This window comes from Cajanus cajan, chromosome 9, assembly GCF_000230855.2.
Source record: "Cajanus cajan strain Asha chromosome 9, NIPB_CcT2T_4, whole genome shotgun sequence".
Classification (NCBI taxonomy): domain Eukaryota; kingdom Viridiplantae; phylum Streptophyta; class Magnoliopsida; order Fabales; family Fabaceae; genus Cajanus; species Cajanus cajan.
This window is the reverse complement of record NC_138525.1, coordinates 43,026,577-43,098,665: the sequence shown is the minus strand read 5'-3', so window position 1 is coordinate 43,098,665 and position 72,089 is coordinate 43,026,577. Positions and strand designations below refer to the sequence as shown.

The 72,089-nt window shown below is 37.2% G+C and overlaps 1 protein-coding gene across 1 annotated transcript; it reads left to right on the top strand.

Annotated features, from left to right (window-relative positions):
- The first annotated feature begins 32,701 nt into the window (after nucleotides 1–32,701).
- Nucleotides 32,702–58,987, top strand: LOC109791350 (uncharacterized). Its single transcript, XM_020350642.2, has 13 exons — nucleotides 32,702–36,076; nucleotides 36,298–36,428; nucleotides 36,993–37,092; nucleotides 37,185–37,317; nucleotides 37,403–37,466; nucleotides 38,736–39,393; nucleotides 39,951–40,277; nucleotides 45,709–46,860; nucleotides 46,955–47,027; nucleotides 47,098–47,183; nucleotides 48,151–48,270; nucleotides 48,641–48,712; nucleotides 58,693–58,987. The coding sequence occupies exons 1-12, from the start codon at nucleotides 32,990–32,992 to the stop codon at nucleotides 48,710–48,712; spliced, it is 6,003 nt and encodes a 2,000-aa protein (XP_020206231.2). The 5' UTR covers nucleotides 32,702–32,989; the 3' UTR covers nucleotides 58,693–58,987.
- Nucleotides 58,988–72,089: the final 13,102 nt, after the last annotated feature.

Genomic DNA, 72,089 nt, shown 5'->3' with positions numbered 1-72,089 from the left:
CAGTACGGGCCGTACCAAATTCAATACGGCCGTACTGTAGTTCAAAAACCCAGTACGGGCCGTATTGACCTCCCAGGCCGTATTGCGCCTCAATCCTATAAATAGGACGTCATTTGCACGTCATTCCACACTTTTTCCACACTTTTGGACCCTCGTGCTGAGTATTCTTGGGTTTTTGAGCTATTCTCTGCCCTAGAAGTCTCTCCGAGAGCCAATCCGACAAAGTTCTTGAGTCATGAGCCATTAGCTTGAGACTCGAACAAGTCGAAGGGAAATCTCTTTGATTTCCATAGTAAAAATTATCTTTAGGGAAAGGAGCGAGCGGACGTGTAGTGGGAAGGAGCGCCAAAAAGCCTCCTAAACTTCGTTTTGAATATATAAAAGCCCGCTTTGAAGGTTTCTTTCCAAATCCCTTATTTTACCGCTTTTATTGCTTTTTGATTGTTGCATTGCATGTTTAGAGTTTTCATCATGTAAATAGTTTACTTACAATCGTTCTAAAAAATAGGGGTAATTTAGTAATTTTACGCTATTATTTATGAAATAATCCATCATAGGGAACCTGAAAGGGGCGTTGTGGGGTGCTAACACCTTCCCCGCACGTAATCGACTCCCTTACCCAACTCTGGTTGTAATGGCCAAGTTGATTTGTGAAAATCAATTGCCTTATATCTTTTTCCAATGTTTTGAGTAAAACATTGGTGGCGACTCCAAGAACCCCTTTTTGCGAAAACCACTAATCCATGGAGGGTCCCGCTTAGGATTAACATGGATTGGTGAGAATCATTTAACAAAATTGTTAGTTCGATGAGGTCTCAGTTTGAGAATAAGTCGTTCTAACAATCCATCATTTTTTCAAAACTTAAAAAGAGTCTGACCATCGTCGCGAATGCCAAGGTCTGTTTCGGCGGGTGGCGACAGCTAGGAATCCCACGAAAGGGTGACCTAGGCAAAAATTAGGGTTGCAAAAATGAACAAAAAACAAAGGTCCGCTGAGACGCCACAAAGGGGTGTTTTAGGAAAAAATAAGGACAATCAAAAAGCAAAAGAAATCCATGATGGTACCATGAGCTGAATTCAAAAAGAAAGGTTCAAGGGAAACTATCTAAGTTGTCGAATCACAACGTCAATAACAAGACTTTCTTAACTTCATAAGTGTTTAATCAAACAAGCCTAAACACATGAGCCTACCTTGGCCAGCCATTCTTACAAAAACCGTTTTCAAAACAATAATAATCCCCTCTAAAACACAAACTTTTGAACAAAAATATCTCTCCTTTCTTTTCTCTTGTCCCAAACGATTTTAGAATAATCTAGTGGAACATGGAGATATAGTGGTCAATAGGAAGGTTGATACATCTTCTAAAGGAAGGGAACGATCACTGGGTTGATGACACCAATCTCGATATAACACGCATCATTCCTCGGTTACAGAAATCGGCAGCGCACAGCCCGTCTAGAGGAATGGCAAAAATCCAAGCAAAGAAACGCATCGGTTAATTCTTTTGAAAAATAAATCAAATAGAATTAGGTGCATCATACCGCATACATGCATACAGATGATAGGTGTACTGGAAGATCACTTATTCTCTGTTTATTGAAAAAAAAAATGAATGAATGAACTTCAGAAAAAACAATGCGCCCGTACCATGTTCAGTACGCCCGTACTAAAATTAGGGTTATGAACAAATTTTCAACTCAATACGGGCATACTGAAATGAATACGACCGTATTGGCCATAACGTCCACACCAATACGGGCGTATTGAATTCAATACGGCCCGTATTGGCCCATTCTTTTGTACATCAACAGTAAGATCAGTACGGCCGTACTGAATTCAGTACGGACCGTACTGACCTAATTTTTCTATAAATACGTCCCTCCTCCTCTCATTCATCACAACATCTTCATTCCTCTGCATACTTTATCTGTGAGTGTGTTTGAGATCCCTCCGATTCCGAAAAAAGTCGAAATCGACAAAAAAAGGCAAAAAATTCAGAAAATCCAACAATCGTACAGAATAACTGAGCCTGGAGAGGCTTGCCGAAATAATACTCCCCAGAGACATCTCAGCTTGCACTCTTGGGCCGAATTCGCAAGATTCCCCAATGGAAGCATGATCATCCAAACAAAATATCCGAGTCAAAGGACTTAGACTTCCTCAGTGGAAGATAGCTTTCCAACTCGAGCGACGAGTGAAGCTAAGCCTGAAGAGGCTTTCTAAATAATACTCTGGGATACATAAGATCCTCAATCCCCATTCGCCTACTCAGAGGCACTCCTTCAAAAAGAGAAAATCCGAAAAGATCAATAACCATTCCCCAAGCGGAATTCGGTATTCAGCTAAACACCGAACGTCAAGATAATCTGCCTAACAGAAGAGGCCAATCAAGATCAATACGACAGAATCCCCCAGCAGATAACAGCCTACGCAGAGGTAAAAAAACCATAAAATCAAAAAAAAGTCACCCGAATAAGGATAACCGGGATACTCCACCAACGTCGAAAGGACGTTAGCCAATCATAAGGCATCGCTCACCTCAGAAAGAGAATCTTTGTGTCTGCATCCCCAAGGAATCAGAATTTCCCCAGTGGGCACCAACTACGCAATGGAAAGTTGGGACACAAGAACCTATGAGTAACTGCACATCCCCTAGACGGATCCCTGCGTTATCCAGCCCTCAGCGGCACCAAAATCAAAAACAACCGTCAAAGCAGCATCGTGGACTGTGGAGACAAAATCATCACAACAGAATCCCCCAGCGGATAACAGCCTACGCAGAGGCAACAAAACCAGAAAATCAAAAGAGTCACCCGAATAAGGATAACCGGGATACTCCACCAACGTCGAAAGGACGTCAGCCAATCATAAGGCATCGCTCACCTCAGAAAGAGCATCTTTGTGTCTGCATCCCCAAGGAATCAGAATTTCCCCAGTGGGCACCAACTACGCAATGGAAAGTTGGGACGCAAGAACCTATAAGTAACTACACATCCCCTAGACGGATCCCTGCGTTATCCAGCCCTCAGCGGCACCAAAATCAAAAATAACCGTCGAAGCAGCATCGTGGACTGTGGAGACAAAATCATCACAAATCCCTGGAGAGGGCAAACTCACGCTACCAAAGTGACCAGAAGCACGGAGGTATGCATCCCTGGAGAGGGCAAACTCACGCTACCAAAGTGACCAGAAGCACGGAGGTATGCAACCCTGGGGAGGGCAAATCGCAGACCCTGGAGAGGGCAAACTCAAGCTGCCAAGGTGATCAGAAACACTGAGGTACGCACGAGCCTGGAGAGGCGACGACCAAACTCAAGTTGCCAAGGTGATCAGAAACACCGAGGTATGCACGAGCCTGGAGAGGCGACGACTAATACTCAGCTACCGACGTCGTCAGAAACACGGAGGTATGCAGCTGCCAACGTCGTCAGAAACACGGAGGCATGCAGACCCTGGAGAGGGCAAACTCACGCTACCGAGGTTGTTAGAAACACCGAGGTATGCACGAGCCTGGAGAGGCGACGACTAATACTCAGCTACCGACGTCGTCAGAAACACAGAGGTATGCAGCTGCCAACGTCGTCAGAAACACGGAGGCATGCAGACCCTGGAGAGGGCAAACTCACGCTACCGAGGTCGTCAGAAACACCGAGGTATGCACGAGCCTGGAGAGGCGACGACTAATACTCACCTACCGACGTCGTCAAAAACACGGAGGTATGCAGCTGCCAATGTCGTCAGAAACACGGAGGCATGCAGACCCTGGAGAGGGCAAACTCACGCTACCGAGGTTGTCAGAAACACCGAGGTATGCACGAGCCTGGAGAGGCGACGACTAATACTCAGCTACCGACGTCGTCAGAAACACGGAGGTATGCAGCTGCCAACATCGTCAGAAACACGGAGGCATGCAGACCCTAAAGAGGGCATACTCACGCTACCGAGGTTGTCAGAAACACCGAGGTATGCACGAGCCTGGAGAGGCGACGACTAATACTCAGCTACCGACGTCGTCAGGAACACGGAGGTATGCAGCTGCCAACGTCGTCAGAAACACGGAGGCATGCAGACCCTGGAGAGGGCAAACTCAAGCTACCGAGGTTGTCAAAAACACCGAGGTATGCACGAGCCTGGAGAGCCGACGACTAATACTCACCCTGGAGAGGACAAACTCAACCTGGAGAGGCTACTCAACAATTTTCTCACCTGAAGACACTACAAGTCGGAAGGATGACTTACTCCCCGGACAATTGGGTCAACTCCTTTACTTGTCAACCGGTACACCAAAAAAGTCGTTCGACTAAGTAAAGGGGGGGCAGCTGTAGACCCCTAAAATTGTCCAGGTCGGAAATAAGACTCAAGGACTCTCGAAGACCGAAGGAAAGTCAGCCGGAAGGACTCCTGGAAGACCCTAGGATGATTCTTTGTAGGTCTAGAAGTCTCAGAGTAGCTTATAATAAGGGTGTGTGAGGATTGGAGCTCAATACGCCCTCCTAGAGGTTCAGTACGGCCGTACTGAGCCATTTGAACTACAATACGGCCATAGTGAAATCAATACGGCCGTACTGAAGTTTTTTGAACTTCAGTACGGCCGTACTCAATTCAATACGGCCGTACTGTAGTTCAAAAACTCAGTACGGGCCGTACTGAAATCAATACGGCCGTACTGAAGTTTTTGAACTTCAGTACGGGCCGTACTGAATTCAATACGGTCGTACTGTAGTTCAAAAACTCAGTACGGGCCGTATTGACCCCCTAGGCCGTACTGCGCCTCAATCCTATAAATAGGACGTCATTGGCTCGTCCTTCCACACATTTTGGACACTTTTGGAGCATTCCTCCACCCTCTGGCTGAGTATTCTTGGGTTTTTGAGCTATTCTCTACTCTAGAAATCTCTCCGGAAGCCGATCCGACTAAGTTCTTGAGTTCATGAGCCATTAGCTTGAGACTCGAACCAGTCGAAGGGAAATCTCTTTGATTTCCGTAGTAAATATTATTTTTAGGGAAAGGAGCGAGCGAAAGTGTAGTGGGAAGGAGCGCCAAAAAGCCTCCTAACTTCTTTTTGAGTATATAAAAGCACGCTTCGAAGGTTTATTCCCAAAATCCTTTCTTTTACCGCTTTTTGATTGTTGCATTACACGTTTAAAACTTTCATCATGTAGATAGTTTACTTACAATCATTCTAATAAATAGGGGTAGTTTAGTAATTTTACGCTATTATTTATGAAATAATCCGTCATAGGGAACCCGAAAGGGGCATTGTGGGGTGCTAACACCTTCCCCGCACGTAATCGACTCCCTTACCCAACTCTGGTTGTAATGGCTAAGTTGATTTGTGAAAATCAATTGCCTTATATCTTTTTCCAATGTTTTGAGTAAAACATTGGTGGCGACTCCAAGAACCCCTTTTTGCGAAAACCACTAATCCATGGAGGGTCCCGTTTGGGATTAACATGGGTTGGTGAGAATCATTTAACAAAATTGTTATTCCGATGAGGTCTCAGTTTGAGAATAAGTCGTTCTAACAATCCATCATTTTTCAAAACTAAAAGAAGAGTCCGACTATCGTCGCGAATGCCAACGTCCGTTTCGGCGGGTGGCGACAGGTTGGTGATCCTAACTCTACAAAGAGAGAAGCTCAAGTAGGGTAGAAGAAAGGATCTAGGAGTGACTTTTGGTGGAGAATTTGAACAAGGAGAAATTCTCATATATCATCCAAAAATGTCTACACAATCAAGCCAAAGTGAATATATAGGGATACTAGTGTGATGAACAAGTTTGGCTTGACCCAAGGTTAAGTTAAACCATGGTATGGTTTAACTTAACCTTAGGCGCCAAAATTTGAATGTTTAAATTCAAATTTTGGTGCCAACCGATCACCACCATGTGCACCTCTCATTTGGATGTAATTTGGTATCCATTTGAGCATCATTTCGGTCACACAATGTGCATGTGTGCACATGGCCGAAATGCATACCAAATGGAATAATAATTACATGCAAATGAACATGCACATGCTAACCTAGATTAACCCTAAATTCACATTGCCATGAAATGAAAATCCTAATCTAGGTGGACGAAATACAAGGCCCAAAAATACAAGCCCAAAGGCCCAAACCTATACTACTACCTAATGTACTTGGGCTTGGGTCAAAGCCCAACTAAAGAGTACTATGAGCTTCTGTTGAGCATGGGCCCATTCTTCATGTATCCTCTTGGCCTTGTAGTTGGGCCTTTGGCCCATGGGCCTCCTCCATCAGCAACTTAGGAACATAAAATTTAGTGAGTGTAGTAAATTCTTTGTATCCTTTTTGAGAGAGTAAACCACACACTCAGAACAAATTATCAATCATTTGTAAAGCCTGAAGAGGCTAGGGAATTGTATAAGCTTGGAGAGGCTTATCAAAGAATCCTGTAACGTCATGGAAATATTGGGCTATTTAGTAGATATACTTTATGTATATATATATATATATATATATATATATATATATATATGTATGTATGTATATATATGTATGTATATATGTGTATGTTGTTTATTTGGATTTGGAGCTGTGGATTTGAAATGTACTTATCTTTGGGCATGTTGTATAGTTATGTGGTTATGATTAGTTGTTTGGACATGGTAGTGATTTTGTAGTATGAGATGAGATATTGTTGTTTTGAGGTGTTTATATAGGCATCTGTATCATGAATGTGGTGAATGATGCATTATACACCATTGTACTGACTTGGTACTAAGAGGCAAGAAGATTGATCACCTTCCTTCTCATCTTAGTTAAGTGAATTGGCATGCAACTCATTATTCCAAGCATATGTATCTGAAAGTGATGTTTGTTTGTGTGTTGATACATGTTTCATTTCATATGGTGGTGAGTTGTGAGTATTGCATGGAAAGGAATAGGATGGGTAAGAGATTGATGGACAGGAGCATAAGATAAATCTGGTCTTTATGAGTGAATTTGAGGTTGTTTTAGAGCTTAGGGAGTTGAAATACTTTAAGGAATAGAATATTTGAGGTGAATAGGTGCTAAGGGTGAAATTTGGAAATTTTGGAAAATGGCTATATGCTATATATAGGGACTTAGGACCGGAGGGTCTCATTTGTCAAACAAAGACAGTTTCTAGACAGAGGAAGTAGAGAGAAAGGCTCTGGTCCGGAGGGAAGCTGAGAACACATTTGGGAAGTTTATCAAGCTAGGATCAATCTTCACAACTAGAGTTTCAAGAGATTTGGCCTCTGAAGCCATGAAAAGGGGGATTAAAGTTTGAGTTGGGATTTGAGGGTTTTGTTCAAACCTTACATTTCTGAGGTTTCTAAGGTAAGGGTAATACTTATAAGACTTAATATAGTATGTATGGGTTTGAAATATCACATTGATTCCATGTTTTATGCATGATTAAGGTTGGATTGAGTGGAAAGGGTTTGGTTGGGTTTCTTCATGATTTCCATGGATTAATGGTTAAAACTTGATTTTATCACTTAATGTGTTGATTTTGGATAGTGTTTATGCCTTATAATGGTTTGAACTCGTGTAATTTGGATTGGGTTCGTGTTGGGAAGGAATTTTTGGGGTTTTCGGGGGTTTCTGGTTAAACATTGTGCCTGGCACAGTTCTTGGTGTCGGATATGAATTCATCAGGGATAACCATTGCTAAATCACGCCGAGCGCGAGATTAGTCGCGCCGGGCACAATTTGAAATGGGAATCCCTGGGTGAATCACGTCGGGCGTGAGAAGAACCATGTCAGGCGCACTATTAGACATGATCCTTGTGTTTTAGTTACTAATATTGCATCGGGCGTGATCTGAGCATGCTGGGCGTGGAGACTCATTGGGAGTCTCTGTCTGGAATTGCGTCGGGCATAGGATAAATGCGTCGGGCGCTGAGACCTCTATAGGTCTCTATTTGAGTTTTGCGCCGGGTGGGATATTAGTGCGTCGGGCGTGAGTATGTTGGCCTTTATTTCTTCATGAAAGTTGTAGCCTTGGATGTTATCTTTCCAATGGCGTTGGAATCACCCAAAAAGGAGGTCTAGAACTTCAGATATGACTATTTTAGTGAATATGGGTCAAGCAACCAACATTGGTTATAGCTGTTGTAGTTTTAGAATTTTTAACAAAGTAGATGATAGAATTAGGACTTGATGTCTTCATAAGAGTTGTAGGAAATCTTCTTATCTTTCATATGAGATAAGTATGAGCATGATAGAAGTAGTATAACTCTTGATATGTTGTTTTATGTGAAGGTTTCCATTTCACAAGGAGTGATTTAGTTAAGTTGGCATGATTATGGAAACTTTTGTATGTAATTATGTAATATGCTATGTGTGTTTGGTTTGGAAATCTAATAGGACTTAGAGGAGTAAGGTTATGATATGGATTGAGAGATCTTTTGGTGAGATCAGGATATAATCTTTGGGAAAATACGGAATTTGGGAGTCCCATGATGAGGATTCCAATATGGAAGTTTTCCAAAGATTATATAATAAACCACTTCAGATGTTAGGTGGATTTTGAAGTACTCCTCTAAGTATTCTATTTTCTACCGGTATGAGGGCAAGGCCGAGTCATACCAATAGATGAAGTGGCTGCGATCACCAGGGTTATGTGACGACGTAACCCAACTGTATATTTTCCATGAGAGGTTAGGTGTGTGACATGGGCAGGTGACATGTTCACGAATTCAACACTTGGTTTGGATGTGTTGAGGTCAACATTTGGTTTGGATGTGTTGGCTACTTCATGGGATTATACAGTGGCGTGACTTTGGTTTGGATGTGGAATATGTATGCATTTGGTGTGGATTGTATACATTGGTTATGGATTCTTTATTATCATAGAATATGTATGCATTGGCATGGATGTGTATACATTAGATTTTGGATTGGTTTATATTTGGCATGGAAATGACTTGTTATAATGTTGTCATTCCCTTGGTATGGATACACACTGTTGATGAATATCTAGTTTAATGATATTTCATTTTATTGTACTATGGTTGGTTTTATACTTGCTAACCCTTATATTTCCATGATGTGGACTGTGATGATCTCACTATGTAGGGGAGCAAGGAGTATTTTGGGTAGTTGCTTTGATAAGTGGCTAGACTTAGAGCTTGACCAACACCTAGGGTGTCTTATTTTGATACTTTCATGACGTTGTAATTATATTATCTTTTTGGATGACTGTATAACCTTGCTGAGGATGACTCTTTTATAAAGTTATGTTTTATATTATGGAAACAATTTATACGATATTGTATATTTACACTCTAGTGTAGCTAGCCTTTGCTCTATTTTCTTTATTATATATTATTTTATTTTAGTTGTCATATTGGTTGTTGATGTGACGGCCTAAGGCGGGTCATTACAAATCCTCACTGAGAGCATAAAGAGGCTGAACAAAGAATACTAGTGCTAATGAGTAAAGTTAGCGGGCCAGGAGTGGTCGATAATCCTCACCAAGAGCCTGAACAAGCTGAATAAAGAATACTAGTACTGATAGCCAACTAGGAGTGGTTGATAATACTTAGGACCAGGAGTGGTCGAGAAAATTCACTAAGAGCCTGAAAAGGCTGAACAAAGAATACTAGAGCTAGTGAGTGAAGCTAGCCAACCAGGAGTGGTTGAGAATACTTGGGACCAGGAGTGGTTGAGAATACTCATAGAGAGCTTGAAAAGGCTGAACAAAGAATACTAGTGATATTTGCCAACCAGGAGTGGTTGAGAATACTCGGGACCAGGAGTGGTCGAGAATACTCACTACGAGCCTAAAAAGGCTGATCAAAGAATACTAGCGTTGATGAGTGAAGTTGGTGGGCCAAAAGTGGTCGATAATACTTTTGTACTTAATTGAAAATATAGTGGGACCCTTCAATTAAAGGAGACTGGACGTAGCTCAGCTTGAGCGAACCAGTATAAAAATACTTGCACTATTTCTCCATGTTTCAAACATAATTTCATTTAGTTGATTTAACATACTGAAAACTTTGATGGACTCCTTCCACCAAGGGGTTGATCATGGACGTCCAAGGTGATAGACTATGGCCAAGGCCAAGGAATCCAAGAGGAGATACATTAAAAGAACCAAGAGGAATGGGATGATTTTGAAGACCTTTTTCATATGTTGTAAATATCTTGTACATAGTTCTCTTGTATAGGCTTATTTTTGCCTTTGTATTTGTGAGGCACTTTAGTTTCTTTTATTAGTCATTACATATTGATTCTAGGGTGGGTTACTTGGAGAGTTTGACTCCATTTAACCTCTGTTGTTGATACACTCATTTTCTATTTTTCCAGTAGTAGAAGTGGGGTGACATTTAGCAATGCTTGAGGGTGTGACTAGTAATTGGGCCAGAATTGGGCCTAGGCAAAATTTTACATATTAGACTCATTTTGCTCCTAATTTTTCATAGATTTGATTTAGCTAGGTCTCATCATCATTGGATGAACCTAACTAAACCAAATCAAACATTTTTGAAATAATCAAAGTGAGCAAAATAGGACCTTGGCCGCCCACCTTTGCCTAGCTCTTTGTCTTGGCCAAATTGCTTATCCTTTCTCAAAGTTGAGAAGCTTGTGCTACAAGCTTCTCCTAGCTTGCTTCCCAAGCAAGCTAAGTGAGAAGCTTGCTCCACAAGCCTCTTAACTAGCTTGGATGGTCAAGCCAACCAAACCATGGTTCACTTGAACCATGGTTAAGGTTAGCTTGCTGTAGACCCCTAAAATTGTCCGGGTCGGAAATAAAGCTTGAAGACTCTTGAGGACTGAAGGAAAGTCAGCCAGAAGGACTCATGGAAGGCCCTAGGAGGATTCTCTGTAGGTCTAGAGGTCTTGTAATAGCTCAAAATAAGGAAGTGGAGGGAATGAAGCCCAATACGACCTCCCAAAAGTTCAGTACGGCCGTATTGAACATTTTGAACTACAATACGGCCGCACTGAACTCAATACGGCCGGATTGAAGTTCACTACGGCCGCACTGAACTCAATACGGCCGTATTGAGGTTTTTTGAACTTCAATACGGCCGTACTGAATTCAATACGGCCGTATTGTAGTTCAAAAACTCAATACGGGCCGTATTGACCCCCAGAGGCCGTACTGCGCCTCATCCCTATAAATATGACGTCAATTGGACGTCATTTGACACTTTGACACTGAGTTTTAACCCTCTTCTTGAGTATTCTGGGTTTTTTTGAGCAGTGCTCTGCCTAGAAATCACTCGGAGAGTTGATCCGACAAAGTTCTCGAGTTCTGAGCTTTTTGCTTGAGTCTCGAACTGAGTCGAAGGGAAATCCTCCGGATTTCCATAGTTAAAATTTTCTAGGAGGGAGCGAGCGGGCTTGTAGAGCGAGGGAACGCCAAAAAGCTTCCCAGTTTTACTTGAATATAAAAGCACGCTTCAAAGGTTTCTTCTTAAGTCCTTCCTTTTACTGCTTTCTGTGTGTATATTTAACTGTCATCATGTAGATAGTTAAGTTATAATTGTTTAGAATAAATAGAGGTAATTTAGTAATTTTGCACTATTATTTTTAGAAATAATCTGTCATAGGGAACCCGAAAGGGGCGCTGTGGGGTGCTAACACCTTCCCCACGCGTAACCGACTCCCTTACCCGACTCTGGTTGTCATGGCCGAAGTCGATTTTTGAATCGATTGCCTTAAACTTCTTTTTCCAATGTTTTGAGTAAAACATTGGTGGCGACTCCATGAACCCTTCCTTTTTATGAAAACCGCTAATCCATGGAGGGTCCCGCTTGGGATTAACATGGATTGGTGAGCCTTTTAATAAAATTGCTCGTTTGACAAGGTCTCAGTTTGAGAATAAGTCATTCTAGCAATCCATATTTTTAAACAAATAAAAGAGTCCAACCATCCTTCGCGAATGCCGAAAGCCCGTTTCGGGCCGGTGGCGACAGATGGCGACTCCGCTGGGGAAGCCTCGAGAGTCAGTTCCATTTAGTGACAGATTATTTTTAACAAATAATAGTTAAAATTACTTTATTACCCCTTACTTGTATGATAATATGCTTTATCTATTTGGCTTTAATAACTGTTGTATGTTTAAATTTCCGCAATTGTTTGAAATAAAAACTGTACACAAACCTTTGCACACAACAGTTCCCTCTATACCCGGGGGCATGAGTGGAAAGCCATAGGGAGTGGATGTTAGTACGGCCGGTTGTCGAATGGGTCTATAGGTGCCCGTAGACCGTTGTCGGAAAACATCACTCAAGGTGATAACCATGAACTCGAGTCCGACAGTGCGTTGGAACTTTCCATCGACTTACGACGAGAGGAATTGGGTCCCTATAATGGGGGCACCTTGGGGGCCTCAGACCAGTGAGAACAGTTAGAACCTCCTTGAATATGCACTTTTCTGCAGGATACCCCTACCTCGTGATTCGCTCGTGACTGTTCGTGGATGAGTGAATTGTTTGTGTATAGGTTTATGTGATATTGTTTGTACATTAATAATAAACCTCGTGATAAGGTCTAAAGAATAATCCCCATGCATGAAAATACCATGACATGAGAAGAAAGACCATGTGTGAAAATATAATAAAAGTGAGGAGCATGTGCATCATTACCAATAAGATATCATGCATCCTCATAAACCATGCATTCTAGGTTCACCAATACCTCTTGACATGAGTAAAAGAGACCCATAATTATCGAGATTCTCCGTTGGGGAGGGATCATAAGTCAAGGAGGGTGGTAACACTCCGTTTTAAAAAGGCAGCGCCTTAAAAATGGAGGGTTATCAAGCTCATGTCAAGAGCGTATTCATCCCATAAATAAACTAATTAAACATTCATTTTAGAAAGTGGCTGGTCATCTCTCTGTCCTCACACGCGCGCAGAAAATCAAGAAGATGGAAGCGCTGGAGGACCAAAATAAGAAGCTTACAGCCGAACTCTCACAGCTCAAGGAGCAGATGGCGCAAATGATGGAACTCATGCGTCATCAAAACATGAACGGGGCTCACCACAGTGACCATGAGTCCCATCATGAGGAGGATCATGAGGACGAAGAAGAACCTCCACGAGCTGTACCCCTTGGGGCGGGGATCATGATTAAAGAGCCCGAGGTTTCAAAGGAACAATTCCACGCCCTAGAGGATCGGCTAAGGGCTATGGAGGGGCATGACTTCGATATTAAAGATGCCGCCGATATGTGTTTAGTGAGGGACATCCAATTCCCTCCTAAATTTAAAGTGCCGGATTTCCCGAGATACGTGGGATCGACTTGCCCCAAGAGTCATCTCACCATGTACTGCCGAAAGATGGCTGCATATGCCACAAACGAAAAGCTCTTGATCCACTGCTTCCAAGAGAGCTTGGCTGATACCGCGCTCAACTGGTATATGCAGCTAGATGGAAATCTAGTACACACATGGAGGCAGTTGGCCGACGCCTTTCTCAAGCGCTACAAATACAACATCGACCTAACACCCGATAGGTCAGATCTTCAAGCCTTGAGTAAAACAAATGATGAATCTTTCAAGGCGTATGCCCAACGATGGAGGGAGTTGGCGGCACAAATAGAGCCCCCGCTGTCAGATAAGGAGACGGTGTCCTTGTTCATAAATTCGTTGACCGGTCCCTATTATGACAAAATGATAGGGAACACGACCACACTCTTCTCGGACATCATCACCATTGGAGAAAGGGTGGAACAAGGGCTGAAAAGTGGGAAGCTAGCTAAGCCCTCCAAATCATTCGAAGCTAAGAAGACCTTCAGGAAGAAGAAGGAGGGAGGAGTCAATGCCGTAAATGTTTCTTTATCTTCTTCCACTTCGAAGTCGGGAAAGTCGCAATACAACCCTGTGAGGAAGTTTGATAAACTTCCGACCACATATAGCGACCTCCTGCCGAAGCTAGTAGAAGCGCGTCTTCTAGCTTATGTTCCACCGAGGAAATTTGATCCACCATACCCCGATTGGTACAAACCACAAGACAAATGTCTATACCATTCGGGGGCATCGGGGCATTCAACGGAGAACTGTAAAGTTCTCAAATATAAGGTCCAAGACCTTATTGATGCTGGGTGGGTCACCTTCGATTCGACAGCGCCCGACGTGAGCAAGAATCCTCTACCAAAGCAGGAGTAGAGAATGGCAAGCCACGATAGGGCCCCTTCATATTTTTCTTTTCTTTTAGGGACTCATGATCAGTACCCGAGATCATGAGAACCTTTTCATGTAAATAAGGGTTTTTGTACAGTTTTAATACATATCAATAAAGAGGCATTTTTCACACATTACTCTCTCTTTTGTTCTTTTCTCTCTTTCCCCATTAACATTAATAATTCTAAACCTAAACAGAACCAATAAAATAATTATGTCTGTAATTGTTCGCTCTGACCGGGATCCGAAAGTTGAGGATAAATGGGTTGAGTTGGACAGTGATGAGGAGACCATTTCTCCGGATTTGCAAAGATTGCTAGATCAAGAAGCTCGTCAAGAGAAATTGGAGACTGTGAATTTGGGGCAGGGCCGAGAGATAAAAGAGGTCAATATTGGGACCCATATCAGTGATGAAATAAGGACACATGTTTCCGCTATGATTATAATAAAATCATTCTTCATTGCTTTTTTTCTTGCTTATAATAAAATTCTAAACCGCATTATTTTTAACCCTGTTTGAATAAACATGAATGAGGTTAAAATCATCTTAATAATAATAAACCCGCATCATTTTTTATGTGGAAGTGTGTGTGACAACTTGGAGCACCTTCCCTTGGCCTCGACAAGTGCCATCATGGATAAAAATAAATCCTTTAAAATAAAAGAAGCTCGGCAGAAAACCCAAAAAGGGGGATGCGCAAAAATAAGAGCAAAGAACCCGCTAGGAATCCCACGAAAGGGTGACCTAGGCAAAAATTAGGGTTGCAAAATAAACAAAAAACAAAAGTCCGCTAAAACACCACAAAAGGGTGTTTCAGGCAAAAATAAGGACAATCAAAAAAAAAAAAAAAAAAAAAAAAAGAAATCCATGATGGTACCACGAGCCGAATTCAAGAAAGGTTCAAGGGAAGCTATCCAAGTTGTCGAATCACAACACGACTTTTTAACTTCATAAGTGTTTAATCAAACAAGCCTAAACACATAAGCCTACCTTGGCCATCCATTCTTACAAAAACCATTTTTCAAAATGAAAATAAAAACCCCTCTAAAACACAAACTTCAGAATAAAAGTATCTTTCCCTTCTTTTCTCTCTTGTCCCAAATGATTTTAGAATAATCTAGTGGAAGCATGGAGAAATAAATCGTCACTGATAATGGATCTAATCTGAACAACAAAATGGTGGAAGAACTGTGCCAAGAATTCAAGATCCAACACCATAACTCTTCCCCATATCGGCCAAAGATGAATGGGGCAGTCGAGGCAACCAATAAGAACATCAAGAAAATAGTGCAAAAGATGGTTGTCTCATTTAAAGACTGGCACGAGATGTTACCCTTCGCTCCTCATGGCTATAGGACTTCAGTACGTACATCTACAGGAGCTACTCCATTCTCCCTCGTTTATGGGATGGAGGCAGTTCTACCCGTCGAAGTCGAGATACCTTCTCTAAGGGTAATCTTGGAAACAAAACTTTCCGAGGTAGAATGAGTTCAAAGCCGATACGACCAGTTGAACCTTATCAAAAAGAAACGGCTGAACGCCATATGCCATGGTCAAGCCTATCAGAGGAAGATCAAAAAGGGCTTTTGACAAGAAAGTCCACCCTCGAGTCTACCATGAGGGAGAGTTGGTAATGAAGAAATTGCTACCAACTCAAAAGGACAAAATCGGAAAGTGTGCCCCAAATCACGGAGGACCATACATGGAAAAACGAGCCTTCTCAGGAGGAGCATTGATCCTCACAGACATGGATGGAAAAGAACTTCGATACCCAGTCAACGCTGACGTGGTAAAGAAGTACTATGCTTGAAGATGTTGCTTGCATAGGCCCGCTAGGATGAAAACCCAAAAAGGGCGTCCTAGGCAAAAGTTAGGGCAAAATAAAAAGCCCGCCAGTACAAGGGTACTAGGCAAAACAAAGGCGAATTTATCCCCGCTAGGATACGTCCTAGACAAAAATTAGGGGCAAAAAGAATAAGATGCAAAAACAAAGCAAGCAACGATCACTTGAATCGAAAACCGAAAGGCGGCTCAAGTGATTATCTTCTAGAAGCAAGCGTCTTGCAGCATCTACACTCCTGGCTCAGGCATCTCACCCGAAGCAACTAGGGGAATGTAAAGAGCAACAATTACAGATATAATTGTTAAGCCCAATGTATATAGCCTACCCAGGCCAGCCATTCTTCAGAAATTTCCTTCTGTATATCTTTCTGTAAAAACACTTGTGAATATTAATAAAATATCTATTCATTTCTTTTCTCTCTTGACCATGTGATTATGCCTCTAAATTGGTATTTCTAAAAATTGTATGAAATTCCTTAATAATCGGTCAATAAAGAAAATTGGAGGGGTTCCTATAAAATCCATAATCTCCTGCATAAAAGGCTCACAAAAATATTCCCTCACGTCGATGACAGAAATTCCTCCAAGAAAAGGAGGATAGGGAGAGCCATTCATTTTTCTAAAAACATTAAATAATAAAACTTGCATTTGTGCATCACACACATTAGTTGCACATTCAAAGACCTTATCATGAGGCAATTGCATAAAATAGAAAATAGGAAAAATTGCTTGTGTATGGCAGCGGTCAACAGAAAAGGCCGCAAATCAACAGAAAAGGCAAAAATACAGAAAAAGCCAAAAAAAATGACAAAAAAGGCAAAAAATACAGAAAAAGCCAAAAACGACAAAAAAGAGGCAAAAGATTTAGAAAATCAATCGCCTCGTGCGGAATAACTGAGCCTGGAGAGGCTTGCCGAAACAATACTCCCACAGAATAATTGAGCCTGGAGAGGCTTGCCGAGATAATACTCATACAAAATAACTAAGCCTGGAGAGGCTTGCCGAAACAATACTCCCACAGAATAATTGAGCCTGGAGAGGCTTGCCGAAATAATACTCATACAAAATAATTGAGCCTGGAGAGGCTCACCGAAATAATACTCGACAAATTGTACAGAATAATTGAGCCTGGAGAGGCTCGCCGAAATAATACTCCCCAGAGATATCTCAGCTTCCACTCATGGGCCAAATTCCCCAGTAAAAGCTATCAAACCAAGATCAGCAAGATTCCCCAAGGAGGGCTTGATCGTCTAAACAGAATATCCAAGTCGAAAGGACTATGACCTCCTCAGTGGAGGATAGCTTTCCAACTCAAGCGATGAGTGAAGCTAAGCCTGAAGAGGCTTTCTAAATAATACTCTGGGATATATAAACTTCAAATCCCCAGTCGCCTATTAAGAGGCATCCCTACAAAAAAGAGAAAAATCAAAAGATCAATAATCATTCCCCAAGTGGAATCCGGCTCTTAGCCAAACATCAAGCGTCAAGATGATCTGCCTAACAGAAGAGGCTAATCACAATCAATGACAAAATCCCCCAGCGGATAATAGCCTACATAGAGGCAACAAAATCAGAAAATCAAAAGAGTCACCCGAATAAGGATAACCGGGATACTCCACCAACGTCGAAAGGACGTCAGCCAATCATAAGGCATCGCTCATCTCAGAAAGAGCATCTTCGTGTCTACACCCCAGGGAAACAGAAATTCCTCAATGGGCACCAACTATGCAAAGGAAAGTTGGGACACAAGAACCTATGAGTAACTGCACATCCCCTAGACGGATCCCTGCGTTATCCAGCCCTCAGCGGCACCAAAATCAAAATCAAACCGTCGAAGCAGCATCGTGGACTGTGGAGACAAAATCATCTCAAAGCCTAAGAGGCAATACTCAGCTACCCAGTTGTCGAGAGCACCGAGGTATGCACAAGCCTGGAGAGGCGGTACTCAGCTACCCAGTTGTCGAGAGCACCGAGGTATGCACAAGCCTGGAGAGGCGCTACTCAGCTACCCAGTTGTCGAGAGCACCGAGGTATGCACAAGCCTAAGAGGCAATACTCAGCTACCCAGTTGTCGAGAGCACCGAGGTATGCACAAGCCTGGAGAGGCGCTACTCAGCTACCCAGTTGTCGAGAGCACCGAGGTATGCACAAGCCTGGAGAGGCGGTACTCAGCTACCCAGTTGTCGAGAGCACCGAGGTATGCACAATCCTGGAGAGGCGGTACTCAGCTACCCAGTTGTCGAGAGCACCGAGGTATGCACAAGCCTGGAGAGGCAATACTCAGCTACCCAGATGTCCAGAGCACCGAGGTATGCACAAGCCTGGAGAGGTGTTACTCAGCTACCCAGATGTCCAGAGCACCGAGGTATGCAATGAGCTTGGAGAGGCGACGACTAATACTCACCCTGGAGAGGGCAAACTCAACCTGGAGAGGCTACTCAACAATTTTCCCACCTGAAGACACTACAAGTCGGAAGGATGGCTTATTCCCCGGACAATTGGGTCAACTCCTTTACTTATCAAACGGTACACCAAAAGGTCGTTTGACTAAGTAAAGGGGGGGCAGCTGTAGACCCCTAAAATTGTCCGGGTCGGAAATAAAGCTTGAAGACTCTTGAGGACTGAAGGAAAGTCAGCCAGAAGGACTCATGGAAGGCCCTAGGAGGATTCTCTGTAGGTCTAGAGGTCTTGTAATAGCTCAAAATAAGGAAGTGGAGGGAATGAAGCCCAATACGGCCTCCCAAAAGTTCAGTACGGCCGTATTGAACATTTTGAACTACAATACGGCCGCACTGAACTCAATACGGCCGGATTGAAGTTCACTACGGCCGCACTGAACTCAATACGGCCGTATTGAGGTTTTTTGAACTTCAATACGGTCGTACTGAATTCAATACGGCCGTATTGTAGTTCAAAAACTCAATACGGGCCGTATTGACCCCCAGAGGCCGTACTGCGCCTCATCCCTATAAATATGACGTCAATTGGACGTCATTTGACACTTTGACACTGAGTTTTAACCCTCTTCTTGAGTATTCTGGGTTTTTTTGAGCAGTGCTCTGCCTAGAAATCACTCGGAGAGTTGATCCGACAAAGTTCTCGAGTTCTGAGCTTTTTGCTTGAGTCTCGAACTGAGTCGAAGGGAAATCCTCCGGATTTCCATAGTTAAAATTTTCTAGGAGGGAGCAAGCGGGCTTGTAGAGCGAGGGAACGCCAAAAAGCTTCCCAGTTTTACTTGAATATAAAAGCACGCTTCAAAGGTTTCTTCTTAAGTCCTTCCTTTTACTGCTTTCTGTGTGTATATTTAACTGTCATCATGTAGATAGTTAAGTTATAATTGTTTAGAATAAATAGGGGTAATTTAGTAATTTCGCACTATTATTTTTAGAAATAATCTGTCATAGGGAACCCGAAAGGGGCGCTGTGGGGTGCTAACACCTTCCCCACGCGTAACCGACTCCCTTACCCGACTCTGGTTGTCATGGCCGAAGTCGATTTTTGAATCGATTGCCTTAAACTTCTTTTTCCAATGTTTTGAGTAAAACATTGGTGGCGACTCCATGAACCCTTCCTTTTTATGAAAACCGCTAATCCATTGGTGAGAATAAGTCATTCTAGCAATCCATATTTTTAAACAAATAAAAGAGTCCAACCATCCTTCGCGAATGCCGAAAGCCCGTTTCGGGCCGGTGGCGACACTTGCTCCATAAGCTACCTACTTCTATAAATTTGTAAACCTTTCATTTTCCCTCACTTTGGATGAATGAAATCAGAATTTCTAAAATAATTCTCTCTTCTCAAAGTCTCAAAACCGTGGAGAACAAGTTCTCCCTAGTTCCTTCACAAAGGTTTCCACCTTTGTGCCTTGGAGCCTCCATCTTCTACTTCTTCAAGGAGTAACCGAGCACTCCTTAGTGCTTCTTCACCATTGGAGCTTCTTCAAAGGTGTTTCTTCATCATTGGAGTGTCTAACCTCAAGAGAAGAAAGGGACTTAGCATGGTTCAACTTGAAGAACATCAATCTTCTCCAAGTGGTTCCACCAGTTTTGGTATCTAGAGCCTTGGTGCTCTTGAGGTTATGTGTTCTTAAACTTTTGTATGAATCCGTGTTGTCTCTTCCATATTTTACATGTCTTCTTGTGTTTTCTGTATGGATCTAGGTTTAATACATATTTTGATGGATCCTATATGTCACATGAGAATTGATTGATTCACACTTTGCTTGTTCCGTTAATCTTGAATCAATCCGGTTTTGGTGCTTTAGGCTTCTATGAACTTGTGCGTTTTTTATTTTGTTGAGTCTTCTCTTATTCCTTATGACCTGAATCCGTGATTGGATTATGATAATGAATAGCATGTGTTTTTGGTTTATAATCTTGTGTTTTGTCTAGAGTCATGTGTAGTCCTTTACATGTCATTAATTCCTAGACTAGCTTGTTTAACCTTTGTTTTTGTGTTGTTTTTGGTCAATTCTTTTTGTGCAATTTAAATACTCTTTGTACCTGACCTATATGTGCTTTTGTTTTACATATTTGAGTTCTTGATTTGCTATTAGTTCTAGCAAATTTCATAGAGTTAGGTTTCTTTGATGTCACATTAAAAGTTTTGTCAAGAAAATATGTCAAACACTATTCCTATTAGGTTTCTTTGTGTCTTGCTTTGTGGCTGAAACTTTTAACACTTTTTAAGTCCTCAAAACAGAGGCAAAACAGAGGTATTAGTATGTTAAATTCAATGGAAAAACAAAAGAAAAGAGTGCTTGAAAATTGACCTAAATTTTGTACAAAATTGTGAAGCACTAGAAAAACATTTTCACTAGTATACCTCTTGTTTTGTGGAATTATTTTGGCAGCAGTTTTACTTCTTTAAATCCGAGATTAATACATGTTTAAAAGGCATTAAAATCCTGTACAAAAAGAAAAAGAAAAAGTGCAAAAGAATTTACAAAAAGAATCACAAAAAAAAAGTACAAGAAAAAGCCAAGGAGTAGAAAATTGTGTGTGGTGTGCTCTCGGATTTTGGTTTGTATTGTTTGTTTGAAAGCTGTCCAGCCACATAGAACTTGTTCTTGAGTCTTATTTTTTTTTGTAATCATAGATTTTGTTTTGTAATCTACTCTAGTGCCATTGATAGGTTTTTCCTTTGTGTGCTAACCTTTCCTTGGTGCCTTAATTTTTGCTTGTCTTTGATTGGAACTCTTCCTAGTTTTGTCTCATTAATTTCCACCAATTGGTATAGCTTTTCCTAATTGTTATTTTTCAGTTTTAGCACTAATAATCCAGCAACTTAAGGTGTGTTGAGTGCTTCTTGAAGGTGTGGAAGGCCAAGTTACAAAGGAAGCCAACATTGGAAGGTTTTGTGGTGACCTAGGGAACTTGCTTCTCTATTGGTGGAAGAACTTTGGGAAACTAAACACCTAGGAGTGACCAACATCAAGGTTGCTTCTAAAAGAGGAGTGAAACACTTGAGAGGGCTGCACATTGGTGGCTGAATTGGAGGAAAAAGGAGCAACAAAATCTTGAGAAAATTTTTGTGAAAAACAAGGAATTAGTAACAAATTTAGTGACGGAAATTTTGCTTTAAAAAAATTTCCATTTCTAAATCTGTCACTAAAATTGTCACTAATTAGTGGCTGAATTTTGTTTCCAAAACTTTTGGTGCAGCCATTGATTTCATTTCAAGTAAATTTGCATTTCATTTGAATGTGAATTTACAATTTATTTGGTGTAAATTTGCATTTCATTTGGTGTAAATTTACATTTCATTTCTTGTAAACTTTTTAATTCTCCTTTTTTTGTACAAGGCCTTTATTAAGGAGTGTCTTGGAGTGCCTTTGGTGTATCTCCATCTCTCCTTAAGTGTTCAAAGTAGTAAATCCGTGTAGTACTTGTGAGAGGGTCCTTGGAAGTCCTTGGTATTTTCCAAGCTCTTACATAGGTTTACTTGCTTAAAACGCCTAGTTTATGTTTTCTTGTCTTTATGTTTTCATGCCATTTATGTTTTAAGCAATTTATGTTTTCAAGAAATTTATGTTTCCAAGTCTTGATTGCATTGCTTAATTGTACACATTAGGCACTTGCTTGTTATTTTTCTTTTGAAAAGAACTTTGTGAAAACATTTTGTGCAAGGCAAAGTACAAAGGGGTTTAGAGATTTTTACTTGAAGAGGCTTGGTTATTAAGTGGCTCGATAGTAGCTCACCTCCCTCCATAGTTCAATTTGTACTCTTAGACCTCTAAGTGCCAAGTCTAAGCACTTCAAAAATATTATTTTCTTAAAATCTATTTTTGTGTGAAGAGAAAAAAATCTTGTTGTTTAAAATGTCTCAACAATCCAACTATAGTGGAAGTGATAGCTCTCCTAAAAGCATTTCTTACTTAACAAAAGAGCTAAAATCACTTAAACTATGGAAGAAGCAAGAGGCCTTTCAAAAAGAGAAGGAGAAAATTGAAAGAGAGGCTAAACTTGCTATCCTAGATGAGAAGTTGAGAATTCTTAAACAAGAAGAAGAAAAATTGAAAGAAGACATGAGAAAACACAAAAGAAGAAGAAAAATGAAAATCAAAACAAAAGAAGAAATAGAAAAAAAGAAAGAGCTTTGTGCAGGGAAGAGTAAAGAGGAAGAAATATCCTCTAAAGGATTTGTGATTAAAGAGAATTGTTTTAGTACTAAAAATCCTATGAAAAAAATTCTCTTTATTCATAAAGATCTTAACTCTTGCCCTCATTCTGCCACTAGTCTTGAGGAGGAGATTCATAAATCCATTATTTTTAAAGAAAAAGAGTCTCAACTTCAAGATTTGGTGAAGGAGAAGTGGACTTCACTTAGTTCCACTTCTCATGTTACTTCCTTGGTGGTGCCCAAGGTAGATAGCCTTCGTTTGTGTAGGACTTTTCCTACTTTAGTTGTGTCAGTAATGCACCCAATTTATGGAATATATTATTTGTTGGATATAACATCTGAACCTTCAAGGTTCCTTGTGACAAATTCTTTTCATAACTATCCAACAAATAATATAATCCAAAATTGTTTAGGAAATTTCTTAGTAGTATTTTCCTTATTTTCTAGGAAATGCCTAGGTTACCACATAGGGTACTTTAGGCAAGATGTTCTAGTTTTTAGGATTAAGTCTTTAGTGTGTTATAGTCTTAGTTTTAGCACTTTCTTAGGGTTTAGTAATATACCTAGACTATGTTTAGGAGAGAATCCTATTCATTATTTTAGAAGGTCTAGTATCATTAATTTCTTTAGGTTCTATGAAAGGATTCCTCTTAGGATATACCTTTCACATTTATTGATTGACAATATCACCTCTAATGAATGGTATTATATATTTGTAGGTGTGGATGATCATCATGAAGACCCTCGAGATTTGAGGTCAAATCCTTTTCAAGAGGGAGGGGATGATAGACTATGGCCAAGGCCAAGGAATCCAAGAGGAGATACATTAAAAGAACCAAGAGGAATGGGATGATTTTGAAGACCTTTTTCATATGTTGTAAATATCTTGTACATAGTTCTCTTGTATAGGCTTATTTTTGCCTTTGTATTTGTGAGGCACTTTAGTTTCTTTTATTAGTCATTACATATTGATTCTAGGGTGGGTTACTTGGAGAGTTTGACTCCATTTAACCTCTGTTGTTGATACACTCATTTTCTATTTTTCCAGTAGTAGAAGTGGGGTGACATTTAGCAATGCTTGAGGGTGTGACTAGTAATTGGGCCAGAATTGGGCCTAGGCAAAATTTTACATATTAGACTCATTTTGCTCCTAATTTTTCATAGATTTGATTTAGCTAGGTCTCATCATCATTGGATGAACCTAACTAAACCAAATCAAACATTTTTGAAATAATCAAAGTGAGCAAAATAGGACCTTGGCCGCCCACCTTTGCCTATCTCTTTGTCTTGGCCAAATTGCTTATCCTTTCTCAAAGTTGAGAAGCTTGTGCTACAAGCTTCTCCTAGCTTGCTTCCCAAGCAAGCTAAGTGAGAAGCTTGCTCCACAAGCCTCTTAACTAGCTTGGATGGTCAAGCCAACCAAACCATGGTTCACTTGAACCATGGTTAAGGTTAGCTTGCTCCATAAGCTACCTACTTCTATAAATTTGTAAACCTTTCATTTTCCCTCACTTTGGATGAATGAAATCAAAATTTCTAAAAGAATTCTCTCTTCTCAAAGTCTCAAAACCGTGGAGAACAAGTTCTCCCTAGTTCCTTCACAAAGGTTTCCACCTTTGTGCCTTGGAGCCTCCATCTTCTACTTCTTCAAGGAGTAACCGAGCACTCCTTAGTGCTTCTTCACCATTGGAGCTTCTTCAAAGGTGTTTCTTCATCATTGGAGTGTCTAACCTCAAGAGAAGAAAGGGACTTAGCATGGTTCAACTTGAAGAACATCAATCTTCTCCAAGTGGTTCCACCACAAGGTGGGAAGAATCTCCTTGCTAAGGCCAAAATGATGACCTTAAGGGTGGATGTTCCTTCAAGGGTGAGGCAAAAGGAAGGTGGGCGTAAATGGGTTCATTTGGGCGAATATGAGAGATGAATGGAGGATGGTGTTTTGGGTGCTTCTAGGTTGGCTCTCTTCACTAAGTGGAGGTGAAGGCCACTCAAGGAACCCTAAACTCACTCAAGGGAGGAGATGGGAGAGGTAGGCCGTGTAAGCCAAGTGACTAAGGAAAGGATTTGAGGAAAAAATGCTCTCTCAAATTCATATAATCCAAAGTATTTACAAGGTGTGGGGTGTTGGGTATTTATAGGAGGGGAGGCATCTAGGGTTGCATTTGGAGTAGGCAAATGCATTCCAAATGAAATGCAAATGAACCCTAGATGCAACTTGGTGGCCAAGGATGGAATCTTTGGGTTTAGATTGGCTATATCTAGGTGCATGATAAGACCATGCAACCTTTGCCCTCCACTTGGGCCTAAGCCTTTCTAACACCAAAAATAGATCCAATGAACACCAAAAAAATGCGTCACCCTTCTAGTTAACACCCTAGCCCAAAATTAAAAACCCTAATCATCTAGAGCACCCCATAATACAAGGGTAAAAAGGGAAATAAAAGGGAAAATAAATTCTAAGTTCTAAACACCCCAAAATACAAGGGTAAAATTGGAAATACAAGTAAAATAAATTCTATGATTAAAAAGAACTTAGGAGCTAAGGTCCAAAAGTGGCCTCACTAACCCATTCCACTTGCCTCCTTTAATATATCACCTCTTGGTCTTCTCGGCCTTAGTATTATTCCATCATTCCCTCCATCTTGAAAAGGATTTGACCTCAAATCAAGAGGTTCCTCATGGTGGGCATCATGACCAACAAAAACATAAAAATAAGCATTAGAGGTAATAGTATATGATAGAAATGGAAAGTGCATCCTAAGAGGAGTTCTACTAAAAATGCTAAAAAGATTGTCTAAATTAAAAGGACTAGACTTTCTAATGTTAAGGATAGGATCCTCCCCACGGTGAAGTCTAGGTGTATAACTAAAACCTAAAAAGGTAAAAAGACTAAAACTATAGCACATTAATGTATTAGTCCTAAAAAACTAAAATATCTTGTTGGAAGTGCCCAATGTAATGACCTAGGTATGTATTGGAAAATAAAGAAAACTTAACTAAAAAATTACCTAAACAACTTTGTATTGCATAATTTGTTAGATACATATGAGAAAAAGGTGTTAAGAGGAGTCTAGGAAACTCATATAATCTAAGTTTGTCTTGTAGGAAAGTATTCAAGTTAAGTTCAAATAAGTTTGAACTTCCTTCAAGATCAAAAATAGAAGATACAACACCATGAGATGTATCCAACAAACCATACAAACCAAAAGTTGGGTGCTTTATGAAGAAAACTAAAGTAGAAAGAGTCTTAAAGAAAGAAGGCTTATCTTCCTTGGGCACCACCAAGGAAGTAGCACAAGAAGTGGGACTAAGTGAAGTCCACTTCTTCTTCACTAAATCTTGAAGTTGAGATTCTTTTTCTTTAAAAAGGATTTGTTTTTGAATCTCCACTTCATGACTAGTGGCAACGTGAGAGAAAGAGTTAAGGTCTTGATGAATGAAGAAAGTCTTTTTAAAATCATTTTCAATGGGAAAGTGACTCTCTTCAAGCATAAGCCCTTTGGAAGAAACATTATCCTCCTTACTCTTCTCTAAGAGTGTTGGTTGTTGTTTTTCATTTTCTAGCCACTCTTTAACCTTCTCTATACTTTTCTTTATTTTTTCTTTCTTTTCTATTTTCTTTTCTTTTTCTTTCCTTCTAAGTTCCTCCTCTCTTGTTGTATTTTCTTGCTCATGCATACTCCTAGGAACTCTAACTTCTTTGCCTTTTTGAGATCTAGTTGGAACAATCCTAGGTTGGGATCCACTAGTTTCTATCCTCTCAACTAATTTTGCAAGTAGTTGTTTTATTTCCTCATTATTTTTTTCAAACTCTTTTTCTTTTTTTCTCAATTCTTCCTCTCTTTTTATATTTTTCCTCTTCTTTTTTTCTTAGGTACTCTTTGAGTTGCCTAAGTTCATCCCTAACACTAGACCTAGTACTACAAGAGTTATGACCATGGACACTAGAATGATCACTCATCTTTGATCCAAAAAGGTTTTCACAAAGTGTTTTCAAAAAGGTTTGAAAAAGTTTTCACAAAGAGTGAGTGATAAAAGGGTTTTCACAAAAAAAAAGGATTTTCAAGGTGCAAGAGAGGTATGAAAAGGCCTAAGTGTACAAAGTGAACTATCAAGGGAGGTGGACTACTAAGAATCACTTAAAAACCAAGCCTTTTCAAGTAAAAATCACTAAGCCTTTTCACACTTTTCTCACAAAAACAATTTTCACAATACTAAGGTGTGTGATGTGCACGCCCCCCTAGTAGGCAAATGAAGCCTTCTAAACGAAACAAATAAACAATGTAAAGTCCTAGGCAAATATACTACCAAAGCTTTAAAGCATGCAAAGGAAAGCACTTAAAGCATATGCTAGTCGGTTTCCTAGGTGAAGATTTTCAAATCACCTTCAAACTACACGAAACTACCACCAAATTGAAAAGGTTTAAAAATGGCCAATTACAAACCAAAAATGAATGAAACCAAGGCCAAAAACACAAGAGGCCGAAATTTAACAAGAAAGAAATAAGTAGAAGAAAAAAAAGGAAGTCTCCAAGTCTTCAATTCTCCACCCCTTCACAATGAACGCCCAATGTTAGTCTTGAAATGGTGTTTGCACTCTTTGAATTGGTGTGATCCTCCAAAGTTCCTTGAACTCCAATCGGACAACCCCTCCACTCAATCCACCAAGAAAGTGTGCAGTGTTTTAGAAGTTTTCCCCACCTAGATCAAGAAGAAAACACAACCCAAGAGTACAAGAGGCCAAGAAAGAAAAACTAAAAAGGCACAATTAAGAAAAAGCTAAACTCAAATGGAATTTATGAGACAAACTTAAGAGTAGACGAAAGACTCAAAAACTGAAATTAAGGCACATTAATAAAAGGAAAGCACACAAAAGAGTAATTCCTAGAATGGCACTAGAATAGAATTTAGCAAGTAGGCTTAAAAGAAAAATTATGCACTTACCATGTTTGATTTATTGTCTCATTCGGCCATTAAGTATTGTCCAATGGTCCAGGAATTAACTCCAAGTGCTATGGTATGAAAGTTGGTCCAAAACTCCACAAGTCTAGCAAAGGTTCCCTTTTTCTTGTTTTTGGTTTCTTTGTTCTTTTTGGGCTTGTCCAAGTCTTGGCTTTTTTTTTTTGTTCAAAGTCCAGCCACTTTTCTCTTTTTTTCTTTAGAATTTTATACTATTCCTTTGCTTGGGTTTTACACTTGTTTTTGGTGGTTTTGTTAGCAACTTTTTGGAGTATTCTTTTAGCAACTTACCCTAGCTCAATGAGACAAAATTTGAGTGTTTTTCTTAAGTTTTTAATAGCCCACGTCCAGCAGCAAAGATAGGCATATTGAAATCAATTTCACACTCAAATTATCAAACATCATGTAGGCATACAAGTTCACCAAGGAATACACAAAAAATTGGCCAAAAATTTGAAGTAAGTATGTGTAAAGGAATTAATCACACATGATATTTTAAGTGATGTAGAACATGCTAGAACTAATTAGCATGCATGATTGACTCTCTAAAGCACATCAAGGACTCACGGCCATTTTATCAAACAAGTGGCATGCATGTCATTTTTTGTTCATTTCAAAGGCTAAGCATAAAAAACTTGGAATTTCTTTCAAGGTAATTCAAAGAGACAAGCTTATGACAAAACCGGATGGATTAAAAAAATAAAAACATTAATGTATAACATGCAGCCCAAAATTTCCAGCAACTCAAAAATTTAAAGAAAAAAAGCAAGAACCTAAATAAGAAAGCCTAAAATGCCAAGATGATTCACAAAGAACATATGGTATGAATCAACACATGAGAAGAGATTTATGGATCATCAAAATATGGCAATTAAGATGATTCATTTAGGCACACTTAGGAGACATGTAAGGAAGACATGACATGATCGAATATTTTTAGAGATAAAGAGATTGTTACCCTTGAAGAACCAGGCTCTGATACCAAATGATGGACTCCTTCCACCAAGGGGTTGATCATGGACGTCCAAGGTGGGAAGAATCTCCTTGCTAAGGCCAAAATGATGACCTTAAGGGTGGATGTTCCTTCAAGGGTGAGGCAAAAGGAAGGTGGGCATAAATGGGTTCATTTGGGTGAATATGAGAGATGAATGGAGGATGGTGTTTTGGGTGCTTCTAGGTTGGCTCTCTTCACTAAGTGGAGGTGAAGGCCACTCAAGGAACCCTAAACTCACTCAAGGGAGGAGATGGGAGATGATAGCAAACTTAGGAGAAGTGAAGGATGATCTTCTCCACGGATTTGCTTAGGTCGGATCTTCTTCAATGGAGACTTGATTCTTCAACTCAAGAATGCTTGGAAGCTAAGAACTCACGGATGAACTCAACCTAGAACTAGGAGGGAAGCATCCAAGCTCAAGCATCAATGGAGAGCACACTTCAAAGAGAAGGATCCTAAGGTGAAATCCTAAGGTTTTGAAGATGAACTCTAAGGGACTTTTGAGAGAGGAAACTCGGCCAATGGCTCACAAATTTCAATTATGATCAAAAGTGAATACAAAGGTGAAAGAATGGCTTAAGTATGCACGGAATTGTGACCCATAGGTGCCTAAACTAAAGCCTCACAAAATGGCGCCTAAAGTTTGAATTCAAATTTGAATTTTCAATTCAAACTTTGGTGCACATGTGTAAGTCCGAAAATTTAGGTACCAAGGTGCATTTAGGTGTGGTTTGAGAGTCATTTAGGGTTAATTTGAGTGGCACATGTTCAGCCACCCATGGTGCTAAACATGTGACTCAAATGTAACTTAAATGACTTCCAAATTAAACCTAATTTAACCTAATTAGCATACTTTAGTATTCTTTGTATTTTCCTATTCTAATGACCTAATTACATTGGTCAAACAATTACAATGGAAAGGAAAAATTACAAGAATGAAAATGAGCCCAATATTGGGTACCAAAAGCCCAAAGGCCCATGAAGCCCAAAACTAGGTCCAACTAGCCTAAAACCTAAAATGCTACTCTATGTGGTCCAAAATACAAGACCAAAATATATGATACCTATACTAACATGATGTATACAAAACATATGAAAATAGCTATAACAAAATATGGCCCATGAAAAGTTCAACTTGGGCCTTCCTAGGCCCATCAGGCCCATTGGGCCCTGACTGGCCCAAACCTTCATGTCTAGCCAACTCCTCTTGGTTCTTTGAGTATGTCACCTCTTGCACTCCAAAGCATGATTCCATCAGGAGAGGTAGGCCGTGTAAGCCAAGTGACTAAGGAAAGGATTTGAGGCAAAAATGCTCTCTCAAATTCATATAATCCAAAGTATTTACAAGGTGTGGGGTGTTGGGTATTTATAGGAGGGGAGGCATCTAGGGTTGCATTTGGAGTAGGCTAATGCATTCCAAATGAAATGCAAATGAGCCCTAGATGCAACTTGGTGGCCTAGGATGAAATCTTTGGGTTTAGATTGGCTATATCTAGGTGCATGATAAGACCATGCAACCTTTGCCCTCCACTTGGGCCTAAGCCTTTCTAACACCAAAAATAGATCCAATGAACACCAAAAAAATGTGTCACCCTTCTAGTTAACACCCTAGCCCAAAATTAAAAACCCTAATCATCTTGAGCACCCCATAATACAAGGGTAAAAAGGGAAATACAAGGGAAAATAAATCTAAGTTCTAAACACCCCAAAATACTAGGGTAAATTTGGAAATACAAGTAAAATAAATTCTATGATTAAAAAGAACTTAGGAGCTAAGGTCCAAAAGTGGCCTCACTAACCCATTCCTCTTGCCTCCTTTAATATATCACCTCTTGGTCTTCTCGGCCTTAGTATTATTCCATCAAACTTCGTCCAATGATTATCGTTCATTACAACTTTCTTTAGACGAAAAGCACACTTGTTTGATTTATTATCTTAAAGAACAATTTTTGTTTAAGAAGCATTTTCTCTGTGCAAACGATAAACTCTCAAATGCAAGAATCTTTTGTTGAACCAAGCTTGCACATTTTTTGTTAAGCATTCAAAATAATATTTTTACTGGACGAAAATGAGTCCTCTGCGAAAATGTTTTTAAAAATTACTTTGTTTACACTCACACGTATTCAACCCCCCTTCTATGTGTTTTTCTGCTAACTTCAAAAAGATTAAGAATTGATTGAGTTATGCGACTTATAAGTTTAGTCTCCATTCCAGTGCACGAAAGATTAAGTTTAATGTTGTCAGCCATGCGAGGTGACCATAAAGACATTTTTAGGCTTCATGTTCCAAAAGTGGTATCTTTGGGTGTGATATTTTTAATGGCTTTGGAATCACTAAAAAATAATGTCTAGAACTCTAGATATGACTATTTTAGTGAACAGGGGTCAAGCTGTCAGCGTGAATTATATCTATTGTGGTTTTTGACATTTTTAGCTAAGTAGATGATTTTTTTAGAATTCAATGTCTACATAAGAGTTGTATATGATCCTCTTATATTTCTTTTGAGATAGGTTGGAGCTTATTTGGATGGGTATAACTCTGTGTGTTGTTTTCTTTGATAGTTTTCAAAGGGAGACGTATGTTGTTTTGATGTTCTAAGGTGTTATCATGTGAATTGAAAAGTTGTGTAAAGTAGTATGACCCTAGGTTGTAGAGTTATTTCATATATGTATAATGATGAGATGTGGATTCATGGTGAATTGCTTAAGGGGTATGTGAACCACTGTTTTTTGTGTACTTATCCATATTGTGTTTGTGATGTGGAATTGAGTTATGGACTGTTGTGTGATGTATTGGCACAAATGTATACATATTGTATGTACCATTTTAGTATTGAATTGATAGCATGATGTGGCGAATGCTACGTTATGGCTTAATTGTTCAATTAATTATGATGTGAGTATGTTGGCACGAAATGAAATGTTGTGTTGAATGTGAATGTGATATGATTGTGGTTCCTCACACTTATGTCGGTGTGGCACGACCTTGGGCAAGAGATGCTACAGCAGTGGCGCGAGCATGGCATAATGTGGGATGTGTGAGACAATTAACACGTATGTCGGCGTGGCACGACCTTGGGCAAGAGATGCTACAAAGGTGGCATGAGCATGGCATAGTGTTAATTTCAAGATTTGTGTGTGACAATTAGTACTTATGTTGGCGTGGCATGACCTTGGGCACGAGATGCTACAGGGGTGGCATGAGCGTAACATAGTACAAATTATTTGATGTGATGGATTGGTGTGATTGAGAATTGTGATGTAAAGATGATGCATGATTGATAGAATTATGATATATAGAAATGGTTGTAAATATTTCTTTATGTAATGAGTTATGATGATATTACATTGTGGTGTGTTTGTATGTGCTTTACATATAAATTTTTTCTTTTCTCACCGTACAATTTGTGAATATTTTAGGTGAAGAAAATCCGGCTATAAGTGACATCTAGAATGCCAATAGTTGAGTTGTGGGTGTGCTTTGATATTGTGACATCGAGGTAGAGGATTTATAGGACATGGATTGTTATATGTATTTGGAGTTATACTTATTATTTTGAAAATAATTTGTAAACTCTTATGTTTTATTTTCTAACTTTTATTTTCAATTATTTTAGATATTGAAGAATATTTATGAAGGTTTTTATGTAGACCATTTTACCAATGTTAAAAAATTTATTTCTTTAATTTATTTACATTATTACAATGTATGTGTTGGGGATAGTAAGGGTATCACAATGTACAAATATAAAAATATATATGCTAATATTATTATTATTTTTAAAATATATGTACTAACACGTATTTATAAAAAAAATTGACAGCTATATTTATCAATAATATAAAAAGTTATAAATTATAAATTTAATTCGTATCCATTACACACTTAACTCACTCTAGTTATCTTATAAAATGAAATTCATTTTTCTATTAAATTTTACCTTGCAATAAAGATGAAATAAAGTATTCAAGAATAATATTACTAATTATTAATTATTTATTATATTTATTTGTTTTATAATAAGTATTGAATAATAAGAAAAAAATTTGTTACGAAATTAGTGTTATAAGTCGCTTAGCTGTTAGCTGTTACCGCAAAAACAAGGGAACAAAAAATGTCCCATTATAAAATACTTGCAATCTGCCATTAAAAATTGTGGATGTTTGGGTCATTAACTGTTGCCTGTCAATTCATAGTACACCATCGGCCTTCTCAAACTTTGTCGTGGATGGATTCTCTAATACATGGCCCTCTCTCACTCTCTCTAACTCACTCTTTCCCTTTAAACACTGTTTTCCTCTGTCATCTCTCATTCTTCTAGTGCTATGCTATCCCCTTAATTTGTTTCTTTACTCGTTCCCTAGCATCATCCCACTTTTCATGTTAATGATTAAGAGTTAGAGTTTCAACAGTTGCCGCTTGTCATTTTGGTGTTCGATAATGGATGATCCAGGTGAAGAAAATGTGTTCAGGAGGTGCAATAGAAGATCATCAACCGGTTGGAGGTGCAAGGAGGGGGCTATGAGTGGAAGAAATCACTGTGAGAGGCATTATCTGTACATGCAACAGAGAACCAAGAGTGGGAAGAAGAGAAATGCTTCTGGGGGTGTTGGTGTGCGCCAGAAAAGAAGAATGAAACAAAGAAAAAACCCTGAAGGCGAATTGGAAAATGGGGTTGTGGGTGATGGGGGTAAAGAGTTGTTTGATGATCACAATGGTGGTCCCCATGTTGATGAAGGGCATAATGATGGGGTGAATCTTGGTTTAGGTTTTGAGAGTTTTGACCTTTGGGGTGAAGGAGGGGGTCAGCACGTTAACCTGGGTGATTTTGGGGGAGGGTTTGGGAATTTGAGTCAGGTTGAAGGGCAGGTTCTAGGTGAGCCATGGAGCAATGGAAGTACTGGTGGGGTTTTTGATGCTGTTCAGGGAGGCCATGCAAGTGCGGGTGGTGTACATATTTGTGAAAATGACTTTCTGGACCTTTCTTCTGAAGATCTACAAGGGCTAATGGTTGAAGCTGATTTTGGTAGTCTATATGATCAGGGTTTTCAAGCTCTTCTTTGTCAAGGTGGGGGCTGTGAGGAAGATGTGATTTTCGTTGGCTCTGATAGAGCCATGCCCAACTTTTCAGCTCCTGTTGGCCCGGGGTTGAGTGGTGAAAATGCATTTGAGTTTAGAGGTGAAGAAGTTGTTGGGTGTGCGGTAAATCCAGGTGGGCACGGTAAAGTTGAAGGAGAAACATTTGGTAGCATAGATGTGCCTGTGTTAAATGGCAGGCAACAGAATGGGGACACAGGATCAAGTAGCAAGATGATTGTTGTAGGTGATGAAGAGGGAATGGAACGATTATTAGATGGAGGAGTTGCCACCAGTGAAGATGCAAAAGCTGTAGCCTTCGGGCCAGTTGCTAAAGGAGGTAGGCCTAATGGTTCCAAAAATAAAGATAAACAGATTCACACCACTTTGAATGGACAAACTGTTGGTGCAAATGATGAAGCAGGAACAAATGGGACGAGTAGTGTCACAGTTTTAGGGTCTGTCTCTGAGGCTGTTGATGAAGGTGCAGTCCTCAATGAGATTGTAAGGCCAATGAAGAGTGGTCAACCAAAGGATTCAACTGGGGTGAGTAGTGTCACAGTTTTAGAGTCTGTCTCTAAGGCAGGTGATGAAGGTGCTGGCCTGGGTGAGTTTATGAGGCCAAAGAAGCGTGGTCGACCAATGGGTAATAGGATGACTAATGCCACATTTTTAGAGTCTGAAAGATCTTTTAAGGAAGATAAGGCTGGTGATGAAGGTGCTGGCCTAGGTGAGATTGTGAGGCCAAGGAAGCGTGGTCGACCAAAAGGTTTGAATATGATGAATAATGTCACAGGTTTAGAGCCTGAAAGGTCAGTGTTTTCTGTTGAGGAAGGTAAGGCTGGTGATGAAGGTGCGGGTTGGGGTGAGATTGTGAGGACAAAGAAATGTGGTCGACCAAAGGTTTCATGTTGGATGGGTAATGTCTCAGTTTTAAAGTCTGAAAGACCATTGTTTTCTGGCGAGGAAGATAACACTGGTGAAGAAGGCGCAGACGGTGAGATTGTGAGGCCAAAAAAGCGTGGTCGACCAAAGGGTTCAAATAAGACAAGTACTACCACAGTTTTAGAGTCTGAAAGGCCATTGTTTTCTGGTGAGGAAGATAAGGCTGGTGATGAAGATGCAGACCTGGGTGTGATTGAGAGGATAAAGAAGCGTGGTCGACCAAAAGGTTCCGGGAATAAAAAGAATACTTTTCATGTAAGTAATAAACTTTACGTAAAGATTGCAGGACTCAAGAAGCTTGGTCAACCAAAAGGTTCAAAAGGAAGAAAGAAGATTGTGGTTTTGGTTGGTAATAAATTTGTTGGTGAGATTGCAGTACTTCAGAAGCGTGGCAGGCCAAAGGGTTCAAAAAATAAAATAAAAAATGTTGTTGGTAATGAAGCTGCTGGTGCCGGTGAAATTGCAGTCCCCAAGAAGCTTGGTCGACCAAAAGGTTCAAAAGGAAGAAAGAATAATGTTGTGTTGGTTTGTGAGATTGCAGGACCTAAGAAGTGTGGCAGGCCAAAGGGTTCAAAAAATAAAATGAAGAATGTTGTTGAGGTTGGTAATGAAGTTGCTGGTCGTGGTGATATTGCAGGACCTAAGAAACGTGGTCGACCACCAAAAGGTTCAAAAAAAATACAGAAGATTGGTGAGGTTAATAATGAAGTTGCTGGTGCTGGCGAGATCACACGACTGAAGAAACGTGGTAGACCAAAAGGTTCAACAAAGAAATGGTGCACTGTTGTGTGTGCTTCTAGTAAGGAAGTGGCAGGTGAGATTGCAAGATATAAAAATATGCCTGGAGAAGCTAGAAACCATTTTGACAAGGGGGCAAAAAAGCGTGGCAGGCCTAAGGGCTCTAATAGAAAGGAAAAGGAGTTTTCTTACCATTTTAATTCACAGATTAAAAGGCATGGTCTTGTAGATGAGAAAGAAGGAAGAACTTCTACTGAATTTGCCTCCATAAATGATATTGATCAAAAGAAAAGAAATTATAACCAACAAAGAAGTTTTAGAATTACAAGACAAAGTATTAGCCAAAGCCAATCAAGAGGTCTAAAAGAACAGACACCAGCTGCCAATGCTATAGCAGATGAGAATGAGCCAAATGGTTTAACACACAGGCCCCCTACAAATGTGAGAGGACAACCCTTAAAAAAACAGAAAAGTACTCGTTTCAGCGAAGTTTTGAGTAGGATTATGCCACAGAAGCATGTACAGGAGGAATGCATTTCAATGCTAGAAGATCAAGTGAATGAGGTAAAGAAGTCAGGTTTTCTCCTTGAAAGCTCAGAGGATCCTGGAAATGAAAAGATAAAAAGAGCAGGACTGACTTGTAAAACCAGCAATGATCAGAGAAGGTCCAGTGAAAGACTGAAAGCATTGGTAATCGATGAAAAGAATTTTCAGGATGTTGGAGGGGAAGAATCTATATACCATGGATTGGAATCTTCAGCTTTGAAGGTGAGTTACCCTTTAAAGTTACATTATTATACATTCAACTTGATATCTGCAATGTCAACTGAAGCCTGTACAATGACATTCATTACATCTTTCTGTTAGAGATTTTGTTAAGTCAATAGCACTGGTTGATTATCTTTCGTACTTTATATGTTTATTTGTTAATTTCATTCTTTTCCTGAAAATCCAAATTTGAATTTATTTGTTCTAATTTCTGTTTGTAGGGTGATACTGGAATGAAAAAGGACGCAAGGACTTTAAGGTGCCACCAGTGCTGGCAAAAAAGTAGGAATGGTATTGTCATTTGTACCAAGTGCAAGAGAAAGCGATATTGTTATGAGTGCATAACAAAATGGTAAAGTTGAACTATTTTATTTCCAGGTTTCTACTTTCCAATGAATTACCCTAAGGTTAAGTATCAGTTTTGGCATATTGATATGTACCAGACTGATTGAAATAGAAAGATTGAAAAATGGAGATCACTCCTTACAATTTGAGACTAATATTTAAGAATAAGCTTGCAATAGAGAGCTAAAACAGGAATGAGAATAATGGTAGGAACGAGTCCCTCCCTCAAGCCTTACAAATGATTACCATTATGACTCCTCCCAACCCCTCTGTACCACCTGTTCGCAGTCTGTTATTTTCTCTCTTTGTTCAACTGAATTCTCCTCATTAGCATGCTGCCTCACTTCTTTGTTCTTATAAACTTTAAGGCCTTCACCCTGATCATTGGGCCTATGAGGCTTTCTTCTCCTATCACATATCCAATGAAAATGGTTTGAATAAAAAAATTAGCTTTATTAGTAGTTAGTAAGAGTATGGCTTTACCAACATCAGTTAGTATTTTGAATTTCTAATTTAGTTGTTGATTTCAAACTAGTTCTGTTCTGATGATATATGAATTTAAAAAATGTAGGTACCCAGATAAAACTAGAGAGGAGATGGAAACAGCTTGTCCCTTTTGTCTTGGTAATTGCAACTGCCGATTGTGCTTGAAGGAGGATATATCAGTAGTGGTGTGTGTTTTCTTTCTCTTAGATTCTATTATGGTTTATTTACATATGTATTGTCTTTTGCACTTAGTGTGAAATGGATTATTAATCCACAGACTGGGACTGGTGAAGCAGATACAGAAGTCAAATTACAAAAGTTGTTTTACTTGCTTGACAAAATTCTGCCTTTACTCCAAAATATCCAATTGGAGCAGAGATCAGAATTGGAAGTAGAAGCTAGCATGCATGGTACTCTGATTTAGTTATAAATTTATAGTTTTGAATCAACTTAGTAGACTCATGATTTCAAATGTACAATAATGTGACCTTTCAGGTTCGCAACTGCTGGAAGAAGAAGTTGTGCGTTCACTAATTGATGATAATGAGCGTGTTTATTGGTACTATCTCATAAACCCACATGGTTGAAAATAAAGTTCCTGTTATTATACATTTTATTTCTGATGTGTGTATTTGTGGATTAGTTTATTCTTCTAAATGTATGATTGAGATATAGTAATCTAATGAATAGAAAATGTATGTTTGCTTGTATTAACAAGTAAAACTAGAACCGATCATGGAAACTTATCACAAAGTAGTTGGTTTTCTGTGCCTTAACTAGGACTTGGCTGACAGGCTGAATGCAGTACAATAGGTGTTCAAATGGAGGTTTTATTTCCAGAATCTTTTGTTTAAGAGACTATGTTCTGTTTCTCCAGGGCATATGCTTTTGAAGTTCTTCTGATACTTGAATATGCATTGATGTCGTAGCCCTTTTCACTCTTTTTCCCTTTCTGTTTGTACATTGTTTACTAAGGCTAATTTTCATTTTCGTAAAAATATATGCCAAAACCTACTGCAAGAGAAGCTAATTTTTGAATAAGATAATTGTGAAGTATCAGTGCTTTCATCCCCCACATTCTTTGTTTTGGCATAGGGATCTGTGAAATTACTTGGATAGGTTCACATCTGAATTAATTTTGGCTTTAACTTGAGTTTTCTTATCTATCTCACTTAAGTAGGGGTGTCAAAAAAATCCGTACCCATGGATATTTTGGATAAAATCTGCTATGTGTAGAAAATGAATATTGTAAATGGGTATTTACGAGTATTTTATATACCCACATGTTAACGGGACGGGTACGAGTATCATTGTATCCGTACTTGTGGGTATCTGCTACTATTTAATTACATAATTATATATTAAATTTGTTTAAACTTATGGAGATAAAGTATTTAAACAATTAAATTTAGTTTTTAAATTGAAGAATCTTGATTAATAAAATTAATTATAATATTTAAATAATTAAGTTTTGACTTTTAAACTATTATTTTTAAAGAAATTATTAGAATAAATAGAAAATATTATTAAAATGTTTTTGAAAATTTTTTTATTTATTTATTTTTAAAATAAATACCACGGATATTGAAAAATACGTCAGTAACTGCTTAATGATACCCACACGAATATGGAGACGAGTACGAGATGGATATTTTTCTGATGGGGCAGGTAGCGGGAGGCTACTACTTGTACTTGCCCCGTCTTGTTAACATCCCTACATACAAGTTGTAGGTATAAGTTTGCAAAATTTGACTTCTCTTGTTTATTTTCCTTAATCTAATATATTTAATAATTTTCTTTTACAAATTTATTGACTTTCTTATTACAGTGACAACTGCAATACATCAATCGTCAATTTCCACAGAAGTTGTCCCAATCCTGATTGTCAGTATGATCTTTGTCTCGCTTGTTGCATGGAAACAAGAATTGGACTTCAATGTGAAGAAATTCCTGCAAGTGGCAATGAAGGAGCAGATGATACACCACCTGTAACTTCTGCTTGGAGAGCAGAGATAAATGGTGGGATTCCTTGCCCTCCAAAAGCAAGGGGAGGTTGTGGTACTACTATTCTTTCACTAAAGCGCCTTTTTGAAGCTAATTGGGTTGAGAAATTGATCAAGAATGTGGAGGAACTTACTATCAAATATCAACCACCTAATATTGATCTATCTCTTGGATGTTCTATGTGCCAGAGTTTTGAGGAAGATGCAGTACAGAATTTTGTAAGGAAGGCGGCTTCCAGGGAAATCAGTTATGGTAACTTTTTGTATTGCCCAGATGCTGTCAAAATGGGAGACACGGAATTTGAGCATTTTCAAAGACACTGGATCAGAGGTGAACCTGTTATAGTTAGGAATGTTTTTGAAAAGGGTAGCGGCCTTAGCTGGAATCCAATGGTGATGTGGAGGGCTTTTAGGGGGGCAAAGAAGATATTGAAAGAGGAGGCAGCTACTTTTAAAGCCATTGACTGCTTGGATTGGTGTGAGGTGCATGTTTGGTTTTTGAGATAGAGTTTTCCACTACTTTGTTATTTCTTATTTTTCATTATGCATTTGATGTATGGCATCGCATATAATAGCTTTGATGTTACCATGGGCAAATTAATCATGAAAATACAAAATTAGATTCATGATAATTATCTCAATTTGTTATTAACCAAATAGTTTGTGTTATAATAAAAATCATTTTTATTTGGCTTCATTGATGTGCACAATTGCATATAGTTTTACTCATGTAAAGAGTTTTGGTCACATTATGCCTAATATACAACAATTCTACTCAACCATACAAATGCTTGTCTCTCATTTGTTTGTCTATACTACCCCCATGCCTTTTCTACACCCAAGTGATCCATGGTTCATACTCAACTATTTTTTAAGTGTTCAGGAAAAGGAAGTTATATTTATAAAGTCATAAAAAGTCATCCAGTATACTCCTGGTTGGTCATCAAACAACAATTAACTGACCTATTTTTCAGTTTTTGATAGGAAAAATCTATTGTAGTTATGAACTAACAAATATTGTGTTCTTTATGGTGCTCTAGGTTGAAATTAACATCTTTCGGTTCTTCAAAGGCTACTTGGAAGGTCGAAGGTACAGGAATGGATGGCCAGAGATGCTGAAGCTAAAGGACTGGCCACCATCAAATTCTTTTGAAGATTGTTTGCCAAGGCATGGTGCTGAGTTTGTAGCTATGCTTCCTTTAAGTGATTATACCCATCCCAAATCTGGTGTTTTAAATCTTGCCACAAAGCTTCCTGCTGTTTTGAAGCCAGATTTGGGCCCAAAAACATACATTGCTTATGGATCTTTTGAAGAACTAAGTAGAGGTGATTCTGTGACAAAACTACATTGTGACATTTCTGATGCGGTAAGTTATGGAATTCGGTATGTTATAGAGATCTATTTCTGTTCAAACTTTAGGATGTGTTGCTCATAATTAGTCTTTCATTAATCTCCATTATAGAATTAGAATGTTTGTTGAATTTGTGTCTTAGTGCATACAAGAATCTATGTCTATCTATTTGATAAACGTTTACCGTAAAGAAACTGTACAAATGCAGCAATCACACCCTATCAATATGATAGAAATCACTACTAATCATTGTAAATTTTCCTATTGCAACATATTTAGTGTGTACCTAATTTTAACACTCTTCCTTAAGTTGGATAACAATAAAACGTATGAAGGAATTCGTCTCAATTATATAATAGAGCATATGTTAATATTAGGAGTCATATATATATATATATATATATATATATATATTGTGTGTGTGTGCACGCGCGCTAATGCGGAAATATGGATTATATTTCTCGATCATACTTGATACAGTAGGGGAATAAATAGGAAATGGAAAATAAATATGTACATTAATCTAGCCTAAAAATCAAGGGAATAATTATCCTTATAAATGCTATGGCTAAATAATAACGAAAACTAGGAATAATACAAATTCTAATCACAATTAATTCTGGTAAGTTGTACATAATCAAAATTAGATTCTGATTTGATTTGTTCTATTTTCAACACCCCACCTCAATCTGGGTGGTAGATGTCTATCATACCTAGATTGGATTTGACGCTTTCATGTGTTCCTTGGCAGTGCCTAAGTTAGAATGTTTGTTGTCTGTCTACATGATGGTACATGATCCACATTTATTATATTGTGATCAATTTTTTCCTTAATGAAGTGTCGATCAATCTCCACATGTTTTGTTCTGTCATGGTGGACAGAGTTCTTTGCAATACTTATGGTAGCTTTGTTGTCACACAAGATCCTCATTGTATAATTTTTAGGAACTCTAATTTCTTCCAGCATCGGTTTAAGCCAAATCCCTTCACAAATGCCTTGTGCCATGGCTCTAAATTCAACTTTTGCCACATGCATGTTTGGACGAACCAGAGGATAGGAGTTCAAGGTTTGTGAGTGTATTACTCTTTACTGTATTTGTTTCTTCGATTAGGACGTAAGTCATGGAAGAGGATCAGAAAGCTCCAATACCATATTAGAGAGAAAATATATTATGTATTCTATTGCTGTTTGTGAAAATGAAAAAGATGATCGAGCCTCTGTTACAAGATATATTTATACAACTCGGGTATAGAAACAGTTACAACAGTGTAACTGAAACATAGTAGTCAATCTTGGATAGCGGAGCGGAGCGGTCGACCCTAAAAGTGGGATAGCAAGATGATGCGGAGCGGGATAACCGCTATTTTAATATTAATTTATATATTAAATAATTAATAATATATATATAAAAGCTAAAAAAACAAAAGAAATAACTCTAAGTGTATTTCAAAGGTTCACCAGCACTACTTGCCTAGGCAACATCTCTCCATGTCAAAACATCATCATCAAACACTAAGTCATCTTCAAAATCATCCTCTTCATTTTCTTCTCCCAACATCCATTCATTGTTATCATCAACTTCATTTAAAGCAATTGGATCAGTTGCATCTTGACACTCAAAGCGTTCTTGAAGAGCTTGATTATATTTAATAAAAACCAAGTCTTAAAGTTTTTGGTGCTCAAGCTTACTTCTCTTCTTTGAGTGAATCTATAATAATTCTAAGAACATGAAGGTTAGTTAATTTTCCATTTTCAATTGTAAACTCAAATTTAAATCCATTAATTCATTAACTTACATGCTTAAAGGTACTCCTATTATGCTCGTAACCAGATGAGCTACAAGTCAAGCTTAGTACCTTAATGACAATAATTTGCAAATGTGGTGTATGTCCTCCATACATCTTCTACCACTCAGCTATAAATGCAAATATTATTATATAAATAAATTATCAAATAACTATAACATTTGTAAGTGAAGTTAAGGCTTAAGAAAAGTCTCACTTCCCAGGAGCCATTTTAACCCTTGCTCTAACTACTGTAGGAATGCCAAATCTTCCTCTTGCCCTTTCATATATTGTCAATTCATTGTGAACATTGTCTACAATGTCATCATTTTCACTAAGCCTATCAATACATTTTAAAAGGCCATCCACCACTTCATCAACATACATTTTTGTTGCATTTTTATAATAGAACTTAGGATTTAGATGATATCCTGCTGCATGCAACAGATGATGGAGCTGGCAATCCCATCTTCTATCAACAATTGCAAATATATCCTTATATTTTTCTTCATTATGATTAAAAGAAGTTTGAATTGCCTCTTTAACCCTTTCCATTGCTTCATAAATGTAACCCATTGCCAGTTTTTTTTCAATATCTATCAACCTCAACACACGTACTATTAGAATAGCTTATTAGGTAAGCTTTTGTATTTAGTATTATTTTTTCTTTTGTATGTCTGATCAGTAGTCCTAGGCTCTCTGAAGTCCTAGGCTCTTAGCCTTTTTCAGCCTATCTTGTATGTTTTTATATACTCAATCTAGTAATGAAGAAAGTGAGTAAAAACACTTTTCAGAACCATCATAACATTCAAGTTGGTATCAGAGCGGGTCCGATCCCGCTCTGTCGTTTGCAATCGTCCGTCGCCATCCGCTGCCATATTTTTCCTATCTGTCCAACCATCAGACATAATTGAGCACCCATATTTTACTCTCTCCTCTTCATGGCCCTTCAATGAGCCCTTGGTGTATTCCAACTCTTTTTTAAGGAGTGACACTCTTAATTCATGGTAGCTTAGTGTCCTTAAATGGGAACCATAGATGCCAATAGCTTCAACCATCAATTTGAAGCTCTTTGATCTAGCAACATTGAATGCAATTCCATTCCAATAAAAAAAGCGAGCAATATATTGAATTACCCTTGCTCTTGCTTCCTTATTACAAGCATCATTTAAACTTGTTTGCCTCAAGCCCTTATTCAATTTGATACTTTCTTCTAGCTTTCTAGTAAAGTGCAAATCATGGGGACCTTCGACATTTATACCCTTCCTCTTGGTAACAAAAGTGGCTTCACTTGATGTGGATGAAGGTCTCTTAATTCCAGCAATGGCTTGGATGTCATCCTCCTCTTCATTTTCATCCACACACTCCATTTATACTTCTGAGTCAATTTTTTTACTCTCATAGGTAGCCTTCATTTCCAATTTTAGATCCTCAGGAATTTTTCTACAAGCACCTACATCGCCTTTTATTCCAAGTTGATGTTTTTTTGCTCTAATAATTCCTTCGTTAGATGTTTTTAGACAAAAATCACAGTGTTCGACTTCCAAAAGACATCAATATTATCACCAATGGGCTTAAACATTTCTGTTGTGGGACTAAAATTGGGATTAGTTTCAATTCCAGCAGCGGTTGGTTGACTCATGATTACACTGATTATCAAAGACAAAAATAGCCCAATAAAAAGATAACAGAATCAGAAATTAAAAAAATAAAATAACCTGTTGAATTAGAAATAGAGAAGCAGCTGAATTAATAAAAAAAAAAAAAAGCTGCTGAATTAGAAATAGGGAAGCAGCTGAATTAGAAGCCACGAAACAAAAGAACAAGGGAGAAGACAGAATAAGAAGCACTAAAGTAGATTAGTAGAATAAAAAAAATAGAATAAGAAAAGAAAAAGGAAGAAGACAAAATAAAAATAGATAAAACAGAAGAAGACAGATGGGATAGATCGGAGGAGACATCGGATCTGATGGACCGGAGGAGACGTCGAATGACCTCGTCGAGAGAGACTGAGAGAGATGCCTGAAGAAGACAAACGGAGTGCGTCATCCCCGAGAGAGAATCGTGTCCGAGAGAGAGGAGATGGAATTCGAGAAGTCAAGAAAAGAAGAAGAGTGGTTCGCAATTCGCTCGAGAGGGAAAATACAGAATCGCGAGATTGCACGAGAGGGAGAAAGGAAGAATTAGGGCAAAAAAACCCAAGTGAAATGACAGACTTACCCTTAATGAAGGATCTGTCCAAGAAGGTGTCGTGATTACACGATTTCCGCTGCTCCGTGACACGACCAACGCAGCCGCTCCAGCCATGACATGAAGTTGAGACGCGACATCATCACTGTTGCGACCTCGGGCCGCTTTGCTCCAGAGCGCCGCGGTAGCGGCTGCTCCAACCATGATCGACTACTATGAACTGAAACAGTTGCGACTAACTAGAGTTATATTACTAAGGTTAAAACTAAACCAATACAGTAAAGAGTACTACACTCACAGGGTTTAGAAGTATTATATTAGAGAGAAAAGAAGAAAAGTAATCTAAATTTTATTGATTGAATGGAGTTACAGTCACTAATAACATGTTAGGTATTTATCAAAAGGATCCTAACCATCTGTTGCTTACAAAAGAAGCTACTGACTATAACAGACTAGCTTACAGAGGAAGCTTCCTAGCTTGGCTTACATGAGAAGCTGTTCATAGTCTAGATTCCATAGGAAGCTAATTAGTTAAACTGAACTGACAACTTACAACTTCCGAGTAATATACTCATACAAGAAGGCTTTGTTAGATGGACTAGAGGCCTTCAGGAGACCACCACAGAAGAAGCAGGACAAAATTGCTTTGGCACCAACTTGAGATTATTTGAGAAAATATTATAGTATTTAGAGAGGAAGTTTCTGAATTTCTTGTGAGAAAGCACTCATAAGGCTGAACATTTACATATGAAGAATTAATTATATTTTTCATTACAAGACAATGAATAAGAGTGCTACGTCCCAAGTACATGATTGATAGTTTGATACTACTTATGTACATGAATATTTCAAAAGTATATTCTCACAGTTATTGGTTCTGCTGCTTCCAACACTCGCATATCCCAATCTTACATTACTGCTCCTTATTTCTTCCTTTAATGTACATGATTGATACTACTTATGTACATGAATATTTCAAAAGTATATTCTCACAGTTATTGGTTCTGCTGCTTCCAACACTCGCATATCCCAATCTTACATTACTGCTCCTTATTTCTTCCTTCAATTGCTGATGTCAGTTATTATTGGATCCTGACAATTTTCTCAAGCAATTCAATCTTCTATTTAGCTTCTTTCATATGCTGAAACTAGTTTTATCAATTTAAATGGTCAGTCAATGAACATTCTTGTGAAATCTCTAGAGGAGCTCAAATTAGTTACACATGTAACTGGCTTAGTACATATGATATATGTGATCTAGCTTGAGTGGGAGTGTTAGATAGGTAATAAGTAGTTTCACTTGTATACTTGGTGTAAGTTGTATGTAAAATAATATAAGTTAATTCTTTACAATAAATAAAAAAGAAGTGACTTGTTCAAAGTCGCACATTCCACATACAAGTTTTCTTCTTTCTCATCTCTTTCAGTGTTTGCTATTTCCACTCATGTAATCATGCTGTGCCATTATCAGGTCAATATTCTGACACATACAGCTGAAGTAAAGATGCAACCATGGCAACCTAGAATCATAAAGAAATTACAGAAAAAGTATGAAGCTGAAGATATGCGAGAACTCTATGGCAAGTACAACAGGGCAATTGGTTCACGTGGAAGAAAACGCAAAATGTGCTGCAGTATTACCAGGAATCATAAAATTCCGGAAACAGAAGATGCTACTGGGAGACACTCTTCCTTACTTGGAAGTCAAAGAAAAGAAGAGGAACAAAACGAACAGCAGAGTGGACCCCTAAAAATGGGACTGTCAATATCTGATAAGGAAGCTTGTGTTCAAGGATTCTCAGAATCTACGAAAAATAAATTAAGCTTAAATGCTTGTGAGCAGGAAGTCCTCAATTTGAATTCAAGGCTTCCACACTTTGATCTCAATAATCATGATTCCAGTTGCATGTTTCCGGGAAAAGATGGTAAACAGTTGTGCTCATCATCAGCTGAAGGAGTTTCTTTATCAGAACATATGCAGTTTAAGACATGCACAAGTGATGATTGTGAAAAAGGACGAATGTCTGATACATGTTCTGTATTTGTTGATTTGAACCTCCCCACTCCACAAGTTAGGGTAAATGAGGAGCCGCAGAGAAATTACATCGAACAATCTGAAACCAAAAGCGTTCATTTTGAGGAGTTACCCTCCTATTCTGGGAAGAATGTTTCTGATTTACTCTTCCCTCAGAAGCAGTATTCTCACCACTATTTTTCTGTTTGTGGAAATGGGGCTGACAATACTAGCAATGTGCAAGATGAGACAGATACAGGTGGTGACTTCTCTCATGTTGAATATAATGGACAAGATCCTGATAATGATATTGGAGGATATCCAAACATTAGTGAAATCCGTCAGCCTTGTACTGTAACAGAAGATACCAAATTTTCCAATAGATTGAATTCTTTAGTCATGCCAGGTTCTGACATCAATGTTGACAAAATAAAGTCAGTTAAAAATGACACAAGTAATAATTTTTGTCAAAATGATGATCATTTGGAGACTCAATATGGGAGTGCTGTGTGGGACATATTCCGGAGGCAGGATGTACCCAAGCTAACCGAGTACCTAAAGAAACACCACAGAGAATTTCGCCACATAAATAATCTTCCAGTAAACTCAGTATGGTTGCCTACCTTTTCTGGATTATGCCTTTTAGTTTTGGGTAATTTTGTTTGAGTTAATATGCTTTACTTTTTTCTTTTTTTTGCCTCAGGTGATTCACCCCATTCATGATCAGATCCTTTACTTAAATGAGAAGCATAAAAAGCAATTAAAGCAGGAGTTTGGTATGAAATTGTGCTGTAATTAATGATTCGTTTTCTGTGGATTTTGTAGCCATGATTTTTTTCCCACCAGGTGTTGAACCTTGGACGTTTGAGCAACACCTTGGGGAGGCTGTTTTCATACCAGCAGGATGCCCCCATCAAGTGAGAAATAGGAAGGTAGTTAAACATCCTGGTTTTTATTAATGTCAAAGAAGTTAAACTAGTTTACATCTCTTATAAGTTCATGATGTGAAAGAGAGGAAAGCTTGAGAGAAAAGAAAGAAGAGGATATACAGAATCTGATAAGGCCCAATTTCACCATGGATCACTAGAACCACTGGCCCATGAAGAAAAAAGGGGTCCAAAATCGTGGATTGTGTATGAGCGGAGGAAGAAGAAGAATGCTGGCAAGGCATGAGGGATATTCCAGGTTGTTAGAGGAGAGAGAGAGAATATTTTGATATATAGAGAATCACACTTTATGGGCAGGGTGAATTCTGTTATTACTTTTTACTGTTTTGGATAGAGAACCTTTATGGTTGCGCTATTAGGAGCTTGGCTCTTGGCAGAGGAGATTTCCCTCTTATGAGTTTCTTTTCTTACATATTCCTTAAATACAACATCCATCATTTCATCACATACATTTCTCTCATTCATTTCTGGTTTTTTGATTTTTTGTTTGGGTATCTATTAAAATCATTTAAACCAATTAAACTAATAAAAAAAATTGATTCATGAATAAACATTTTACATGCATTTTTTTTCCCTCATGACTCCTGGTCTGAGGAATTTGTCTTACTTGACATAGGTGTCCTTAATCATCATTCATCATCTCCCATAGCGTATTGTGCCAAATGAATTCTGAACTTTTCTTTATTATCTGAAAGTAACTCTTCTGGAAGTTTTGAAATAACTTAGGTCATATGGCTATAATGCTATTGGTGGCATAGAGAGGCAAGAAATCGTTCTTATTGTAAACTTCCAACATGAAAATCAAAATATCTTGAAAGCCTAACCTCCCATCATGCTTTAGTTTTTGCAATCTTCTATTTCCTTTTTTCTTATTTCATTGATGTACCAGACTGTTTCTCATGTCGACACTTTTGTGTTATATTAAGTTTGACACGGTTATTTTCTTTCTCAGTCTTGCATAAAAGTGGCTCTGGACTTTGTTTCACCTGAGAATGTTCAAGAATGCATTCGATTGACAGAAGAATTTCGGTTACTTCCCAAAGGCCATAGATCTAAGGAAGATAAATTGGAGGTACATGTTTGCATGATTCCAGACATGTTATAACCTCGTATTTTGAACTTGTTAGTACAAATTTCATAGTTTAAAATATATTGGTAAAGATTTAATCTCTGTAAAATATTATGGACTTCATTCTTTCCATCTACATTTACCATCTAGGATCCAAGAGCACGTTATTATAGTTTCCTTCCACAAATTATTTTATACTTGCTAACTTTATGGCTCATAATTTGCATGCTATGCTAATTTTTGGCTAAATCATCTAAATTACCTTGCTATTCTTAATCTTTATATGGACGTTAATTGATGGTTGTACCGAAGCATTATATATTCACTTATATCTAGATTTGTTTCTTACGCTTTGCTTATACCTTGTTCATAGATAAAGAAGATGGCACTATATGCTGCTGATGTTGCAATAACCGAAGCCACTAAACTGATGAGAGGAAAATGAGTAATTTACTCTTAATCTCTTTTCGTCTGCTTCCATGCGTTATTTTCATAAGATTAGTCTTCTATGATGTATAGTGATGTCATCGATGGTTATTTAAGCAACCAAAGACCTAAAACTCACATGACATCAGTTTCCATACTTTGCCCTTTTCACTCCAAATCTTCCTTATTTGGTGTTCATTGAAAATTTTTGTCAACCATTACGTAATAATGCAAAAGTGCTTTTAGGGGGGTGGATATGGGTTGGATTGGTTTTTAGAGGATAGTATTACTTAATCTTTTGGTTCACCCAAAAACCCATATTTTGTTCAAAAGGCATGGCACTTTGACCTTAGAAGCCTACATCAATGCTGATTAGGCAAGATCTTTGGTGAATAGAAGATTAACATCTAATTATTGCATTTTTCTTGGGGGGAATTCATTCAGTGACATGAAGGAGCCAAAAATAGGTGGTAGCAAGACCATCAGTTGAATTTGAGTTCAGAGTAATAACCCTGTTAAAACTACTATGGCTAAAATTTATTTTAGACGATTTAAGAATTGAATTCAATTGAAGGGTCCAATGAATGTGATGGAGCTACTTGGAGGAGATTGAAGTTCCTTCAAGCTCTCCATGCTTAGGACCGAAAATGCTCTTGAGTTGACCTTGAAAGAGATCCGAAACTCCTTGAAGAAAGCTCCAATGGAGTAGAAGTCTTTGAAGATGATTCGGTTCTCCTTAGCTTGTTGTAGAAGCTTGAGGAACCAAGACAAAGTTTGAATAAACTTTGAGGGAAACCTAGAGTGGAAGTTCTCTACGGTTTAGGGACTCTTGAGTTGAGAGAAATCTGAAGATTTAATCTCATTTCTCAAATTGGTCAAAAGTGTTTTACAATCAAAGAATTACAAGTTTATAGGAGTAGGAAACTTAGAGAGCAAGCTAGTCTTGACCATGGTTCACTAGGAACCATGGTTGAGTCTAGATAAACCGTCCAAGGTCAAGAGGCTTGGAGAGCAAGCTTCTCACTTGGCTTGCTTGGTAAGCTAGCCAAGGAGAAGCTTGTGCTTCAAGCTTCCAAGCTTAAGAAACTCCATGAATTTTGTCCAAGTGTGAACACAAGTGTTCACACAAGTGTGAACACAAGTGTGAACACACTTCTAAGGTGGGTGGCTTCTTGGAATTAATTTACTCCTTTTGATTTGAAAATGGTTAATTTGGTTTAGTTAGGTTCATTCAATGGGAATGGAACCTAGCTAAATCAAATCTATGAAAAATTAGGAGTAAAATGAGTCCAATATGAAAAATTTAGCCTAGGACCACCTTTGGCTAAATTGCTAGGAGCACTCTCTAGCTTACTAAGGACACTCTCTAATTTGCTAATGCCACTCCTACTAGAAAACTAAGAAAAGAATGTATTTCTAGGTTAGGTTAAATGGAGTCAAAGTGTCCAAGTAACCTACCCTAGAATCAATATACAATAGCTACTAAAAAGGGAAATAAAGTGCCTTACAAATACAAAGGCAAAAATAACCTATACAAAAGAAACTATGTACAAGATATTTACAACATATGAAAAAGGTCTTCAAAATCATCCCATTCCTCTTGGTTCTTTTAATGTATCTCCTCTTGGATTCCTTGGCCTTGGCCATAATCTATCATCCCTTCCCTCTTGAAAAGGATTTGACCTCAAATCTCGAGGGTCTTCATGATGATCATCCACACCTACAAATATATAATACCATTCATTAGAGGTGATATTGTCAATCAATAAATGTGAAAGGTATATCCTAAGAGGAATCCTTTCATAGAACCTAAAGAAATTGATGATACTAGACCTTCTAAAATAATGAATAGGATTCTCTCCTAAACATAGTCTAGGTATATTACTAAACCCTAAGAAAGTGCTAAAACTAAGACTATAACACACTAAAGACTTAATCCTAAAAACTAGAACATCTTGCCTAAAGTACCCTATGTGGTAACCTAGGCATTTCCTAGAAAATAAGGAAAATACTATTAAGAAATTTCCTAAACAATTTTGGATTATATTATTTGTTGGATAGTTATGAAAAGAATTTGTCACAAGGAACCTTGAAGGTTCAGATGTTATATCCAACAAATAATATATTCCATAAATTGGGTGCATTACTGACACAACTAAAGTAGGAAAAGTCCTACACAAACGAAGGCTATCTACCTTGGGCACCACCAAGGAAGTAGCATGAGAAGTGGAACTAAGTGAAGTCCACTTCTCCTTCACCAAATCTTGAAGTTGAGACTCTTTTTCTTTAAAAATAATGGATTTATGAATCTCCTCCTCAAGACTAGTGGCAGAATGAGGGCAAGAGTTAAGATCTTTATGAATAAAGAGAATTTTTTTCATAGGATTTTTAGTACTAAAACAATTCTCTTTAATCACAAATCCTTTAGAGGATATTTCTTCCTCTTTACTCTTCCCTGCACAAAGCTCTTTCTTTTTTTCTATTTCTTCTTTTGTTTTGATTTTCATTTTTCTTCTTCTTTTGTGTTTTCTCATGTCTTCTTTCAATTTTTCTTCTTCTTGTTTAAGAATTCTCAACTTCTCATCTAGGATAGCAAGTTTAGCCTCTCTTTCAATTTTCTCCTTCTCTTTTTGAAAGGCCTCTTGCTTCTTCCATAGTTTAAGTGATTTTAACTCTTTTGTTAAGTAAGAAATGCTTTTAGGAGAGCTATCACTTCCACTATAGTTGGATTGTTGAGACATTTTAAACAACAAGATTTTTAAGATCAACTAGGTGAGGAGATTGATGATTCCTTCACTTGATTCTAATTTGATTGTATCCGCTTTTAAGATCAACTTTAGAAAATATGATGGCTCCATGAAGCTCATCTAACATGTCATCAAGCCTAGGGATGGGGTGTCTATATTTCACAGTGATGTTGTTGATGGCTCTACTATCACAACACATTCTCCACTTGCCATCTTTTTTTGGAACCAACAACACTGGAACAACACAAGGACTTAAGCTCTTTCGAACCCAGCCCTTCTCCAACAAATCTTGGACCTGAGACTCAATTTCTTTAGTTTCTTGGGGGTTGGTCCTATAGGCAGGCCTATTAGGTAGGCTAGCTCCAGGCACCAAATCAATTTGATGTTCTATTCCTCTAGAAGGAGGAAGGCCCATTGGACCCTCGGGAGGAAATAGATCATCAAATTCTTTCAAAAGTATTTTTACCCCCTTAGGTAAAGTCTCATGTCCACTAGATGTGGCAGTGCAAGAAAGAGTTCCTTTACAGAGAAGGAAATAAGAGGGTTGTTGAATCAAGAGGGTTTGTTTGGAAATTTTATTCTCTTGATTAACGACCTCTAGGGAGGGAACTCCTTTCTCCCTAGATTCCTCTCTATCCTTAAGTTTCACAGATTTTTTTTTTCTTCTCTCTTTTCTTCTTTTTTTATAAATCTCTTTTCACTATCTCTTTTGAGTTTCATTTGTGCTTGATCCTCAGCCACCTGTTGAGGAGAAAGAGGATGAAGCACAAACTTTCTTTCCTTATGAGTAAAGGTAATCTCGTTAGTAAGGCCATTGTGCATGGTTCTCTTATCAAATTGCCATGGCCTTCCTAATAAGATGTGACAAGCTTTCATTGGTACTACATCACATAGCACCCATCTTCATAGTTCCCAATGGAAATTTTGACCTTTACTTGTTGGTCAACTGCTAAATCACCATCCTCATTAATCCAATGGAGTTGATAAGGTTTAGGATGGGAATTAGTAGTTAAACCCAACTTCTCAACCAGCCTAGTGCTACAACAATTACACCATGAGCCACTATCAACAATGAGAGAACATGCACTGTTTGAAACTTTGCATCGAGTATGAAATATGTTCTCTCTTTGTGATAGAGTATCACTAGGTTGGTTGTTGAGGAGTCTCCTAATCATTAAGAGCTCCCCTTCATAAGGAAAAGTAGACTCTACACCTTTCTCTTGATCACTTGCTTCTTCCTCACTATTACTAGAGGAAGTAGTAACCTCATCTTGGCTACTATAAATGTCATGCCCCCTCATGATCATTACCTTCTTTGTGGGGCATTGGGAGGCAATGTGGCCCCTCCTTAAACATTTAAAGCACTTAATATCACTAGTCCTAGAACTAGTGTGTGTAGTGTCCTTTCCCTTTCCCTTATCTTTTTCTGTGGCTAGATTTTTGGAGGGTTCAAAAGATTTCTTCTTTTCAAAAGTTTTTCCCTCCTTCTTGGAATCTTTTTTTAGAAATGAAGAGTTGGAGCTATTTTTGTAAGATTTTCTCATTCTTTGTTGTTCTACCCTTACACAAAGTTGGACCAAGTCATTTAGGTCCCTGTAGGGTAGTAGCTCCACTTGGTCTCTTATTTCTAAATTAAGACCACTCAAAAATCTAGCTACAGTAGTAGCTTCCTCTTCCCTGATACAAGCCCTCATCATTAATAGCTCCATTTGTTGCCTGTACTGTTCTACAGACATGTCTCTTTGTTGGAGCCTTTGGAGCTTATTCATAAGCTCCCTCCCATAGTAGGTGGGAATGTGCCTCCTCCTCATTGCACTTTTAAGATCATTCCAATATTGAATTGGAGGATCATTGTGGAGGCGTCTCTCTCTCTCTAGGGCTGTCCACCAATACATGGCATGCCCTTGGAAGCTAAGGGCAGCCAAAGGTACTTTCCTCTCTTCATTTACCCTATGGCAAGCAAAGAGTTGCTCAACCTTCATTTCCCAATCTAAATAAGACTCCACATCATCTTTGCCAAAGAATTGTGGGAGGTCAACCTTGACTTCCCTTGGCCTAGTAGTTCTCCTAGGAGTATGTTGGTAGTGATCCCCTTGATTCATGCTTTCATTAGGGGATGTGTATTGGGAATGTGAGCTCCTACTCTTTTTCCTATGTTTCTTCATATTTTCTTTCAATTTTTCCTCCTCTTGTCTTAAAATTCTCAACTCTTCCTCAAGATAAGCAAGTTGTCCTTCTCTTTCAATTCTTTCCTTCTCTCTTTGAATGGACTCTTGCTTTTTCCATAGTTTAAGTGATTTGAGCTCTTTAGTAATGTAAGAAAGACTTTTTGGAGAGCCATCACTTTCACTATGGGAGGAATCTTGAGACATTTTAATTCAAGAGATATTTTTCACACAAAAATAGTTTTTATGAAAATAAGGTTTTGGAGTGCTTTAGACTTGGCACTTAGAGGTCTAAGAGTACAAATTGAACTTTGGAGGGAGGTGAGCTACTAAAGAGCCACTTAATAACCAAGCCTCTTCAAGTAAAAATCTCTAAACCCCCTTGTACTTTTGTCTTGCACAAAACAATTTTCACAAAGAACTTTTCTTAAAGGAAAAATAACAAGCAAGTGCCTATGTGTACAATTTATAAAATGCTTGAAAACATAAAGAGCATGAAAACATAAATTGCTTGAAAACTTAAATGACTGAAAACATAAATTGCTTAAAACATAAAGTGCTTGAAAACTTAAAGACAAGAAAACTTAAACTAGACGTTTAAAGCAATAAAACCTAAGTGAGAGCTTGAAAGGCACCAAAGACCTTCAAGGACTACTCTCACAAGTACTACACGTGGATTACTATAAAAGTTCTTAAGGAGAGATGGAGATACACCAAAGGCACTCCAAGACACTCCTTAATAAAGGCCTTGTACAAAAATTTAGAAAACAAAAATTACAAGGTAAATGAAATTCAAATTTGCTTCAAATGAAATGTAAATTTACACTCCAAATGAAATGTAAATTCACTCTCAAATGAATTTAGTGGCTGCACCTAATTTCAAGGAAAACAAATTAGCCACTAATTTAGAACAAATTTAAAGACGGATTTTGTAATGAAAAACTAGGTTTTAGAAACCAAAATTTCCGTCACTAAATTTAGTTCTAGATTTTCACAAAAATTTTTCACAATTGGTTTAGTTTCTTGTTGCTCCAAATCAGCCACCAACTGCAGCCTCACAAGGTGTTTCACTCCTCTCTTTAGAAGCAACTTTGATGTTAGTCACTTCTAGGTGTTTCCAAGAGCCTAGCCACCAAGAGAGAACAAACTCCCTAAGCAACCACCAAAGCCTTCAAGTGGATGTCCTTTGCCTTGGCCTCCTACACCTTTCAAGAAGCACTCAACCACCTTCAAGACTGAATATTAGTGCTAAAACTGAAAATGAACAATTTAGGAAAGCTACACCAATTGGTAGAAGAGAAATGAGACAAGACTAGAAAGAGTTCCACAAAATTTGACAAGCAAAAATTAAGGCAAATTTTAGAAAGCTAGCACACAAAAGAATAACCTAGGAATGGTACTAGAATGGATTAACAAATCAAAAGCTAAGATTAGAAAACAAAATAAGACTCAAAGATATGGCTGGACCAAAGCAAACAAGTCACAAAAATTTTCCAAATCCGAGAGCACACAACACCAAATTTTCACTCCTATGGCTTTTTCTTTTGCTATTTTCTTTCTTTTTCTTTTGCAAAATATTTTTCTCTTATTTTTATTTTGATATTCAGGAGTTTCAATGCCTTTTAAAAACTTATAAGTCTCGGATTTAATGTAGAAAAACTGCAGCAAAATTTCTACACAAAACAAAGGTGTTCGTTCACATGCATGTTTCTTTTCTAGTGCTTCACAATTTTGTAGTATTTTAGGTCAAATTTTTAAGCACTATTTCCTTTGTTTTTCTCATGCATATAAGACACTCACACCTCTGTTTTGGCTCTGTTTTAAGGCTAAAAAAATTGCACAAAGTTTCAGCCACAACACAAGACACAAGGAAACCTAATAGGAGAAGTGTTTAACAATTTTTTTTGACAAAAACTTTTAACAAGACATAATAGAAACCTAACTCTAGGAAATTTGCTAGAACTAATAGCAAATTAAGAACTCAAACATGTAAAGCAAAAGCACATATAGGAAGGTTCAGATTTAATAAGAAAATACACAACAAATTTCGGACTCAATCAACACAACACAAAAACTAGGTCAAAACAAGCTAGTCTAGGAATCAATGACATTCAAAGGACTACACATGACTCTAGACAAAACATATGATTCAAAAGCAAAATCTAAACAATATGAATGTTGTCCAATCACGGACACATGTTATAGAATGAAGAGACTCAAGCAAAATTAAAAGCACAAGTATAGGAACCTAAAGCACAACAAAATCGGTTTGATTCAAGAATTAGGAGACAAGCAAATATGAATCAAACAATTATTATGTGACATTTTGGATCCATCAAAGTGTGAATAAAATCTAGATCCATTCAGCAAACATAAGAAGACATGTAATAGAAGGAAGATACAACACGGATTCAAGTAGAAAAGTTTGGAAACAAAACCTCAAGAGCACTAGGCTCTAGATACCAAAAATGATGGAGCTACTTGGAGGAGATTGAAGTTCCTTCAAGCTCTCCATGCTTAGGACCGAAAATGCTCTTGAGTTGACCTTGAAAGAGATCCGAAACTCCTTGAAGAAAGCTCCAATGGAGTAGAAGTCTTTGAAGATGATTCGGTTCTCCTTAGCTTGTTGTAGAAGCTTGAGGAACCAAGACAAAGTTTGAATAAACTTTGAGGGAAACCTAGAGTGGAAGTTCTCTACGGTTTAGGGACTCTTGAGTTGAGAGAAATCTGAAGATTTAATCTCATTTCTCAAATTGGTCAAAAGTGTTTTACAATCAAAGAATTACAAGTTTATAGGAGTAGGAAACTTAGAGAGCAAGCTAGTCTTGACCATGGTTCACTAGGAACCATGGTTGAGTCTAGATAAACCGTCCAAGGTCAAGAGGCTTGGAGAGCAAGCTTCTCACTTGGCTTGCTTGGTAAGCTAGCCAAGGAGAAGCTTGTGCTTCAAGCTTCCAAGCTTAAGAAACTCCATGAATTTTGTTCAAGTGTGAACACAAGTGTTCACACAAGTGTGAACACAAGTGTTCACACAAGTGTGAACACAAGTGTGAACACACTTCTAAGGTGGGTGGCTTCTTGGAATTAATTTACTCCTTTTGATTTGAAAATGGTTAATTTGGTTTAGTTAGGTTCATTCAATGGGAATGGAACCTAGCTAAATCAAATCTATGAAAAATTAGGAGTAAAATGAGTCCAATATGAAAAATTTAGCCTAGGACCACCTTTGGCTAAATTGCTAGGAGCACTCTCTAGCTTACTAAGGACACTCTCTAATTTGCTAATGCCACTCCTACTAGAAAACTAAGAAAAGAATGTATTTCTAGGTTAGGTTAAATGGAGTCAAAGTGTCCAAGTAACCTACCCTAGAATCAATATACAATAGCTACTAAAAAGGGAAATAAAGTGCCTTACAAATACAAAGACAAAAATAACCTATACAAAAGAAACTATGTACAAGATATTTACAACATATGAAAAAGGTCTTTAAAATCATCCCATTCCTCTTGGTTCTTTTAATGTATCTCCTCTTGGATTCCTTGGCCTTGGCCATAATCTATCAGAATGTCTATTGCAACAAGTCAGCTATCAATGGTGTCTATCCTATGCACCATGATAGGACGAAAAAATATTGAAATTGATAAGACATTTTATTTGAGAAAATTTGAAAAACACTACTAGAATTTCTCTTATTACATGCAACTTTTCCTGTGAATTTTTTATTTTTCCTGCACATAAAAATTCGCAGGAAATGTTGTTCTTACAAATTTTTCTGCGACTTTTATTTGCAGGTAATACCTTCATGGATAATATATTTTTGTAAATTTTAAAATTCGCAGGAAATTTTCCTATGAAATTTCTTGCAAAAAAAATTTGCAGGAAAGTTTCCTTAAAAAAAAATTTGTAGGAAAGTTTCCTACAAAAGAAAATTTGCAAGAAACTTTCTTACGAATTTTTTCGCAAGAAATTCTGCAAGAATAATTTTTACGAAAAAAATTAAAAAAATTACTATAAATTCTATCAATAATTCTTCAACTTTCAAATGCTCACAATGAATTCATCTGAAGCATTTGTTTTCATGCTTCCAACAAGTGATACATAATATTTTAAATTCTAAGATTGTAGATTATAAGTCTAATACTCAACCATACAAATCAACTTTTAAGGTAAGTGTTGTTCCAACTTATATATTTTTTAATTGTTTTATTTTCAATCGAAGTGAGACTTGAAGTTTTTTTTTAAATATTAAACTTATAAATTTAAATAATTTTTTTTTATTTTTCTTGCAGATTAAAATTTGTAGGAAAATCCGCAGGAAAAGTTACCTGCAAATTTTTTTTATCATTTAGTAAACATTACTTGCTAATTTATTTTTGCAAGAAAATATGCAAGAAATAAAATAGAATTCAAACAATATTTTTTACAAATTTTTACCATGGAAAAAAGTTTCTATGATTATTAAAATTGTAGCAAAATTTGTAAGAAATATCTGTAAATTATTTTTCACAAATAAATTTGCAAAAAATTTTTGCGAATATTTTTTGCAGAAAAATTTGTAAAATTTTTTTGAGAAATAATTTTTTGCAGGAAAATAACATTTTTCTAGTAGTGGAAGTTTTGTATGTTCCATCAGTTCATATTCTCATGAAAAGGCTTAAAAGCTTAAGTTTTTATGATCTTATAGCTAAACTGCATGGAAGACATCTACTCCTCAGCTTTGAGAGGGAGTGTTGATCTGTAAATATGTAAATATTTGTTTTTGAATATAATTATTACAAGTATATTTAATGTAAATATAATTATTAGAACAATATTTTCTGTAAACATAATTTGGGGGTAACTAGGCAATTATTTCGATTATTAGGATTGATTTTGTTTCGTTTTATCATTTTATTTTCTTCCTTTTGATGTACTAGCCCCTTGAATATAAGAGAACAAATTGAGTTTTATTATTCTAGTTTATTCACAGCTACATTTTCAATAATGAAACGTTGAGAAACATAATTGATCACGGTTGACTCTTCCAATGGTGTGTTTATCATATAAACTATTAACATCAAAATATTGGCTTTTGGGTAACCTTGCAGTTTGTCAGATGAAGCCAAAGAAGAACCCCAGTATCACCTTTTTGATAAATGACTCAACAAAAGTAACTTCGCCTTTTTAGTTTAATTTTCTGACTTCCAAGTGTTTACAAAGGATAGCATAAGCCTCTATATGTTCTGCTTTACTCTGTATCCTAGGCAGCTCAGTCGAAGTTCAATTTGAATGTTGGTTGTTGCACTAACTGAACATTTGTATTGAAGGGTGAGTGCCACAATGGAAAACACTAAATAGTTGCTATAACATTTGACATAATGAATTGGCACTTATTTTGACTCATGGTTGAGCGGGTTATATTATTTTTATCTGATCAAAGACTACCCTTAAATTCAGTTGAATTTAATTAAATTTCTACTTTCGACTATGACACTCAACTATTAAATTAATGGAGAAAAAATATCACATTTTAGTGCCAATATTTCATTTTCTGGTGTCTAATTGTATATGGTGTAAGGATAAGGTATTACTATCCTGTGTGTGAATACATTTGTGGCGGAAACAATAAAGTTAAAACAAGAGTTCATGTTAATTTTATTAAAAGGCAAATAACATAACTCAATAGGGTGAATAAGCAAGCACCTTACAAAACCTCAGAAGAAAGATTAAAAAAAATAAAATATTCCTCAAGCAGGAGATTTTGCATTAAAGAGACAGAAGAACGATAATAGACATTTTAAACTAATGAGCAGAAAATAAATGCTCTCCATGTAATGTCTCAATTTCATGTTATGTAATATATAAAAATAAACTAGTAAGATTTTTGTTTTAGCAAGTGTTCAAAGGACACAACATAAATATATTTTAGAGAACCGTCTTTAAAACAGACTACGATAAAAAAAATATATAAAAAAATGTCCGTGCAATATTATTTTATGATTAATAATAGGTGTGAATTATTATATGATTAGTTTGAAAATATTTATTATGCATTTAATTCTTTATTGTTTAAATTTTACGTTTTAAATTTTTTTAAGTTACCCTTGATATTTGATTTAAAACATTTATACGATAATTAATAAATATGATGAAAAAATTATGTGCTTATTAGTTTAATGTGTTTAAGTGTATTTTTTTATAGTTTTAAATTATTTTATTTTAATTTATAATAAAAATAATTAATTATAGAGATTTTATAATTTAATTTATATAATAATTGATTATAGAGAATTATAATTTAAATTAGTGACTACTGACTAAATATTTTTTTTTTGACAACTCCGACTAATGGTAACATATAATATTTTCTATATTAAAAATTATTTATTTATTATAATTTTAAATTATTATCATTTAATAATTTCATGTAATGTTATTCAAAATAATTTTATTATCATAATTAATTTATATGTAGTGTGATAATTGACTGATATTTCATTTTTATTTCTTTATTTGTCTACTTTATTCAACAGGTGTAATTATTATTTTTTTAAAAAAAAATTATTAAATTCAAAACATTATTATGAAAGAGCATTTGATTTGATTATCATTTGAATTAAAGTCTATTCGTTTTATTTTCTTTTAATTAATATAAATATTATTTTTAAAATTATTATAATTTAAATATTTTTTTAAAATATTAATTTAAATTTTAATATTCCAATTTTTTTTAAAAAAATATCCGTATAAATAAACATATTAATTTTATAAAAATAATCTTTAAAATTATGTAAATAGGTTTTGCCATAAGTAATTGAATAATATTCAAAAGACATGACATCTTAAACAACTAATTGATTCTTGAATATATTTTTTTATAATGTTAAAATAAATATTGTTCCTATATAAATTGTTCTTTATAAAAATAACATCAAAAGGTTTAATGTACTAAATGAATTTGAATTTATTAAATTTAAATGACAACAACAAATATTTTTAAATTTAGTATTATTAAATTAATTTTTTGAAAACAACTTAACCTTTCATATTGATTGAAAACAAGTATTTTTTTTACTAAGTTATCTCAATTTATGCCAATTAAAATTTTAGAGAGATTGCCTAATTTTTACATTAGTGAGATTGTTACTGTGTGCCTTTTATAATGTCTTCACCAAGCCTTAAAGGCAAGCTTAGGTTGTGTTCAACCTATCATCATGAAATTGGTAGCCAAATCGAGAGAACTATCTAATTCTTAGAGGACTTGTTTAGAGCTTATGTGTTAGCACAAAGGGATAATTGGAATAACTTTATGCCTTCGATATAGTTTACCTACAATAATAGTTAGCATTACAATGTTAGGATGACATCTATGAAACCTTGTATAGGAGAAGGTTTAGGGCACCACCTTTGTGTTAGTGTGAATCTAGAGAGAACCTTGTACTAGGACCTGATGTAGTGCAACAAGCTACAGAAAATGTTAAGATGATCCAAGATAGGATGAGGGAAACTCAAAGTAGGTAAAAGAGTTATTCAAATAAGAAAAGAACTTAAAATTTCAAGAAGGTGATCATATATTCTTGAGAGTCATTCCATGGACTAGGGTTGGTAAGACCTTGAAGTATAGAAATTTTACACATTGTTTCATTTATTTGTATCAAATTGTATAGAGTCAGTAATGTAGCTTATCAAGTTTCTTTACCTCATCTCTCAAATTTGTTGGGGTTTCATGGGGTAAATTTTAAAAAATAGCTTCCATTAAAAGATCCCATGAGCGAAACAACCCTTTTCCCATGGATCATGTAACACCCTTCTACCCCAAATAAATAAATAAATAATAAAAATCATGGAAAATAGCATAAAATTAATAATAAAACTTTTCTCGTTGATACATAGTAAAAAGGTTCACAAAGCTTAATCTATCACTTTAATTAATGAAGAAATATAAAATATTTTTTTGAATCAAAATAAGACATAACCTCTTAATTATTAGTGCTCTGACAATAAAATATAAATAAAGAGAAATTCAATAGTTATCAATTTCTAAAATTAAAACTTGGTTCCGATGTCATACTATTAGAGCAAAACCCTTATTTATTTTTCCCCTCATCAAACATATCTTGTTTTACCTATTATAATCCTGCAAATGACATTTAACCCAACACAAACATACAAACACAAGGAGTGAGAATACATCTTATTTATAACACAACATATACAAGACATAAAGGTATACACACACAAAGTAACATATAAATTACATCTCACATACCTTTAGTAATTCTCAACAGTAATAACAATTGGTATATCTCCTTCCATCAACCAATATCATTCAATAAAAAAATAAAATATAATCATGATTTAAGACTCATGTAATGCATGCTTGTAACTTTATACATGTGGTACCAATCTTTTCCTCATCATCAAGAATACAAAATAGCTTAAGAATAATGGAATGGGACCACCCATCAATAGTGACCCCCTTGAACTACCTCAATTGGGAATGTCTGTCAGGGTCTTGTCGAAATGTTACAACTTGCCCTAGTAGCCCCTCATTTCCTTTAGAGATTTCTCCACCATAACACCACTCGAGACACAAGTAGATGACTTATGCATTGGTTCGAGTTGACAAGAATCTAAAAAAGGGGTTGAATAGATTCTAGCCTAAGATGACTTTAATTTCAAAATTTCTTGATATCGGCTTACTACAATATTCAAGACTCAACCTTTAATCAATTTGAGTTAATAAATAATAGTAGATTACAAGATACAATACCCATATATTAGAATATCAAAGTTAATGCAGCAAAACAGTCACTTGTAATCAAGGTTGATTTTATATTACCTTCTTATTAAAAAAATTTAATTATAAGAATAATACTCAAACTATATACATCAATTGAAATATCATATCATACAAGTCTTTGAATTCTTTAATCAAGAAATTATCAAGATTCTTAAAGAGATAAGGGTAAGAAGATAAAGAAAACAAAAATTTATACTGGTTCAACCATCCACTTGGCCTACATCCAATTTACTTTGATTTAATACCCCACTAAATCAAAGATCATTCACTATAATATTGTTTTCAAATACCGTGCACATACAATATTACAAGAACGCAAACATACATCAATATTGACACTTTAAGACTGAAAAACACATAAATTTCTGTACCCCACAGAAATTACTTGAGAAATCTAACTCAAGATTTCAAGATCTCTTGTTGAGACACCCTATCTCAAGAGATACACCATACAAAACAAAAATACAAGTTAAAAGATCAGAAAGATATCACCTATTTTGTGTAGACATTGATCTTTCACAATTGAGTTCAGTTCTTGAATTTCTTCCTTTAAGAACACATGTTCAATCTTTGCACTTCTTAGTGTTTCAGAAAATGTTTCTTTGATCATCCTTTGATTCTTGTTTCTAAAAGTAATCTTTTTCTCTTATGTTTTTTTTCAAAAATATTTTCTAAAATTGTTCACTTTTAATTTGATAAAAGATAGATATTTAAAGTGCAAGATGTGATTCAGTTATAAAGAGTAATAATAGAGGTAATCTATTACTTGATATGGTAAATTGTTACCAACTCTTTAAAATTGAACCAGGAACATAAAACTACCAGGGTAATCGATTATGGGATATGATAATCAATTATCCCGAGCTTTTTAAGACCCAAAATTGTGTTTCACTCTATGGTAATCGATTATCTCATGTGATAATCGATTATCCTGATGAAAATCTTGATTTTTCAACCTTGTTTCAAACAAGAGACTTTGTTTTAATCTATTACCAACTCTGGTGATCCATTACCATAAACAGCACTTGAAAATCCTTTTCCAATAATAGACTTAGAAATCTATTAACACAGAGGACATTTAAATATCCTTTACCAATAATAGACTTGTTAATCTATTACCTTGAATGATAATTGATTAACAATGTTACCTTGAAAACTCTTGTTTGAATCAACTCATATTTCTATGTTTAAACATTTCGTAGTAAATTAACTTTCCATGATAATCTATTACTTTATGTTTATACATGGAAATACTAAAAAATCAATTTCTTAGATTCTTAAAAGCTTGATTAGTTCTTGAATTAAGCATTCATTATCATCATCAAGCATAAACAAACACACACACACATGCCTATATCTATTACAATCAATACAATATCCTTTTGCATAGGCTTAAGTAACATCTATACAATACATCACCAAAACTAAAACAATCTTCAGGGGTCTTCAGATGTCCCATCATCTCTAATAATCTCCATCATCTTAACATTATGATATTCCACTTATATAGACCTACATTATCCCACAATAAAGAATGGATGCATGAATTCAATATACAATAACATAATATTGATGGTAGAGGCATGACCAAGGTCCTACCATTAGGGCTATGGCTAAGAGGATGCAAGAGGATTGGGTTTGTTTAAAGGTTAGTGGGCCTAAGCTCATCTTAAGCTATTTAAACTACAACATGATTAAGTCCAATACCTTTTATTCCATATTTTTGTACTTTTTCTTTAGGCCTAATAGTCTAGCCCTCTGGGCCTTGTATTTTTGGCCAAGTAGTATAGGATTTATTTTATTTGATCACATTGGGCCTAAGGTGTTATTCCATTCATTTGGCCCATGAAAGATATTTTTGAATTTGAAATTGGCAATCATGTGGTCGTCCAAGTGTGGGTGCACATGGCACACCTAAATGCACTTCATATGGCATGCAAATGAATCTATAACTCCTTGATATCTAGTTTCACATGGAGCACATGGGATTAGCTAGATTTGCATACCAATTTGAATTTCAAATTCAAATTGGCACGCCTAACTACTAGGGTAAGGTTACCATGGTTCATTTTGAACTTTTAGTTAACCTAGCTTACTCCATAAGCTTCTAGCATTTATATAAGGTCTTCTCCTTGTATATTTGGCCACTCTTGGATTATATGAGCATTCATTCTCTTGAATTCTCTCTTATTAAATTCATGAGTCACTCAAGAGACACTTCTCCCTTAACACTTCCAATAAGGAAACCTTTCTTTTGTGGCTTAATACAATTTATTTATTGGTTCTTCTCCTATAAGAAATGCATGCCACGTTCACCTTGTTCCATTACTATTATGCAGTCCAATTCCTTCAAATTGAGTCAAGGGAGATTAATGGAGGTTTGATGAGTCTCTTGAATGGGTTTGACTATCATTCACCCAAGGAGATTCCATCAAATATGTATCCTTAAGTCCTTAGGTGCTAGTTTGCAGAATTGGTCTTATTCATCTCATCTCATCAATAATATTTCATAATATACATCATTACATTATTCACCATATATAATATTCAATATCATCTCAACATAATTCCTCATACATCATTATAAGTATTAGTTTAACAAATTTCATCAATTTACATGATGGAAACTTGCTTGGAGAATCCGGATTGATGTGAATCCTCTTCAAGTCTCCCCTAGATCTTCGGCTCCTTGATCCTTCCTAAGCTTGGCTAAGGTCTCCAATGGAGGAGGAGACCTTAGAACCACCATGGTTTGGTGGAGAACACTCCCAAGAGGCACCACTCCTTCATGAAGAGATAAGCCCCTTCAATTCTCACCACACTATTCTATGAAGGGATAAGAGAATTGGATGAATATCAAAGAGGTTTAGGGACTTTTAGAAGAGAGAACTCTGAACACTTTTCAGAATATGAAATCTCAATACATCCAAAAGTGTCTTACAATGAAAGGAATATAAGTATATAGGAGTAGGAAGCTTAGAGAGCAAGCTAGCCTTAACCATGGTTCACTAGGAACCATGGTAGGGTCTAGCTAATTCGTCCAAGGTCAAGAGGCTTGGAGAGCAAGCTTCTCACTTAGCTTGCTTGGTAAGCTTGCTAAGGAGAAGCTTGTGCTTCAAGCTTCCAAGCTTGAGAAAGGCCAAACAATCCGGCCAAGTGTGAACACAAAATCCGGCCAAGTGTGAACACATCCTAGGTGGCGGCTCTTTGGATTTATTTTACTCCATCCGGCTTTGATTTTGATAATTTGGTTTAGTTAGGTTCATCCAATGTGAATGGAACCTAGCTAAATCAAATCTATGAAAAATTAGGAATAAAATGAGTCCAATATGAAAAATTTAGCCTAAGACCACCTTTTGGCTAAATTGCTAGTACCACTCTCTAGCTTGTTAGTGACACTCTCTAGTTTGCTAATGCCACTCCCAAACCTACTACTAGAAAACTAAGAAAAGAGTGTGTTTCTAGGTTAGGTTAAATGGAGTCAAAGTGCCCAAGTAACCTACCCTAGAAACATTATACAATAGCTACTAAAAGGAAATAAAGTGCCTCTCAAATACAAAGGCAAAAATACTCCTATACAAGTATCTACTATATACAAAGGTACAAGAAAACAACTATACAAGTATGTACAATGGAAACTCAAAAGACTAACAAGAGGAATCATAATCAATGCTCATGAAGAGCAAAGGTCTAAGAAGCACCTCCTCTTTAGAAGTCTCTTCTAGCTTCCTAACCATGGACCTAGTCAAAGGTCCAATGGCCTTCATGTATACATCCTCCTTGGGTGGTCCTCCATCTCCATAAGCTTCTAGCATTTATATAAGGTCTTCTCCTTGTATATTTGGTCACTCTTGGGTTATATGAGCATTCATTCCCTTGAATTCTCTCTTCTTAAATTCGTGAGTCATTCAAGAGACACTTCTCCCTTAACACTTCCAATAAGGAAACCTTTCTTTTGTGGCTTAATACAATTTATTTATTGGTTCTTCTCCTATAAGAAATGCATGCCACATTCACCTTGTTCCACTCCTATTATGCAGTCCAATTCCTTCAAATTGAGTCAAGGAAGATTAATGGAGGTCTGATGAGTCTCTTGAATGGGTTTGACTATCATTCACCCAAGGAGATTCCATCAAATATGTATCCTTAAGTCCTTAGGTGCTAGTTTGCAGAATTGGTCTTATTCATCTCATCTCATCAATAATATTTCATAATATACATCATTACATTATTCACCATATATAATATTCAATATCATCTCAACATAATTCCTCATACATCATTATAAGTATTAGTTTAACAAATTTCATCAATTTACATGTCATTACTCACTAATTCATTCTCTTTGTATTCAATGTCAATCTCTCTTCATGGTTCCTAATTTACTAATTTCATTCTCAAAATAAAGCATCTCAATGGGGAAAAGGTCTGGCCCCCGACGATGGATTCATGCTCGACATGGAGGCTTAGGGACCTTTCTACAAAATTCATGCCTGACTGGCATAACTTGCGTCCAGTGTGGTGGAGAGGTCTAGGAACTACTTGTCTTAGTCTCACTTGACATGGTTGAGCCACACTTGACGTCACCAAACTCATGAAAATCAATATTGTAGACACCTAATTTCTTCTAGGGCATACTAACAAGGAAATGGACATCTAGCATGAGGAAAAAAAGTCCTCGAAAGCCCAGAAATGACACCACAAGACATCAAGAGGCCAAAAACCTAATAAGGATGAATCATGAGCCCAGAACGAGCCATTTCCAAGCTAGAATGGGTCGTTCCAACCTCCTCAAAAGGGCTAGAAACCCTAGGTCAAAACGGGTGATTCCCAATCTAGTACAGGTCATTCTGACACAGGTTTTTATGAGTAAAATTTAAATCTAGAATGGGCCGTTCTAGATTCAAATTTTACTCTTAACAAAATGACCTAGAACGGGCTGTTTCGAGACCAGAACAGGCCGCGCTAGTCAGTTCTAACATCTATAAATAGCCACGTCAGGCACTATTCAAGGGACCAAAAATTTTACCTAGGAAGTCTTAGATAGTTTGAAATTCTCTCTATCTCCCTCTCTTTATAATTCTTGAGATTAGTGAGACGTGTTGTAGTGTGTAAGGTAGCCAAAAAGTGCCTAAATGATCTCTACATTCATATTCAATAAAGCCCGACTAAGAGGTATTCCAATCAATATCCTTCTTCCTCCATTACTTCCTTATTTTTAATAAATGCACTTCTGAATAAAAATAATCATGTAGACGTTGTAGGATAAATCGTGTAATTTAGATTTCAAGTATGTAAATAACTATATGTAAAGGGGAATTAATATCTAAAATATTATTTATTATTATGCTAACTTCGTCATAGGGTACCGATTTTGGGCATTATGGGGTGCTTAATACTTTTCCTACACGTAACCGACCCCCAAACCCAATTATGGTTATGAAAGCCTTTATTGGAATTTTAAAGATCTTTTCTTTTTCCAGTGTTTTGAGTAAAACATTGGTGGCGACTCCATGAACCTACTTTCAAAACCGTCAATTAGGGATTAGTCTAGTCTTTGGGAATTCCTTAATTAATGAGATTTTTCAAAATGGTAGTCTAAACCATTGGTCGTAAGTTCAAAATTTTTCGGGTTATGATAGATGGCAACTCCACTGGGGAAGTTTAAAAAAGGTCAAGCCCAAATAAATTATAAAGTTAGCAAAATAGGAATAATAGTTTAAATATTTTTCCCCTTTCATCTTGATTGTAAATTCTTACCCTTATCATGTTTATCTTTATCTGTTATCTTTATCTTTTATATTTATATTTTATATTTACCTTTATGTTGTTTATCTTTCTATATCTTTTAGCTTCTTTGTAATTATCTACTTATCTATTTTAGAATGGCTTTGATATCTATTGTTTGTTAAAATTCTGCATCTATTTAAAATAAACAAATGTACATAAACCCTTGCACACAATAGTTTGCTCTATACCCGAGGGCATGAGTGCGTAAACATAGGGAGTGATTGACGTACGACTAACCCAAGTATGGCCTTAGAGCTTGCAAGCCTTGTCAGAAATCACACTCAAGGTGATAACCGGTTACTCTAGCATGAAATACTGCAACAAATCCTAGAGTTTGTCAAGTGACGGCGACAGAGATATTGATTCTCTATAATAGGGGCACCTTGGGAGCCTGGAAAGATCAGTGAGATTAGAACCAACCTATACAATGCACTTTTCTTGATAGGGACCCCAGACAATGGATTTGAGCATGACTGTTCGCAAGTGTACATTTTTTTAAGCATATGTGTGCTGCATTTGTTATGCTTTCCTGTCATTTCAAATATATAAGAATTATAAGAAAACAAACAAATATTAATAAAAAAATAAAAAAAAAATATAAAAACAAAAACCCTTCTGTATACCTTAACCCTAAAGCATCATATATGATATTTTATTTCAAAAAAAACAAAAAAATATAACAAAACGAAAAAAAGTCATGCATCAAAACCCTTAGTAAAAAAATCATAAAGTTTAGGCAAGAACAAATATTATGCATCTTTTAGGTTGCATATACATGGAAGGCATAGATATAGACATAGTATGCAAATATCTTTGAGAAAGGAGAACATTCTAAACTACAAGAATCATCAGGCCACGTTCCTTTATACTAGGAAAATCTGGCCAGACTTTGGAACTGCCATCATTCTCTGGCAAAAGACAAAGTCTACATCTTCTTGGACTTCTTCCAACCTAGAAAGATGCCATGCTCAAAGTAGATTGGAGTCATTCAAAATTTCAAAGGGAGGTAAGAACACCGTTGGGGGACGAAACAAGAAGAACTCTACTTGAGCACGAGGCTGAGCATTTTGGTAATCATCAAAGTAGTGATGTAACCAAAAACCTCATTTTTATTGATGGTTGACTTTGATGAAGACGATAAGAGCGAAGAAGAAACTGACAATCCAAGAAGAATTGAAGATCGAAAATCGCAAATTGACAAACAAAATGTATTGAAAAGTCTTATACGAAGAATGTTCTCTAAACAAACAAATCAACAGAATCATATTTGTTGAATTTCTAAATAGTCTTTGCATCCCATTTTGCACTTAATGTAGATGATACGCCTTCCTTGTAAATGATAAATAAAAATAAAAAGGAAAATCTAATTTGTGTGCATTAATAATGAAAGTACTGGTAATCAAATGCAAACCCGACATGTCAAATTGGGAAACACTTAGCTCAAAACTAGTAATTGGGGGGTACAACACACCCTAATTGACGATTCAAACACCAAGCGTTCTCTATTTGGAAGCAACAAGGTAGTGCCATCGACTATAGAGTTTGTCAACAACGAATTTGTTAAATATTAGCGAGACAGGAGGAATGATCAAGAATGGACTAATCTGTGCTCCTAGGGAATTATAAGACAAAGCCCAATTGAAGAAGAAAGGCATTACATGACGAAAACCTGCAAGGGGCATTCTAGGCAAAAATTAGGGTAAAAAAATAAAATAAAATAAATAAAATAAAAATCTCGATAGGATATATCCTGTGCAAAAAATAAGGATATATGTAAAAAAATAAATAAAATAAAATAATAAAATAAAAAGGCAATGTCTGCTCGAGTTGAAAATTAGAAGGTGGCTCAAGTATTCCCTTTGAGAAGCAAGACTCCATAAAGGTTTTACTCTGAACTTCAAGCACCGGCATTCAAACAAGTGGGAGGGTGTTCCTGAAATAGTCAGACCAATCATTAATCATGCCTCTCTAGGGGGTGTCGCCACCCGCCGAAACGGACCTTGGCATTCGCGACGATGGTCGGACTCTTTTTAAGTTTTGAAAAATGATGGATTGTTAGGACGACTTATTCTCAAACTGAGACCTCATTGAACTAACAATTTTATTAAATGATTCACCAATCCATGTTAATCCCAAGCGGGACCCTCCATGGATTAGTGGTTTTCGCAAAAAGAAGGGTTCTTGGAGTCGCCACCAATGTTTTACTCAAAACATTGGAAAAAGGGATAAGGCAATTGATTTTCGCAAATCAACCTTGGCCATTACAACCAGAGTTGGGTAAGGGAGTCAGTTACGTGTGGGGAAGGTGTTAGCACCCCACAACGCCCCTTTCGGGTTCCCTATGACGGATTATTTCATAAATAACAGTGTAAAATTACTAAATTACCCATATTTATTAGAAACGATTATAAGCGGAATATTTACATGATGAAAATTCTAAATATGCAATGTAACAATCAGAAAGCGGTAAAAGAAGGGATTTGGAAAAGAAACCTTTGAAGCGTGCTTTTATATATTTAAACAGACGTTAGGAGGCTTTTTGGCGCTCCTTCCCACTACACGCTCGCTCGTTCCTTCCCTAAAAATAATTTTTACTCCGGAAATCAAAGAGATTTCCCTTCGACTAGTTCGAATCCTCAAGCTAAATGCTCAGAACTCAAGAACTTCGTCGGATCGGCTCTCGGAGAGATTTCTAGGGCAGAACACTGCTCAAAAACCCTAGAATACTCAGCCAGAGGGTCCAAAAGTATGGAAAAAGTGTCCAAATGTCTGGAATGACGTCCAAATGACGTCCTATATATAGGAGTGAGGCGCAGTACGGCCTCTGACATCAATACGGCCCGTACTGAAGTTTTGAACTACAGTACGGCCGTATTGAATTCAGTACGGCCGTACTGAAGTTCAAAAACTTCAGTACGGCCGTATTGGTTTCAGTACGGCCGTATTGTAGTTCAAATTGTTCAGTACGGCCGTACTGAACTTCTAGGAGGCCGTATTGAGCTCCAATCCTCCCACATCCTTATTTTAAGCTACTCTAAGACTTCTAAACCTATGAAGAATCATCCTAGGGTCTTCCAGGGTCTTCTAGGAGTCCTTTCGGCTGACTTTCCTTCGGTCTTCGAGAGTCTTCGAGTCTTATTTCCGACCCGGACAATTTTAGGGGTCTACAGCTGCCCCCCTTTAGTTAGTCAAACGGCTTTTTGGTGTACCGGTTGACAAGTAAAGGAGTTGACCCAATTGTCCGGGGAATAAGCCATCCTTCCGACTTGTAGTGTCTTCCGGTGGAAAATTGTTGAGTAGCCTCTCCAGGTTGAGTATTAGTCGTCGCCTCTCCAGGCTCGTGCATACCTCGGTGTTTCTGACAACCTCGGTAGCTGAGTACCGCCTCTCCAGGCTCTGCCTCCGTGTTTCTGACGACGTTAGCAGTTGCACACCTCCGTGTTTCTGACGACGTTGGTGGCTGAGTACCGCCTCTCCAGGCTCTGCCTCTGTGTTTCTGACGACATTGGAAGTTGCATACCTCTGTTGTTTCTGACGACGGGGTAGCTGAGTACCGCCTCTCCAGGCTCTGCCTCGGTGTTTCTAACAACCTTGGCAGCTGAGTTTGCCCTCTCCTGGGTCTGCGGTTTGCCCTCCCCAGGGTTGCATACCTCCGTGTTTCTGACGACGGGGTAGCTGAGTACCGCCTCTCCAAGCTCTGTCTCGGTGTTTCTGACAACCTTGACAGCTGAGTTTGCCCTCTCCAGGGTCTGCGGTTTGCCCTCCCCAGGGTCTGCCTCCGTGTTTCTGACGACGTTGGCAGTGTGAGTTTGCCCTCTCCAGGGATTTGTGATGATTTTGTCTCCACAGTCCACGATGCTGCTTCAACGATTGTTTTTGATTTTTGTGCCACTAAGGGCTGGATAACGCAGG

What these genes read in the sequence shown, in the direction of transcription:
- LOC109791350 (XM_020350642.2), top strand. Translation starts at nt 32,990, where the DNA reads ATGGATGATCCAGGTGAAGAAAATGTGTTCAGGAGGTGCAATAGAAGA. An exon ending in TGGAATCTTCAGCTTTGAAG is followed by an intron (nt 36,077 to 36,297) that starts GTGAGTTACCCT and finishes TTCTGTTTGTAG; the next exon opens with GGTGATACTGGAATGAAAAA. An exon ending in TATGAGTGCATAACAAAATG is followed by an intron (nt 36,429 to 36,992) that starts GTAAAGTTGAAC and finishes TAAAAAATGTAG; the next exon opens with GTACCCAGATAAAACTAGAG.